Genomic DNA, 67025 nt, shown 5'->3' with positions numbered 1-67025 from the left:
CTGATCAATCAGACAGATCAAGAATTTTGCCTGAGTCATCTGCAGTTTCCCTTTTTGACTAGAGCTATAGTCACTGCTGAGAACAGAGGTATTGCTGTGCTCTCTGAGTGGGGCAGAGCTCCAGAGCAGGTACAGCACAACAGGGTGAACCCATCCCTTCTATTGAGCTCAGCAGCAGCTTCCTCAGACTCCCCCTTTCCCTCCAATAGCTCTACAGTGCAGGAAGGAGGAGTTAACAGAGGTAGGAGCCTCACCTGCAGGCTGGAGCCAGAAGGCAGCTGTTGGAGCCTAGAGGAGAGGAATTGTGGGGCAGCTGGAGTTTGGCAGTGAGACGCTAAGAAGTGGGGGGGCTAGAGAAGAGTGGAATCCAGGAGAGCAGGATGTGAGCGCACACATACATTTTCTATGCATTTCAGTTTGAATTTCCAACCTGCCATTGTTATACACACTTTGAAGATGGCAAGGGGGTGTGCAAAAGCCAGAAAGCAGGCCAAAACCCATAATTTATTCACCTTTTGAAAGTCTCAGGAAATTTTTGGTTCAGACTCACGATTTTCAAACTCTTAGGGTTGGCCATACTGTAAGTCAGCCTGAATTTTCCTTCCCTTAAGGCAGTATAGGCTGGTTAATCATTTAAAAATACTAGTGTCCTTCCCTGTATTAAATTCTCCACTTTGGACTATTGAAATAGAAGAATATTAAAGTTTATAGTGTACTGTTTATGCCATGTTTATTTTGTGTTTCTCACCTCTTGGATAATAAAGAATCTACGCTGTTATGTTTTGTTTGTGTGTTAAACACACACCAGACTGAAAAGCAAAGAGACAGGTTCATTTTCTCAGACATTAACAAAATATTGTGTTAGGGCTGCAAACGCTGCAGTGTTAAAAAAATACAGTGACATTAAACAAAGTCACAGAATATTCCTGTTGCTCCTAGACATTTGCACAAATGTACTTTTAGAAAAGGAGGTTTGGGGCACATGTAATGCAACAGTGTTCTATTCTTTATATGAGGCTGTTCTCTGGGCTTCCACGTGCAACTGCTTTTCTCATTTTTATCTTTTTGGAACTGGAGGAGAGTGACTCCCCAATCAGCAGACCCTCCTCATGGCTCAGGATTGGGTAGCAGGCTCTCATCACCTGGAACCCCCTGCCAAACACCACTCCAGCCCTACTTCTTCTCATGACTCAGCTCTCTAGCCAGGTCACTTATAGTCCCTCCCCTTCCAGGGATAACAGGAAGTCCTACCAATAAATTATTCCGTGACCTTGTATTAGGTCTTCAGCCCCTGACTCTGGTCTCTGTCATCCTTACACTCCTTGTCTCACAGCCTCAGACCGTCTCTACCTTCCCATGTTCCCTGGCCACTCTAGGTTCACCCTTTTTTCAAGAAAGGGTGTCTACTCTAGAATTCCCGACAAATTCCAACTAACACCATGAACTTAAACTGCTTCTATCCACCTTAGGCTCAATGTTTCATCCCTCTTAAATTACCCTTAGGCGCCATTCCTTAGCTGAACTTGGAGTCCCAAGACTACCTCTCTTAGACTCTAACTCCTATTTCCAGGCCCACCACAGAAGCTACTTCCCTCCTACAGCTTTCTCCCAGTTATCCTGCTACCTAACTTCTATCAGACTTAGTTCAAAGAGAGGGAATTCTCAATCTTCTAGGTGCGTTCCCCCCAGTCTCTCTCTCTGTCAGCCTTCCTTTCCCAGCTGTCCAATAATTGCAATCAAGCCACCAGTCAGGATCAGCAGGAGAATAGTTACTGTATCACAGGTGCAGCTGAGCTGACCCCCTCTCCCCATTAAAGGGCCAGCTAGCCTTTGACAGGCACTGATCCTGCACCGAGCTCTACCCAGACAGACCTCTAAGCCCTCTTCATGGTTACACTTGTAGAGAATTATCAGTATTGTATTCCAGTCAGGCAGCTTTGGACAAATTATTTTTCCCCCAAGTCATCCACTTCAGTCCTTCAATCATTCTTGTTACTTGATGGATGATTTGCTGCCAATTTGTCAACATTTTTCCATTACTAAGAAGTGCCCAGGAATGAATGCAGCATTCTAGAGTTGGTATAGTCTTAGCAATAGCATTTGGCAGGAGACTGTCAGCTTCCTGATTTGTGCCTCTATAGCTTCACGATGCCTCTAAGCAGGTAGTCCGAAGCTGTATTGGTTTATTATTAGCACCATACTACATTCTTTCTACAGGTCTCATGTAATTTACTTTCCACTATCAACCACTTGGTCCTTTGCAGTATTACCGTTTTCTAAATAGATGTCTGCCACTGAATATTGGTGTTATATCCTGCAAGTGTTCCCACAAAAAAAAGACAATTGGCTGAGGAAATCCTATGGCAGTTACCTCCCAACCCATTCTCATGAAGGACTGGACACGTTTGTGCTCCAGCTCTCACCTCACATTCCCCATTGACCGGGCACCTGGCAAAATAAATAAATAAATAAATAAATAAAAACTCTGGGTGCAGGCACAAGCCATCATTAACTTTGCTGCAGCCATCTAACCGGACATCCAACATCTCCAACATGAGATAATGTAGACTGTGGTGTTCCTTTTTTTGGGCAAAGCTCTATGCAGCCCCATCCCCCTGAAGCTCCAGTAGGGGGATTTACACAAGATCACAGTGAATGATGTATGATGGCACAGAACTGGCATTTCCATCTCCATGGTCCACCTAAGTAGGGTCCCCTTTGGGATGGAAGTGGAGGGGAAGATAAGGATCTATACATCTAATCACAGGGGCCTTTTGTATTATTTCTGTCTTAACACAACTTCCTAATTTGCAATTATCAGGAAGTTTAACTATCACACATTTTGTCCCCTCTTCCAGATTTTTAATAAAGATATTAAATAAAATGAACACGGATCACTGCAGCAGCCCACCATATGCCTTCTTCCATCTTGGTACATTGTTATGTTTCTTTATCCTTCATTCAAACTCCATCAGGCAGCTTTCACTTCAAGTAACTACTAATATCCAAGACAGTATTCTTCCTCAAATAAATTTTAATGAAAATCCAGAAATATTTCACTGACTGCACCCACTTGTTTTATGATTTGATACAAAAGCAGCAAACAAAGCCACCTCTTGCAGTTGTGTACCTCCAACTCTCCTTCAGCAGTTAAGGACTGAAGGATCACAACCCAGATTTTATACCATGATTTTGTTCTTTAGAAACTCATCATATTTACTGCTCATTGTCCTGTTACCTAAAGCAGCATGAATTCAGAATTGCTGCATTCCTCACACACACTGAACCTGAAAGTGAATTATGCAGCTCCTCCAAACTAGCACCACTAAAAACTTTATACCATCATGCATTTCTTTAAATGACACATTTTACATAAACTGTTTTAGAAATCATAGAGTTAAAAATTGTCCCTATAAGTTATTTTTCAGAAATGAACTATTGGTTCAGTGATCAGGGAAAAAGCCTGGGACAGGGGAGTCCTGGGTTCATGTCCTTCTTCTGCCACATTTTCTCTGTATGACCCTGGGCAAGTCACTTAAGGATAGATTCACAAAGTGGGCCAACACCTAAGTCCTAGGTCTTCTGCCATCTTACAGAATTCACAGCCCCAAGGTAGGCATCCAGGCTCCCTATACATTGTAGATTCCAGTGCCTAAGAAGGAGAGGCTCAGAATCCAGCAAGATGTCTAACCTAGCCAGCACTGAAATGCAGAGGAAAGAAAGGGGTGGAGCTGAGGGCCCTGAGCCACAAAGGTACCTCAGCACTAACTCTGATTGAGGTAAGCCTTAAGTGCCTGAGTGACAGGTTGGAGGTAGGAACCTATTTCAACTTGGGATTTGGCCTCCTCACCCCATTATAGCCAATATCCCAGTGGTTACAGTATTTACCTGCTCTGCTACAGAGGAGGAACTTGAACCCAGGCCTACCTGATTCCAGGCGAGTGTGCTGACCACATTATGAGGAATTCTGATGTGGGTATCTCTCACTCTCTTCTGTTGAAGCAACAAAACACAAGAGGCTAATTTTATAGCCCAGTGGTTAGGGTACTCACATGGGCTGTGGGAGAGTTGGGTTCAAGTTCCTTCTCCAATAGTTAACTATTTATACCAATCTTCAACGGGAGAGACTGAGAGAAATCCATCCCAAATACTCAGAAGCTGGTAGTTTGGGCACTCACATAGGATTCGGGTGACCTGGATTCAAGTCTTTGCTCCAAATCAGGCAGAGTGGGGATTCAAATCTGGGTCTCCCCTCACTCCAGGTAAGTATCCAATGACTAGGCTATTGGGTACTTGGGAAGGGACACACAAATTCCCAACCTGCTCAGTCCCACCTCTTTTGTGGGGGCTAGTAATGCTCTGAGTACGCCTACCTGATAGGCCCCACAGGTGATGTGGGTGAAAACCCTCATTTGAAAATTCTGCTGAGGCTTAGGTGTGGTTGCTCCCGGCAGCTCATTAGGTGGTGGGGGGAGGTGTGTGTGTGGCAGCAAGACAGCTCTGTACATTCCTGCTGGCATATATGGGGACTTGAGCCCCTACAGAATTAGGTGGCAGCTTAGCAGTGGTTTTGTGAATGTCAGTGGCACTTACATGTTAGACTTAGGTGCCTAAGGAGGCAGTTACATGCACAAGTCCCTTTATTTGTAAAATGTGGATTAACAGCACTTCTCTGGCTCACAGGGGTGTTGTGAAGATAAATAAGAATTGTGAGGCACTCAAATGCTACGGTGTTGGGGACCAGGTAAGTACTTCAGACAGATACAGAGCTGCTTAATTTCTTAATATGATAAATGCAATATAAATACTTAAGACAGATACATAATTTTATTAGGCACATTGACTTAACAGTAACGAACAAGATTGGCTACCACATTTGCTTCCCCCTTCCTCCCTCATCTTGTTACCGCCATTGTTCTCCATGATTTTTCAAATAACTCCCAGTGGTTCAGGACACTCTAGAATCATAAGATATTATACAAACATGCCAATTTGTATTAGCAAGTATTCCTTTAACTTCCTTTTAATCAACATCTGTACAGACATATTTCTCTCGTCATTTGCTTAAAGATACATTTAAAAAAAACATTTCTGTGATTTTAGACTCAGTTTAGTTCCCCACATTTATTGAAGGCCAGACATGCTCTCTCTATCCTCACACACACCTTCCTTGATACAACTGTAAAAACTATTATTTCACTTAATGTTTTGGCCACCAGTAATTCATTCTGCCTTTTGACAGCTGAATATTCTTTTCCTCTACCAACCTTGACTGTATATTTACTATTTGTTTCCCTTACTCTACCATTTCCACATGAAGACACAGTGGCTGTTCCCAACTCCTTCCATTTCTTCCCCACATGCAGGATAAAGGGTAGGCTGCTGTGCGTTAGCTAGGACTTCTTTAGGGTGCTCTATTTTTGTTTCACATTTACGGATTTCATGTCCTATGGAAGTTCACAGTATATATTTTTTTATGACTCAAGTTAAGGTTGTACACCACCTGTGGCACCAAATATGCACTTTGTGTTAATTTCTGAAGGTTCAGACAGGGGGAAATAGACCATATATACATTTATACATATTTATTGTAACTTTTAAAAGTAACATTTTCATTTACTTTAAGTATTCACCCCTCCTGTGTTCTACATGTGCATGTATTAAGAGGACTAATACTGGTTTTCAAGTCCAAAATTAATACCAATGAAATTACATGCCAGAACCAAGCTTTGTTGCTTGTTGGCAGTTCTTGTCAGGATAATACTATTATACAGTACCAATATGACACAAGACTTGGTTAGTCCTTCAGAAATAGCCTAGGACTGGCTTAGCATGGTAATTACATTGCTTCGCTTCATCTCCAAGAAGATGATCTTTCCTTCATGGTCAGGCACCAGGAACAAGCCCATGCGATGGCTCCTTTTTCACATCCACCCAGTAGACAAGGGCTCCTTGTTTTTTCTACCGAGGCTTCTTCGAATGTAAGCTTTTTCCGTCACCAAAAGATGAAAGCTCATCGGCCATTATGCTTAGAAGCATATTCTCTTCAACACAACAGCAGGAAAACTGTTAAAATCTGGCATTTAGTTGAGAACTAAGAGTATAACAAACCAAATTCTACCCTCTGATACACGTACGCAACTACCACTGATTTCAGTCTAGCCCTCTGCATATTACTTTAGACACACACACACTACAAGTAGGAACAAAAGTATCAGCAAAAGACTACACTTACATTGTTTCCAAATTAATCTGCAACTGTACAATTTTAATTGCAATAGAAAAAGGGGAAAGGAATATAACAACAGGTATTAAGAGAGATATTTTCCAAATTTTTATTTGTGCACATTCATCAAGTGAAAAAGATAACTTTTACAGCTTCTTTGGTGCCCAATATTCAGCATACAAAAATGTAAAAGACTATTCACAAAATAAAACACAAGCTCAAACTAAAAAAATGTTTGAAAGGTAGTGCACATCGTGACAGGTTTGCTTATGAATACACAGAAATTACTGCAAAAATAAATAGAACGTCTTTTTAAAAGCAGCAATTTCATATCTTGTAAACTTTCGTTTTTACAATACAGCACTGTTCAAAATAAAATCCAAAGGGACTGGAGTTTACACTGTGGCCATGAACAAGTAAAAGAGTCTGTATTTCCTCAGCTATTGTTGGTCCAGTTTTCCTTTTTTTGCTTTTAGTCCAATGTGCAGCAGTCTTTAAAGGTGCTTGGTTAGGGAACCTAACCATTAAGTGGTGAATTATAAAATTTCCTTCCTGCTTTCAAACACGAATGGGTAAATCTGCTCCACAGCACTGGCAACAGCCTTTACGTTTGGCCCTGAGACATTTTAAAAAATAGAGAGAAGAGGGAGAAAAAGTCAGGGCATTAAAAAGCAAGAATGTAACAGTACCTCAAAAACCATTCAGCGTATATCAGCTAGCACAACTTTACACTGTAGACACACCTTTTCTCATATTCAAGAAAGCTACTAAGTACTTAGAGGAAGAAAATAATATGCAACTTCTAGAACCCATAATGACATTTGAACTGGTTGTTGACTAGATTAGAAATTAATAACTCCACATCTGTCACTTTTATTTCATAAGAAATTATATACTGTCTAGTACACTGGAATAGAAGAATCCCAGCAAGAGTGGGGTTAGAAAGCATACCATATGCTTTCTGATTTGCTACTGTCCTCAGAACCTGTATACCCACATCAAAGGATGGCCACTTCAATTTCTCATTTAATTGAGCTAACCAAGGAAACTATTTGTAAGTGATGGATTTTAACCTCTGTCTCAGTTATTCGACAGTTCAGTATAACAAAAACTTGATGGGTCTGTAACTTTGTAGTTTGGCTTATTTGATACCTCTGCCATCAACCTCAGGACACAACTGTTAGCCCAAAATTTGGTTATCTCCTCAAACGGGAAGAATCCTCAGGTTATCATCTAAACCAGTGGTTCTTAACGTGGGGTGCACACACCCTCTGGGGGTGCCAGACATGCCAGATTTTTTTAGACGGTAAATCATCGAAAACACAAATTAAGCACAGGCACGTAAGTACAACTACTTTGTTTCATCAAACCTATGTATTTATTAACATTATACATTTTTAACAATTACCATAATAAACAAACAAAAAATATATCTAGGTTTAAAGAACTGACCTACTTCAACAATTTTTGATAAGGGGTGAGAGAACATATTTTGATTTTTGATAAGGGGTGCAGTAAAGGTTAAGAACCACTGATCTAAACTAATTTACTGATGCTTTGGAGACAGAAATGGAGAGTGAGTCGGTGATGTCTGCTGGTGGCACTAAGTCACTGGGTAACAAACTATGAAGCTTGCAAATGATTGAGCAGAATGACAAAAAAAATTAATCTTGGACAGGAGTATAGTGATGTACTGACCAAAATAGTCAACTTTTCATCCATACTGATAGTGTGTGAAATTATGATTTCCTCCGAGGAAAACTATTTTGGAGGCTCAGTAAAAAGGGTCTGCCTAATTTGCAGCAGTATTTTAAAAAAGTGTAGAAAATGCAGAAAATACAACTAAAATTGTATCAAATGCTAGCATGCCCCCATTTATAGTACTGCCAACTTTTGGTGACCTGAGATTGTGTCTGTGGACTTTCTCAATTAAGATGACGCCTGCCCTTTATGCCTTTAAAAATCCCTTTCTAAAGATATTTTGGATTGTGTAGGTGGAAAAACTAGGATTATGTACCCCAGAAGAGAAAAGAGTTAGAAAGGAATTCATTAATTTATTCAAAATTTTGCAGCCCATAAAGCCTTCTGGGTCACCCAATGAAAACAGCCAGTATTTTTAGGCAAAATAAAGATAAGTTCAATAATATTTCAGACAACTTATATAATTCACTGCCTCTCAAAGTCAGTATCAAATATCACAGCTGGATTTTTAATGGCCTGCATAATTTAAAAACTATTAACAAAATTTGTATAAATGAAAACTAGGACAAGGGTAATCAAGTCACATGTTTCATGGCATAAACTGATTACTGCTGGGGTCCCTCTCTGCCTCATGGATAACACTGCCAGTTTGGTTGAGTGAATTTGGGGAGGGTTTTCTGCCTTCTTGTAAAGCGCCAGCTATTGACCACTGTCAGAGACAGGATACCAGACTTAATGAACTAGTGGTTTCACCAGGAATGAGAAGAGGACTTCCGAAGTTTCTTCCTAATGTAGTGATCTTTAAAGAGATCACAAATCGTTGTATATCCTATTTACATGCAAATTTCAGGAAACATAATTTTAGTGCTTTTTTGTACATTTACAAAAATAAGAAAATGGACCAGGAAGAAGATCCTTCTCATATTTTCAAATCTTGTGAGGATTATATGAGGCCTATCAGCCAATTTACTCTGCTTTCCAGGCAGGCACTACCGAATGCAGTGCACCTCCCTCCAATTTGTCTGCTACCACAGAAATAAGAAGTTCTAGAGAACAATGCGCAGTAACATCCAGCAGGCCGGGGAAAGCAGAAAGAGCATGAGTAGGTACAAGGGTCTTGCAAGGATAGTAGTGATTCTCCCAAAGTTGAAGACCTGGAAGGGAACCTCCACAGCAAGACAGAGGATTGTGGAGGTTAGCACAGGGAGAGAAGAGAGACAGAGAAGTTGAGGAAACCCAACATGCATTTTAGGGGAAGGAAAGCTGGAGTTGATGATATTGTCACCAGCTTCCTCATTTCTTTTTCTCTCTTCATCAAGCCTGTAACTCTCCCCACACATGTCATTTTTTTAAAAAAAAGTATTTCTCCTGAATTTTAATAGAGATTTTTAGTTACAAAATATAAATAGTTAAATCACAGTTCAATAAGTTGGCTGCATTTCTGGGGAACATTCAAGCTTCTCATTTATTTGAAAAGTAATTTTTCTTCTATGTTTGGCTGTCACTAGTTCAAATTAGTTTGCAGGAACATTTACATTTTTGGGTAGGTTTCCATTTTGGATGTTTGTGGGTTTTAGCTATAATTATTGCAGTCAAAAGAAATGTATTGTATAAAATGTTAGGTCTTGGTAAGGATCCCATATCCCTCCCCCCCAGATACAAGTGTCCCTAAGCATGATTTTAGATACCAATATCTTATCTGTCATTTCCAATCAACAGAAATTTAGCATGGGATAATTCCAGATCATGTGTGTCGGAGTTCTATTTTAATTTCCCACAGTTTTTGAATCCTTTTTTATTCATGTTTTTTCCCCATTTTAGCAGGTGTTGTATTTGCTCTCAGCTGATGTTTGTGCATATCTGGGAAACATGGTAAAGTCCTTCTTGAGATACGGGGCAGAGGATGCCAAGTAGGAATAAAGGGGAGGGGGAAAGGTGCCACAAAGCCTCCAAGAAAATATATATATACACATATACATACATACATATTTATTTTAATTTCAGGACCAAAGTCAACAAAAAAGTTCCAATGACTGAGGAAATCCATTAGATGTCTGGTATCTAGGAAGAGGTTTCCCCACAACTATTTTAATTGTTTGTTTCATTTTAAGTTTCCAGCCAAGGTTGTGTGTAATTTTTCCATCCAAAAGGGGCAAGAGGAAGTTTACCCAAGCGTTTGCCAGACTAGGACTAAAACCTGAAATAGGGCAATCTCTAACACCCCCTAGTTGTTGGTCAAAGGATGATGTTGCCATGTCGTACTGGCTGTGCCTCTCTAGTCTCAAGGTGCATGCCTGTGATAGTAACTGCTGCTTAAACAGCAGTAGTTTATGGGACTGTACAGAAGAAAAATGAGAAGGAAGGTTAAAGTTTTAGAATTTGTACTTAAACAAGCAAATATCCTCAGTCTCTGGTATATAAGCTCAGTTTCCTCATATGCCTCATCTCCCCAGAAACTGACTACATCCACGTGTATAAAACAAACGTATTTGATCTGCTGGGAGTATTGCATTCTCCCACAGTTATTCAGGTATTTTCACTGAAAGACAAATTATCTGGCAGCATTAAGTACAAATGAAATCTCACATGCCTGTCTCTCTGTTGCTTTGAAAGTCTAACTGAACTCCCATGAAACAAAGTAAGTTAAATATTTATTTTGGCATCATAAAGTACCCGTTACTGTGATACTTCCTGTTGAAAAAATCTGTAAGGTAGCTCTGAGAGGTTTTATTCTGTAGCACACTGCAGGATGAAGCTCCGGTTCATAACTAGAAAACAGAAAAGATTGTCAAAGACACTTCTATATTTGCTAATAAAAAGCTGATACACTGAAGAAAAAGATAAGAATTCTCTTAAGACCTACTGTACCTAGCATGAGGTCTATTATTCTTCGTAAATTCTGGCAATCTGATTTCAAAGGGCATGTTGCATACTGCTAAAACATTGACAACCTTAAAATCTGTGAAAATTACCTTTTGGAGAGAGAAAGAGAACAAGAATAAGAAAGGTTATGATACCTGATACAAAAAAGATATCTTCTGACAATAATTTGATTATTTCAACCAATAAAACCCTGTGTTTAACACAAAGCTGACAAGAGTAGGAATCCAAACAGAACTAGGGTAGAATTTTTAAATACCTAACTTAGTTCTGAACTATATTTGTAATCCAAAAACTTGTCTAGCAAAAAAACCAACCAAACACACAATTGCCTTCTCATGTAGATTCAATTACATTTAGAATGAACATGCATGGTCTATATTACTGTAGTAAGCATGTGTGACTAAGTTAAAAATTAACTAAACCAAATTATTCATGAAACACCAAAATAAATGACATGGGGAAAGCTTGGTTTGTAGTGTTACTAGAACCCACTAAGGTGTTACATAGTTAGTTCATATTAACAGTTTATCATCATTTTATTTAACAGTTTCTCCCAGAGTTAAGAATAAAAAAGAAAATGAGAGAAAACTGCTTGTTTGTTTTTTCTCCAGTAGCTAGTTCACAAAAAGCCATTTCCTTTCTCTTTTTGAAACAAAAAGCTAAACTGCTGGCTTCCAATAGCCTTTTATCCACAGCCACACAATGCTACAATATGGTGGTAAAATGCTTCTGGCGAATTACCAGCAAAGCCAATGCAATGGTGGGAGATTTTCCTGAAGCTGTTAACACAGACATGGCCAATGAAGACCCATTTTTGCTCAAACTTAATTAAAAAAAAAAAAAAGAAAAAAAAATTTGCAGCCTGAGAATGAGTCTACCAAATTTCAGTTTGAACAGTTAAATTACAAGCAGATGAAAATGACCCCTTAGAATGGAAATGCTTGTGCAATATTAATTAGACATCAACATGTGCTCTGCCTATAACGTTCACTCTTACAATAAAGTTAGGCCACATTAATCTGTTTCTGCACCTCAATGAACCAGTTTATATCCTATAAAGCCATTACTAAAGCTTTACCAGGGTATATATTTCATCTGACTTAATTCAACATTCTGCTCCATCGTTTTCACTTTTACATGATATCCAATACTTAATACCCCATCACTTAGTTTTAAATCACTTGATTTAATGCACTCAGGATAGTAAGAGTTGCTGTGGGCTGGTTGCCCACCTCTAAAATTTGGTGGTCATTTTATATGCTAAACAACCTTGGAAGTAGGCCATTCTTACTTTCATATCATCACTCTGATGTCTAGCTACTTGCCTGATAGTAAATGTATGGTTTATTTAATTAAATTAGAGCAACTGGTTGGATGATAGCTCTAAAATGTCATTATATGCCCTTCTGCTCAAGGAACAAACACCGAACTGAATGGTTCTATCAGCCACGCCTAAGTTATTTACAGTAGCAGACCTTGCAACTGAATGGTAGATGCAACTGACTCAAGCTCAGGCAAGGAGGAGTTCCACTTTTTAAGTTCTAATTCAGGAGTAAATCCTGGTCGCAGTGCACAGTGGCTAACTAGACTATAGCAACTTGCTTTAGTTTAATTTAAAAAAACAAAAATCAAACTTGTAGCAGTTAGGAATTGTTCACCATAATGGCTATCCGAAAACAAGATCCATTGGGAAAATGTGTCTGTTCATATGACAACCATATTTATGCCATTCAGAATATTTTACAAATGGATGGGGCAAATTTCCACTTTTCTTCAATGCAATCCTTTTAGAGATTTTGAGTATAAGGAGGACATATATATTATATATATATATGCAGGTGGTTAGTTTACACAGCCTCCTGAAACAAATTTCTGTTCATTAGCTGATAAGGAAGCCTGGTGCTGAACTACCAAGTGGGAGCCCCAAATAAATACAATCTCAAGATAACTTGCGTTGCTACACAATGAGAATTTGAGTGAGAAAATGCTGGTTATGAAATTGTTATAGCACCTCTTCTGCTGACCATCTGTTCTGAAAGGTCCAAACATGCTATCCCCTATCAATAGAAATACATACATATCCTATTGTTCACCCCTAAAAGAGAAGGTTATTATCAAAAGGATCATTACCTGAAAACCTAGTTTCTGCAAAGTACGAGCTAATCGTCTGGCACCAAATTTAGCTTCTTCTTCACTATAATTTAAAGGAGAGAGATAATAAGCAACTAGCTTTACTAATAGTTACTGCAATAAAACTAAAATTTTAAGATGTATACATACACACGTTCACATACTTACATATGTAATCACAACAAAAACTATATTAAAAGAACGTTAAAATGCAAAGTCAAGTGAAGAAGTGCCAGCATTAAGATAGCCTGTACGTATGAAATCAGCCCCCTTGAGCATATGCATTATGACAGTGTTTTCCAAACAGCAGGTCCCGACCCACCAGTGAGTCTTGGAAAGCATCTAGGTGGGTCACTTGTGTCCCAGAGGTGCTCTCCCCACCTGCAATCTCACTTCTCCTGGAAGGCAGCAGTGTAGGGAGAGGGATTTGGGCAGCAGCAGCATGGAGGAAGCAGCTGAAGCCAGAATTGGACAGTCAGCAGCCTGGTAGTGATTGCATGGTTGTACAGTCAACACCCTTATAGTGGTAGAGAGGCTTGCGTGTCTCAATGACCCTGAGAGCGATGCTGCCTGGAGTCATGTACTCCCTTAGGGTCACCCACGGCAGAACTGTCAAGGGCGACGTTCCAGACAAAGTGTAATCCAAGAAGTCCCTAACAGCAGAGCCGATGGAGGATAACTGCACAATGGAGTTGAAACTGTTGTGTAACGTTATAATGGCTGTGAAGGTGGATGAAGACTGCAGCAGATAGAGAATCTCCAGTCGTCATGGTGTCCATGCCACTGGTTTCAAGTCCTCTATCTGTCAAGGACAGTGTGGTGACTTTTGTGCACCAGTCTACCCATTTTAAAAGAAGTCCGGCACAGGCATCTTCCAGCTTTTGGGAAAACATTGCACACACAAGTCCGGTGGCGATCTGCGAGTGGTGACAGGAACAGGACAGTGAAATCTGGATGTTCCTAGTCACAGACTGACACACAGGCGGTGGGTATGTGTTACAGTTGTCTTGCTCAAGGATTGAGGAGGGTCGAGCATCTCTGCAGCTGCACCCACAACTGAGCAGTCCTTTTTTGGATCCACTCTGCTCACCCCACATGGGAAGGGGGGTTAGAAAAGGTACCCTAAAAATAGACTTGCCTCTGTTTTTCCTGGTTGGACAGCCGCATCCAGCAGGATCACCACTTCAGCGGTCGAAAATGTAAGAAACCTTTCAACTTTGGAACTTGGAACATACGTACCCTGATGGACAACTCAAACAGCAACCGACCAGAGTGACATACAGCCATTATTGCTCATGAATTGAGTCGGTTTAACATCAAAATTGCTGCTTTGTCCGAAACTAGAAGAGCTGATGAAGGACAGGTGAGGGAGGAGAAAGGCGGATACACCTACTTCTGGAAGGGAAAATCTATAGATGAACCCCGATTTCATGAAGTGGGCTTTGCTATAAAGAACAAAGTCATAAGGAGTGGGTTGGGGGGGGGGGAAGAGAACCTGGATTTGTGCTGAAAATGGCCCACCTTGATTATCATACACATTGTAAGGAGAGTGATCACTTTAGATAAGCTATTACCAGCAGGAGAGTGGGGTGGGGGGAGAGAAAACCTTTTGTAGTGACAAACACCCATTTTTTCATGGTCTGTGTGTATAAAAAAAATCTTCTGTATTTTCCACAGTGAAGTGAGCTGTAGATCACAAAAGCTTATGCTCAAATAAATTGGTTAGTCTCTAAGGTGCCACAAGTACTCCTTTTCTTTTTGCAAACTCATAAGGTGCCTCTCTGAGATACCAGTTGGCATCAATGAGCGGTTTATGACACTCCGAATGAGGCTCACCAAAAATCAACAGGCAACTATTGTGAGCGCCTATGCACCAACACTGGATGCCAATGAGAATGTAAAGGAAGATTTTTATTCTCAGTTGGAAACCATTTTATCGGAGACCCCTACAGAAGATCAGATCATCCTTCTGGGGGATTTCAATGCAAGTGTTGGACGAGACTCAGACCTGTGGAAAGGAACAATCGGGAAAGAAGGAGTTGGCAAAAGCAATTCAAATGGAATTCTGCTCTTGACCAAGTGTGCTGAACATGAACTTATTATTACGAACACTCTTTTCCGACACAAGGAAAAGTTCAAAACACCTTGGAGACACCCACGGTCAAAGCACTGGCCTCTCCTCGACTAAGTCATAGTTCGTGCCTGGTATCGTAGTGATGTACTTCTCACAAGAGCAATGACAACTGCTGATGATTGTTGGACTGATCATAGCCTTATTCGATCCAAAATGAAAATTAAGATTGCTCCCAAATGGAGGCTGCAAAAGAAGCAGGTCAGGTGCAAACTGAAGGTTCAAGATCTGAAGGACTCTATTAAGCATGACCACCTCCAAGCAGTCTTAGAAGAAAACCTCCCATCAGAGTTTCCGGAAGAAACTGAGGAACATTTGAGCCAGTTGAAAGCAGTAATAATCAATGCCTGTGAGGAAACCATAGGCTACCAAACCAGAAAACATCAGGACTGGTTTGACGAGAATGATGCTGAAATTGAGCAACTCATCAATGAGAAGAGAATGAAATTTCATGCTTGGCAGAACGACATAAATCGTAATACAAAGAGAGAAGCCCATCCCAAGGTGAGACTGGAAGTCCAACGTAAAACCAGAGAACTCTAGAACAAATGGTGGACTGAGAAAGCACAAGAACTCCAACATCTCATGGACATCCACAATACTTGTGGTTTCTGTAGTGCCACCAACGCTGTTTATGGGCCAATTCATCATGGTATCAATCCTCTTCACTCTAAGGACGGAACCACATTTCTGAAGGACAACGAAGCCATCAATTCTCACTGGAAAGAATGTTTTGAAGATCTCCTTAACTGTAATTCAATGGTTGCAGATGAAGTCCTTGAGCAAATCCCTCAATGACTATTTAGGGATGAGCTCAGAGACTCTCCCAATTTTTATGAGGTACACAATGCCACCAAGCATATGAAGAACAACAAGGCAGCAGGTCTAGATGGGATCCCCACTGAAATCTTCAAAGATGGTGGACCAGAGCTAATTTGTCAGCTTACCTGCTTACCCTTAAAATCTGGATAAAGGAGGAGATACCGAGTAAAATGAGGGATTCCCTGACTGTCACCCTCTTCAAGAAAGGGGATAAAGTGGATTGTGGAAATTATCGTGGTATCTCCCTCCTAGCCATTGCAGGCAAAGTTCTGGCGCGGATCCTTGCAACCCGCCTTCTGCCCATCAGAAGAAATTTTAGGAGAGTCACAGAGTGGTTTCCGAACAGTGTGGAACTTCAGTATGCTGATGACAATGCAATCTTTGCCCACTCTGAGAAAGATCTTCAAACTATCTTGAATGTGTTTGCCGATGCTTACTCATGTCTTGGTTTCACTCTTAATATCAAGAAGACTAAAGTGCTCTATCAGCCTTCTCCAAATGAGGTATTACCTGCTCCATCTATCAAAATCAAGGGAGTGGCACTGGAGAATATCAATCATTTCCTCTACCTTGGAAGTCATCTTTCAGCAAAGGCAGATATTGATGCAGAAATTCAACATCACCTGAGCTGTGCCAGCATAGATTTTTTTTGTTTACGGCACAGGGGTTTTGAAAATCATGACATTCGAACAGACACCAAGCTTCTTGTTTAATCAAGCCGTTATTCTACCAACACTGTTGTATGGGTCCGAAACTTGGACAACTTATAGACACCACTTGAAAGTCCTTGAGAGGCACCATCAATGCTGCCTTCGTATGATTCTGAAGATCAAATGGGAAGACAGGAGCAACAATATTAGTGTTCTAGAAGAGGCAAAGACCACCAGTATCGAGGCAATGATCATCCATTAGCAATTCCTGGTCACACTGTCTGGATGCCAGACCATCGCCTCCCAAAACAGGTCCTGTTCTCTCAGCTGAAAGAAGAGTACCATAACATGGGTGGACAACAGAAGTGTTATAAGGACTTGCTGAAGGACAACCTAAAAAAGTGTAATATTGACATTGACACTTGGGAGACACTTGTCCAGGATCGCTTAATGGAGTGAAGTCCTACATGCTGGTCCCCTGCAGTTTGAACTTGCTTGCCGACAAGCTGAAGAGGACAAGAGGCGCAGGAGGAAGGAGAGACTGGCTTCCAGTCATGGTCAACAGCCTCCTGCTGAGCCCAAAAACATCTGCTCCCATTGTAATAGAATTTGTGATTCAAGGATAGGCCTTATTAGTCATCTGAGGATCCATAATTCTCATGGAAGATGATCATACTCGGTAACGAGTGAACGCCCATCATCATCATCATCAGTGATCACGGCCCAGCCGAGGGAGAGAGGGACCAGCTGGGGCTGCAGGATGGGGCAAGGCAGGGAAAGCAAGAGCAAGGGAATGAGGGGGAGTTGAGCAGGAGGCTGGAGGGAGAGGGGAGTAGGAAGCTGGAGGGCTGAGAAAGGGAGGGAAAGGGAGGTGAGGGGGTAATGGTGGGTCCCGCAAAAACACAAAATGCATTTGATGGGTTGCCTTAGTAAAAAGTCTGGGAACCACTATATTATGTTACAGTCTTCAATTACAGGATCAATACTATGTTTTCCACAGGACCCTTGCTTCATTCAATTCACAGCATGGACCTGCTCTGGGGATAAATCTGGGCTGTGTATTGAAGGGGACTGTTGTCTGTAGAACCCTGCTTCAAATCAGACCCCTTCCTCAGCCAGTCTCAGTCCTCCCTGTCCCAAGACCCAGATTCCGCCCCGCCCCTCCACCAGTCTGCAGTTTCACTCTCCCTCCCTCTGGCTCTTTGTCCCAATCTAGTCCCTTGTCCCCTCTGCACTGGAGCCACGCAGCAACATGCTTCACGCAGCAGGAGGTCATGGAAAACACAAGAGAGCCAGGCTCCCAGTTCAGGTGCCAGGACCCAGACCTGGCACAGCCCACAGCAACCCAGCAATTGCAGGGAAAGTCCTGCTCAGTTCTGGGCTGGAGTATGCCAAATGGAGACCAACTCTTCAGGGAATGTAGCTGCTAAAATTGAAGAAGGCTCTATTGAGAATGTGCAAATGGAGATTCCCCCCGCCCCCCCAGGGTTTAGAACTTGACCAAATTTGGATGGATTTTCACAGAGACAGCACAGAACACTCCCCTGGCACAAAGTACCCCACTTCCCCACACTCCAATTTCAAGTCATTGCTCCAAAGCATGGAGATGTTACAGTATTTCAAAGAAAAGGTTGCCACTTTTTTTTTTTTTAAATGTGGGTAAAACAATGTATTTTTTCCCTAGTGTCATTCTCAGAAATAATGGTTGAACTGTTTTAGTTGAAATTTTCAAAAAAATTCAGCCTGAAGCAGACATTCAGCACAAAAAAATTCTACCCAAAGGGTTAAAGTTTGGCAAAATTATAAGCAACTGTAAACAGATTCTTATAATGGGAACTGTCGTGCAACCTTCATAATAGGTGGTTGTACCAGAGCTGCCAATAATATATGCAATAGATTTCATGATAATAAGTGGTATTTTCCAATGTCGTATACAAGAGTTTCATCCAGGAACAATTTTTTCCCTCTCCTTCAAAAGAGGGATTTTACCTTGTGGCTCCTGTGCAAATAACTTTTCCTGAGGACCAAATTGTGGCCGTAATCCTAGGTTTCCTAAGCTTCATTAATACTTTCTGAAAGAATTAGAAGAAAAACAGGTTTTAGTGTATGTGTGATTTCATACTGAAAAAACAAGTATTATACTAATAAAATACTTCCTTTATTCTATTTTAGCCTTGAGGACTGTTCCTTCCTTGCCTTCAGAAGTTAAATCAATATCAACTCCTGAGAAGAGCAAAATAAACCTGAAGTATCTTAGCCAATAAGCAAGTATTAAAGTAACAGGCTGGGTGGTGGCTCAAGTGAACAGAAATTATTTAAATAAACTTTTTTAAGGCTGGTAGCATTGTGCTATAATCATCTTTGCCTGTCACTATGACCACATCACTGCTCTGACTCTTTCCACTGATTGTCTCCTTCTGCACAAATTCAAACTCCTTGATCTCATCTGCGAAGTTTTACACAACTTCACTTTGTCTACATTTCAGATCTCATTTTCTTTTGCTTCCCCAAGCATCCTTCCTCTGCTAATTCCCTCTTGATTTCTCACTGTGCTTGTCTCCTCCTCTAACCTGTGAAGCTGCCCATACTTTCACACTATCGCCTATACCTGGAATAGCTTCCCTACACCAGTATACCTAGCAACCTCACTATCTTGCTTCAAAATCCCACCTCAAAACTTGTTCTTTGACTAGCATTCAACATTGATCACAACTTGAGCACTTCCCTGCTACCACTCATGCTTGACCATGCCAGAATTAATAAACACAAGATTGTATAATACCTTTCTAACAAGGTGTTCCCCTATACATTGGAGCTAACTGCACACATCAGATTTAGTTTCTCAAGGCAGTGATCCGAGTCTTACTTTATTCCTGCACAGATATGTGCACATCTACAATAGGGGGCTATATAAATAAGTAAGATTCAAGCCAAGTTTTTGGCATGTCAGAATGGGTATTTTTCTGGCCAGCCCAACTAACCCTGCATGGACAGGAAGATGGACTAGATCAGTGTTTTTCAATGACCAGTCCATGAACTCGTGCCTGTCCCCTGAAACTTCATTGACACAATACAGAAAGGCAGCAAGCTGGTCCCTGGGATCAAAAAGTTTGAGAAACACTGGACTAGATGAAGGCAACAAGACTTTCTCCCTGTTTACTTTAATATTGGGTAAGGGTGCACCAGAAACAAACTGCATAGATTTAATTTCACAACATTTCTTATGGCTTCAAAGTACTGCAATATTTGTCTCCTCAAATTTAGTATCCAAGAACAGATACAAGCCTGGCAAACCTGAACAAGAAAGAAACTGGAAGAAGTCAAAGAGATGAGAATCCAGCCATTCTAAACACAGTTCTGCTACATTGACTTTGGAATTCACACTACCAACTACATCCAACATATGGATATTGACAGAGCTCTAGTTTGATAAACATGTATAAAAGTTAGTCTAGTTTGGCATTTGAGATACATTAAATTTCTTACCCCAACATCACGCTTGTAGATCACATTTGCTCCCTCTAATGCAATCTTCCTCAAGTTTAAATGACATCTTGTTCTAAAAACACATACTACATTTGTGATTAAAATGTCCAATGCAACATCACTGTCTGCATCCATTGGGGTGGTTGAAAACTCAGATTCCCCACCAGCATACCATGAAGATCACATTCTGAAAAAGAAAACAATACAATTAAAAATACTGTGTCACACAGTTGTCTAAAACTATCCCTTTCATGTACCTTAGTTCCTTAATTGAGACAGTTTTAGAATCTGGAACTGAAGAATAAATTGTATGCCATTCTGACTCATTTATGGTCTGTGTTAACCACACAGTTTTGCATCCTGTGTATCAGAAAACAGGAAACCTATTGCTTATTAACACTCATGTTTCAATACCGTGAAACCAACTTATCAGAAATTGTCATGAAAGAACTAATTATACATAAAAACTGGGAAAAAAATTAAAGGAATAAGATATCTTAATTATACTATGCTGTTCATTCAACAAAAATATTTTTAAAAGCTGAATATGAAGATGAATTAGTATTTCTATGAAACAAAGGAAAAGCTTTATAGCACCTATAAATGATAACCTTTCCTCAATTCCTTCCTCAAGTCAGTGCAGGATAAAGTTAAACATAAGGAAAAATTTGTTTCTCATGACTGTTTCGATTAATGATGATTACATGGATGAAATTTAATTCCAAATATAAGAATCAAATATTTGCCAAGGTTTATGCTTTGGAACTATAAGCCTTCACATTGCCTGTGAAACTGTAAGATATGCATAAAACATGAATACGTTAAAAGAATAAACTGACTTTGAAAAGTATTTTTTATCCTTAAATTAGTTTTCCTGTATATAGTTAATGCTATGAATGAACTGGGAGGAGAGGCACTTGGTTACACTGTGTCATTCTATTATATTCTTAACATTGTGTTTCAGTATAATGTAGGACTCCAACAGGGGTGGGCAAAGGCCTGAGGGCCACATCAGGGTATGGAAATTGTATGGTGGGCCATGAATGCTCACGAAATTGGGGGTAGGGTTGCGGGAGGGGGTGAGGGCTCTGGGGTGGGGCCAGAAATGAGGATTTCAGGGTGCGGGAGGGAGCTCCGGGTTGGGGTGCGGGTGGGGGGGGTGAGGACTGGGGAGGGCTGGGAATGAGGGGTTTGGGGTGCAGGAGGAGGCTTCAGGCTGGGCCCAAGGGGTTTGGAGGGTGGGGGGGGATCAGGGCTGGGGCACGGGTCTGGGGTACAGGGGAGGGGTGTGAGGGCTCCAGCTAGGGTGGAGCCAGGATTAGGGGTTTGGGGTGCAGGAGGGTGCTCCGGGCTGGGACTAATGGGTTCAGAGGGCAGGAGGGGGATCAGGGATGGGGCAAGCTATTGGGGCACCGGGGCGTGGGTGAAGGCTCTGGCTGGGGGTGCGGGCTCTGGGGTGGGGCTGGGGTACAAGAGGGGGCTCTGGGCTGGGATTGAGGGGTACGGAGGGCGGGAGGGGAAATAGGGCTGTGGCAGGAGATCAGGGCACGGGGGGGGGGGGGGGGAGGGGCTCAGGGGTGTAGGCTCCAGGAACCACTTACTGCAAGCAGCTCCCAGAAGCATGTCCCCGCTCCAGCTCCAAGGTATGGCCAGGCGGCTCTGCGCACTGCCCCATCCACAGGCGCTACCCCTGCAGCTCCCATTGGCCAGGAACCACGGCCAATGGGAGCTGCGGGGGCGGCACCCGTGGATGGGGCAGCGCGCAGAACTGCTTGGCCACACCTACGTGTACTACATAGGAGCCGGAGGGGGGACATGCCGACTGCTTCCTGGGAGCCGCGTGGAGCAGGGCAAGCCCCCGACCCTGCTCCCTGGCGGTAGTGGGGCAAACCCCTGACCCCACTCCCTGGCGGGAGCTGAGGACCAGATTAAATGGTTGGATGGGCCGGATGTGGTTCGCAGGCCGTAGTTTGCCCACCCCTGGACTACAATATTAAAAAAAAGAAACTTTCACCATTTGATGGTTAAAAGTAGTTCCTGTTTCATGCCAGAAACTACTTCAGAATTCTTCTCTCCTACAAATAACACATACGGGCATATTAGATAAAGTGAGTGAGGTAACATCTTTTATTGGACCAACTTCTGTCATACTTAAGGATTGTTCAGTTTCTCATTTGTGAAAATCAGACCAACTCTGAAACATCCCAGAGTTCAAGTGCTCTACTAGTAATACACTGAACTTTCACTTCCCACTGCAGACTTGTTTTTTTAAAACCAATCATTTCAACACAATATTGCCACTAACAATTAAAATTCAAATAGAACTATGCAATAACAGCGTCAATGTTTTTTGTCATTTTTACCAGCAGACACCCATCCTCCCTAAAATTGGATAGGAAAGTCAGCCCCTTTGGTTTTGTGGGGGTGGTTTTAGTTTTGTTTTTTGAAGCAGAGAGGAGGTAGGGGAAGGAAAAGAGAAGATAGATATATAAGGGTATATCTGCACTGGAGTTGGGACCATGCCTTCCAGTCTCAGTAGACAGATAAGAGCTAGCTCCACTTCAGCTACCCTGCTAACAATTGCGGGGTTGCCACTGTGGCATGAGCTAACCATCTGAGCCCAGGCATGCCTAACCCTCCAGGTCCAAGGTCAGGTGACTAGCCAGTGCCACAAGGATGTCTCCACTGCTATTTTTAGCATGCTATCCACTGAACTCAGACTCAGGAGATCAGGAGTGTCTGAACATGGGTGATTAGTCACTGCCACAAAGTCTGCACTGCTAGTCAGTGTGCTAGCTTGAGTGGAGGTAGCACATCTCTGTCTATCCAGGCTGGGAAGCATGCTCCCAGCTGCAGTGTAGACATACACTAAGGGTCTCACCGAAGCACTGCAATTTATTTTCGTAACTTTTTACAAGAAAATATAGAAAAGTAAAAATTTTAATGCTGCTTGTTAGGAAAATCCTTGAAAAATTACTGGCTAGCAAAATGGGCAAGAATTTGGCAAGGAAAGATTCAAAAGCTAAAGCAGACCACAACTCAAGAGATGGAGGACACAGTTAAGGTTAAGATTTTGTCACGGTTATTTTTAGCAAAAGTCACATACAGGTCGCAGGCAATAAACAAGAATTCATGGAAGCTGGAGCCTCCCAGCACAGAGATGACAGACTGAGCCTCACCACCCAGGACTGATAGCCCAAGTCCTGAAGTTGCAGAGGTAACGAAAAAATCACGGAATCCGTGACCTCCTTGACAGACTTGTAAGCCTTAGCCATAGTACATCAAAACACTGTTGATCCATTAGCTGAAAATCCAGTAACACCCCATACTGAATGAACACAACAAACAGCAAAGAGTATAATGAAAGAAAAGCTGTCAGCCTTAAGATAAATTCTCTACACTGATTCATATTATCAAAAAAGCAGGCAGCCAGGAGACAAGAAACTGCCACATGTAAAAGGAGCCCATCACATATACTCCCTTGCTAAATGAAATACAGAGGCAAGGTCAAAATATTTATGAGAAATAAGCAAGAGGGAAACCAAGATTGTTAGTATCAACTTTTCCACCTAAGCACTTTTAATGTTAATTTGCCATGCATTCTTGGCCTCCTATCACATGGCACCCTGCCACAACTTCTGATCAATAGTCTTCTCAGACACACCTTGAGTGGAGGACTACAGCTGGATAACAAGAGAAGCAGGTTTCAGAGTAGCAGCCGTGCTAGTCTGTTTCTGCAAAAAGAAAAGGAGTACTTGTGGCACCTGAAGTGAGCTGTAGCTCACGAAAGCTTATGCTCAGATAAATTTGTTAGTCTCTAAGGTGCCACAAGTACTTCTTTTCTAAAAGAGAAGTAGCAACCATCATATAGTAGTGACACATCGAAATGCAGATGTGTTTTACATATGGAACTGGCTGCTGTGTGATCATCGTCTATTTCACTCTGCAGCTGGCTCCATATCTGAAACATTATGTCATAGCTCTTGGCTTGTCAGACAGAGGAAAAAGGAGGCGGGGGGAGAGAGAGTAAAAGAATCAAAGCAAAGGCAAAAGAATAGCAAGAAAGCACAGAAGATGATATAGGGTGTGGAGGAGAAAGAAAAATGGTAACTAATATTTTTCTACTGAGAACTGTACATATCCCTAAGCTTCCTAATGCCCTATCGTGTCTGTTTTTGATGGCCTATTACAGTATAATGTTTACTTAACCACACCACAGCAGCTGTTAAATAATGTAACTGCTTTCCTGGGAGATGCCTCCAACTTTTTATCACAAAACACCCATCTTTTAGAGGTAAATGCCAGCTATACAATAGAAGTGGTTAAGAACAGTGGGTACAGGGTGGAGAGATCACAAAAACAAACAATCCACAAGTTCAATGTGGGAGCTGAAAATTACCAGTAAGAATACTAATATACTGTGGGGCCCAGTCAATCAGAGTGATTTCATCCACAAGAATATCATCAAGAACAATTTAAACGTGCAGATTTTGGCAAGCTGAAGTTTTATATTGTAATAGTAATGCACCTATTTTCATCAGTAATATTCCGAAAGTTCAGATGATGCAAAGCACATAACTGGAAATTTGAAAATGAATTTTAACTATAACTTTATAATTGTAGTCTACAGCTTGTGACAGTTACTTGGTAAAAAGTGACATTTGTTATACAAGCAATATCTGAGCCCAATGTAAAAGACTAAAACCACCTTCCACTGGTTGAAAAAAACAAACTTGAACATTTAATATTTCAATATTGAGTGTTTACACAGTAAACTACTTCAGATGTATAATACTGATTTAAGTTTCCTCATTAACAGCAGCATGTTGAACAAGCTATTTAATACAAAACATTATTACTTTAGTGTTCTTTCAGAATACGAAGCCACAAGAGTCAGGAATTTCATTGCTGGAGTTCTTGTTCACCCTTTGTTACATATGCATAATGATAAGGTCTTTCACTACATGATCTAATAACATTGAATAAAACGAGAGAGTTCCCTTTTGTGGTGTAAAAGGTGGGGGGTGAGGGGGAGAACTGTCTTTGTCTCAGTAACAGTCCAAGAAGTTGGATAAAGGAGGAAATCTAAAACAAAATCTTCAGACATTCATTTTAGTACAGTATAACATACTGAGAAGAAAGAAAAGATTCTGGGGAAATGAAGTGTGGTGGGCTACCATCCCTCAAGATAGAAATACAGATTCAGCTTCATGGTTATTCCTTTTTAACAAAAGGGCAAATCAACAATATTAACAAGAGGAAAGATGCAAAAATATATTCAGAGTTTATATATAACTGTTCTTTAAATTATACGTAACATCTTTGCGAGGCAGCATGGTCCAGAGAACATGGTACAGACACGGGGCAGGACACAATAGGGTAAAATCCTGGCCCCAGTGAAGTCAATGAGTCACCCCTAGTATCTAACCCTAACTCTGCCACTGACTTGCTATATGACCTTGGGCAAATAACTTAATCATTGTACCTCAGCTTTTCTGTCTTTAAAATGAGGATAAAAGTGCTTATGTACCTTTGGTAAAGCACTTTTTGAGATCACTCAACCAATAGATTTATAGGGCTCACTACTATTACTCCAGATGTAGGAACTATACTTGTAAAGCAATGGGACAAGAATGGAAACAAAGTTTCCAGTTCTTTATAAATTGTGCATTTATTATTATTATTATTATAATAACAGGCCAAATTCCTAAACCTGCCCTATTAGACTCCACTAGATTTTGTTGATTAGCTCTGTTCATGAACTTTCCGACCTAAAAGTATTAAAAAGATACTGTCAACTTAAAGAGTATTGCAACATTGTGCCAGTGCTTGAGAAGCACTAGCTAGTGTGCTTTTTATTGTCTAGCTTAGAAAAATGCCAAAGGTAAACAGCCTATTTGGGGGGAAGCAAATTCAGTATTATGTTTTTCACTTTTAATAACCTAAAATATTAGTTGCACACGCACAGAAACATTTTAAACAATACTTAACCCGACATGTCATTTTAACGGATAAAGCTACTACCTTAAGATCGCTAGAAACAACTAATTAATAAAAGTTCAAACCAGTCTGTAATACATGGACACTGTCATAAGTTTACTGATGACGAGCCTTAAGGTCTTTCGGCATCTGAATCTTGATGCTATAAAGTACTGCGAGGGAGTCAGCTGATGTAAGGGAATAACTACTCATGGTTTATGGTGTTACCAGAGTCTTTTAATGAAAGACTTAATGGCATACACTTACTTTTGTGGAGATACTAGTCTTGCTCTGCAAACCACTTTGGCCTCAGTCTCACTTGGGATCTGCATGGGAAGATCACTGTGTAGTTGCAGAGTTCACCCATGCAGCTCTGACTGCAGAACTAGGGCCTTCATAGGCTGTTAGCCAATAGTGGTACTGCCATTCTATTGTACCAACATCCATGTGATGAAATGATTAAAACTACAACACTTATTTTGTATGATAGAAGTAAAGCTGTAATAGAATGCTTTATGTTTGCTTTCTTTTGTAAACAAAGACTTACGCTCTATTTGGACATTATTTTACCTAAACACTGAAGTGTTCCTTAAAACATAATTGATGGTCTGAATTGAGCAGAAAACATTCCTGACCTCAGTAAGCCTTGGGGGATGCAGATGTTGACTTCACAATAATCTGTTTTATTTAAGGGAAAGGTTAGCTTGCCACAAGAAAAAAACCCACAAAAACTCCCTAAACCTCTAGCTCTGTGGCAGGAACTTGGGAAGCTACTCTGGGCAGAGAGCTTCCCAACCAACTAGTAAGCTTGCAGCTCTCAAATCTTAGGAAACATCAATCCCTCACCAATGCTGTGTAGCTCATAGTTAGGTCCCTACCAAATTAACAGCCATGAAAAATGCGTCAGACCATGAAATCTGGTCTCCTCTGTGAAATCTGGTCTTTTGTATGCTTTTACCCTATACTATACAGATTTCATGGGGGAGACCAGCGCTTCTCAAATTGGTGGTCCAGACCCGAAAGGGAGTTACAGGGAGGTTACAAGGTTGTTGGGTTTATTTTTGGGGGGTGCGGGGGGGGGGGTCCTGGTTTCCCACCCTTACTTCTGTGCTGACTTCAGAGCTGGGTGGTCACAAGGCAACAGCTGTTGGCCAAGCACACTGCTCTGAAGGCAGCACCCCACCAGCAGCAGTGCAGAAATAAGAGTAGCAGTACCGGAACCCCCCCTACAATAACCTTGTGACACTCTGCACAACTCCTTTTTGGGTCACGACCCCTACAATTACAACACCATGAAATTTCAGATTTAAATAGCTGAAATCATGAAATTTACGATTTTTAAAATCCTATGTCCATTATATTGACCAAAATGGACCGTGAATTTGGTAGGGCCCTACTCATAGGAGTTCCAGTAGCACTTGTGTAATGCCTCTATTGTCTCAGTGGGGAGATGATTTAAGAATCCAATTTCTTGAACACTAAAACAGACTTTAGAAGAGGAGGATGAACCTTTCCCTTCACCTTATTGGTTGTCTGCTGGGTCTGATGTATGTTTTTGTGCACATGTATGTAATCTGTATATGACAATCTCTCTCTCTCACACACACACATACACTTGTCATGCAGTGGTTCCTCCTAGTTTCCTAATTAGATGACTGTCAGTCAACCAGAAAGAAAGAACCCACCCTTACATTAGGATACCAGATGATAGATATTTTGTCTCTCAATATCATAACCATCATGTGACATGGCTGTCAAACTGGGCAGAGGAAAATTTTTTCCCCTGATCAAAGATGGCCACCATAATGCCTAAAGTAATATTTTGTTTGCACTGTATCTCATTTCCCTCCCTTGTGTTTGGTGTGTTGTGTTTATTTAGATTTTTGGTTTTTATAGATTGTAAGCTTTTAGGGCAGAGTCTGTGTGTTTGTACAGCACCTACCACACAGGGGCATTGGTTCCTACTGAGGCTTTTAAGTGCTGCTGCATATAACTATTATTGCTTGTATCCACTGTCAAGAAAGTACACTGGACCCTCACTAGAATGCGTGTCTATATAGCGCGAATTTGCATATAACTTGGTCGCAGCCATGGATCCCAAATTTAATTACTATAATTGCAATTCATTTTAACATGGTCCCCACATTAATGCGGTACCGCGCATGGATCCCAAATCTCCTGTTCTAGTGAGGGTCCAGTGTATTTCCTCTTTTGAGCTGGTGGTTCTCTACAGGTTCACAGTTTAGGAAACTCACTGTATCTGAGACCACTTGCTCCTAGGTTAATTTTTCCTTTTACAGAGCACTTACTTAGCAGCACAAAATTGCTAACATGTTCCATTCATATTTTTCTTAGGGACACTGTCAGGCACTTTAGACCTCCAATCTAGGTTTTGGAGGGAAAGGAGGCTTTATAAAGCCTAATATTTATAGAAATATTTTCATTAAATATATACAAAATAGCTTTAAAAGCCTTTATAAAAGCTGTGTTAAACATTCCTTTGCAGTAGTTGCTGCAATGTCTAGGTTGGATTATGCTGCTGCATCAGAACCAAAAAATAAAACTGACTAGATTCTTGTTTTGGAACAAACTGAATGAAGTACAAAACATAAATGAACAACATAAATAGACAAAAGTAAACAATGTTTTTTTAGCAATGATTTGTTTTCTAAACTTAGCCAAAATCTTTTCATGGAAAGATGAACGTTAGATTTTTACTTAAACTTTTTGTTAAACTACAAAGCATTTAGGCCTAAATCACGTGACAGTTTCCATTTCACAAGGCTGATCACCTGGGATAGATTCTATATCTCGTTTAACATGCCGCCACCAAGGATTAATCTAACCTACAAATGTTATTTTAGGAACTTACAAAAATCATCCTTTGGGGGAAGTGGTGGTGGGGGGGAGGAGGGTTGGTTAAGTATTTGCCATCTTGAGGAGCCTCTATTGGTTGCCAGGAAACAGTGTTTCCCATGGAGGATGCTCTTGTCTCGTTCTCCTCCTCCTCCTCACTTTCCCCTTCCCATCGAAAGGGACAGTGAGAGGACGGGGTGGGGCGGGGGGATTGGCCAAGGGCCTGACCTACGTTTTGTGCACGCACCGTTATTTCCGCAGCACCCCAGCTGTGGGGACGAGGGGAGGGGAGGGGAGGGCCCAGACACTGCTCTGATCTCTGCCCCACGCCGCCCAGGAAGAAGCCACTAGGCGAGAGCAGGGGTGGGAGCGCCACAGGGCTGCGAAGCCCGAGCCCCGCGCCCCCCAGCTCCGCAAAGGGCAGCACCCAGAGGCGCCTTTATTGGGGGGGGGGGGGCGACACAGAGGCCGCGGGCGGCTCAGCGCTCGCTCCCGGGGGACCGGGCCCAGACCGCGGGGCGGGGAAGGGGTCTCGGAGCGACCTGGACGCAGCGGGGCTCCCCCGTCCCGCGCGCGACACCTGCCTGCCCGGCCCCCCCGCGCCCCGGCCCCGCAGCGCCAGACCCTCCCCGGCCAGCGCCGCGGGTGGGCGGCGGCGGCGGCTGCAGTTACCGCGTGGGCCGGCGGTTGAGTGTCCCCGGCTCCGCCGCGCGCGGCCCGGTTGCTACGCGCCCCGTCGCTCTCGCTCTTTGTTGTTCCGGGTCCCGGGCCCTGTCCCCGCGACAATAAACATCGCAAAACGCGGCGGCCATAGAGATGGCCCCGGATAGAACGGCCGGCGGAAGTGCCACGAGGGCCGCGCTGCGCACGCGCTTCCGGTTTTTCTCTCCACCTCCCTTCCTGCGCGCCTCACGCTAAGCAGCTCAGTGCAGTATGCGCGTGGGGACGTCTGCGGGGTTCGGCGCCGAATGTCCTGTTCAGGGCAGGGTGGGCTCGAGCCTCTTTACCCCTTTCTGCAGCCTGAGCTGCCCCTGGGTTGCTAGTGGCGGCCCGTGCGAGCCCCCAGGCTCCATGCACTGCTCAGCAGCCTGCGAGAGCAATGCTTGGGCAATGCAGCGCAAGTCACTCGGGGTGCAGCTGTTTGCTCCCCCCAGCCGGGTTATAATCTGGCGGGCAGTAGCTGTCCCAGCCTGGCCACCTGCTGCCTTTGCTTGTTCCAGGTATTTTGCAAAGTGGTTTTGTCCAGCGGGTTTGCCACTGCCCTTTTAACTTCAGTGTCATTTCCAAATTTGTATGCTGTGTTGTTGGAGCTGTGTTGTTGGTCCCAGGATATTAGAGAGACAAGGTGCGTGAGGGAATATCTTTTATTGGACCAACTTCTGTTGGTGAGAGAGACAAGCTTTTGAGCCACTCAGAGCCCTTCATCAGGTCAAGTTCAAAAGCTGGTCTCTCGCCAGAAGTTGGTCCAATTAAATATATTACCTCACCCAGATTACCAGCAGGACAGTGGGGTGGGAGGAGGTATTGTTTCATATTCTCTGTGTATATATAAAGTCTGCTGCAGTTTCCACGGTATGCATCTGATGAAGTGAGCTGTGGCTCACGAAAGCTCATGCTCAAATAAATTGGTTAGTCTCTAAGGTGCCACAAGTACTCCTTTTCTTTTTGCAAATACAGACTAACACGGCTGTTACTCTGAAACCTCACCCACACTGTGTCTCTGACTTCCAGATCTGGTTTAAATTTACACCAAAGTAACATGAGAGAGAGGATAAAGAAGAGACTGGATTATATTTTATTTTGTTTGTTTTTAAGTTTATCTGGTCAAGAAAATCATCTGGAAAGTGGAACTTCTAAGAGGTCTACATGTGACTGCAGCTAGCAGAAAATGTTACTGCTTACAGCCTGACAGGCTTCACTGTTGTGAAAGAAATGTCCTGTGGCTATGCACATAAAGAGTGTGATTGCACTATATTCAGTATTCAGTCTCGCAAAACATATAGTTTCAGTCCCATACATTGCTCTTTAAAATATAATTTAAGAACATGTAATAGCAGAAAAACTAGATTAATAGGAGTATTCCAATAATGTCTGTTGGCAGGGGGCTACATGTGATTATGGTGTAGTGGTTAGAAAACTTGGGAGTCAAGACTCCTGGATTTTGTTCCCGGTTCTGATATGGACTTGAAATGTGACCCTGGAGAAAATCACTTAGCTTCTCTGTACCTTAAATTACCTCCTCATAATATGGAGATGATACTACTTCATAGCGGAGTCAAGAACCTTGTCTGAAAGGTACTATACAGTGCAATGTATTGCTCTTATTTAAGGTTTTCTGAAGCTTTAGTTCTATAAACCAGTACTTTTTATGTAAGAAATTACAGTGAAATAGTACTGATTGTGCATAGGACAAGTGAAACTGATTTAAAATTGTTACTTTAAAAACTCTTTCAGCATTGGGACAACTTTTTCTACATCCACATTAATTTTCACCCCAAAAATAGGAATTGATTAGGAGCAATTTTTGCAGATTTTCCCATTTCAAATATTTTCTCTAGCCTCTAGGAGAATATTAAGAATAGCAGTGCTTCTTATAGCAATTTTTACTTTTTGCAGCATTGGGAACATTACATCCCCTGTCTTAATGCTTATGTGCAACAGGACTGCCACCTTGTGGCTCATGAAAGGGACAGAAACTTACATAAGGTGAGGTGAAAAGAAAAGGAGTACTTGTGGCACCTTAGAGACTAACACATTTATTTGAGCATAAGCTTTTGTGAGCTACAGCTCACTTCATCGGATGCATGCAGTGGAAAATACAGTGGGGAGATTTATATACACAGAGAACATGAAAGCAGGGGTGTTACCGTACACACTGTAACAAGAGTGATCAGGTAAGGTGAGCTATTACCAGCAGGAGAGCGGGGGCGGGGTGGGATTGGGGGAGAGAACCTTTTGTAGTGATAATCAAGGTGGGCCATTTCCAGCAGTTGACAAGAATGTGTGAGGAACAGTGGGCGGCGGGGGGGAGGGGGGGGAATAAACACAGGGAAATAGTTTTACTTTGTGTAATGACACATGCACTCCCAGTCTTTATTCAAGCCTAAGTTAATTGTATCCAGTTCCCAAATTAATTCCAATTCAGCAGTCTCTTGTTGGAGTCTGTTTCTGAAGTTTTTTTGTTGAAGAATTGCCACTTTTAGGTCTGTAATCAAGTGACCAAAGAGATTGAAGTGTTCTCCAACTGGTTTTTGAATGTTATAATTCTTGATGTCTGATTTGTGTCCATTTATTCTTTTACGTAGAGACTGCCCAGTTTGGCCAATGTACATGGCAGAGGGGCATTGCTTGCACATGATGGCATATATCACACTGGTAGATGTGCAGGTGAACAAGCCTCTGATAGCGTGGCTGATGTGATTAGGCCCTCTGATGGTGTCCCCTGAATAGATATGTGGATACAGTTGGCAACGGGCTTTGTTGCAAGGATAGGTTCCTGGGTTAGTGGTTTTGTTGTGTGGTGTGTGGTTGCTGGTGAGTATTTGCTTCAGGTTGGGGGGCTGTTTGTAAGCAAGGACTGGCCTGTCTCCCAAGATCTGTGAGAGTGATGGGTCCTCCTTCAGGATAGGTTGTAGATCCTTGATGATGCGTTGGAGAGGTTTTAGATGGGGGCTGAAGGTGATGGCTAGTGGCATTCTCTTATTTTCTTTGTTGGGCCTGTCCTGTAGTAGGTGACTTCTGGGTACTCTTCCAGCTCTGTCAATCTGGTTCTTCACATCAGCAGGTGGGTATTGTAGTTGTAAGAACACTTGATAGAGATCCTGTAGGTGTTTGTCTCTATCTGAGGGGTTGGAGCAAATGCGGTTGTATTGTAGAGCTTGGCTGTAGACAATGGATTGTATGGTGTGGTCTGGATGAAAGCTGGAGGCATGTAGGTAGGCATAGTGGTCAGTAGGTTTCCGGTACAGGGTGGTGGTTATGTGACCATCACTTATTAGCACCATAGTGTCCAGGAAGTGGATCTCTTGTGTGGACTGGTCCAGGCTGAGGTTGATGGTGGGATGGAAATTATTGAAATCATGGTGGAATTCCTCAAGGGCCTCCTTCCCATGGGTCCAGATGATGAAGATGTCATCAGTGTAGCTCAAGTAGAGTAGGGGTGTTAGGGGACGAGAGCTGAGGAAGTGTTGTTCTAAATCAGCCATAAAGATGTTGGCATACTGTGGGGCCATGCAACTACCTAAAGTGGTGCCCCTGATTTGAAGGTATACATTGTCCCCAAATGTGAAATAGTAATGGGTGAGGACAAAGTCACAAAGTTCAGCCACCAGGTTTGCCGTGACGTTATTGGGGGTACTGTTCCTGATGGCTTGTAGTCCATCTTCGTGTGGAATGTTGGTGTAGAGGGCTTCTACAGCCATAGAGGCTAAGATGGTGTTTTCAGGAAGATCACCGATGGATTGTAGTTTCCTCAGGAAGTCAGTGGAGTCTCGAAGATAGTGGGAGTGCTGGTAGCGTAGGGCCTAAGGAGGGAGGTGAGGTGATATCTGTTACTGGACAAATTGCCTTTGATGAAAGACAGAGTACCTTTCCCATTACTGCAGAAGAGCTCTGTATAGCTCAAAAGCATGTCTCTCTCACCAACAGAAGTTGGTTCAGTAAAAAGAAAAGGAGTACTTGTGGCACCTTAGAGACTAACCAATTTATTTGAGCATGAGCTTTCGTGAGCTACAGCTCACTTCATCGGATGCATACCGTGGAAACTGCAGCAGACTTTATATACACACAGAGAATGTATATAAAGTCTGCTGCAGTTTCCACGGTATGCATCCGATGAAGTGAGCTGTAGCTCACGAAAGCTCATGCTCAAATAAATTGGTTAGTCTCTAAGGTGCCACAAGTACTCCTTTTCTTTTTGCGAATACAGACTAACACGGCTGTTACTCTGAAATCAGTAAAAATAGTACCTCACCAACCTTGTCTCTTTAATATCCTGGAACCAACATGGCTACAATCACACTGCAAGAAACATACATGGAAGAAACACAGTAAATTGAAGAAACTCTTTGAAAGGAGGGATTCTTATACGTTTAGAGCAGCCGCTCATATCCTGTAATTGAGTGACACCCCAGGGAATGTCTAGCAGTTTTCTGGGGTGTGTCATGTTACTTTTAATTCCTTGTCTGTGGTCTGCTAAGTCACCTCAGATGTTACAAAAGATCTCTTAGCCATTAAACAGATTCCTATGGTGCCTCCTGTGGAACTTGGCAGTTCCTCTGGGGTGCTATATATACCATCCCAAAGGATGCTGAGGTTCTTCTCTGGAGATCTGTGGTCCATTTGTGAGTAACCAGGCAGCCATGTTATGAAAAAAAGATAAAGTGCACTTTAGCTAAACTTTTGGCTTTAATGCCCTGCTTTTTAGCATGTTATTAAATGCCTGGTGTTACAAACAGTGTCTCTCTAAATGTATTTATTTTCCACAAACCTACTGTTATTTTTTCAGGTCCTCACTTCTTCTAGTGTTACTTCCATACAGATGCTTAGTCATGACCCTGATGTTATAAACATATTTTTGTATTATAAAGAAATTAATCCCATATTATTTTGAACTTACAACTATCTGTTTACCACTTGTTCCTCATTCATACTGGGCTATATTTTCAAGACACGGCCTCTACTTGTCCACATAAGTATGCCCAGGCAGGTGCATATACAACTATTGTATTTGCATGTGCAAACAGACAATTATGCATACAAATTCTGTGATTGATAAGTTTGCATGCAAATTTGGCAGTTGTGTAAGCAAATGCTTGCACACAATTAGAAACTAGGTAAAAAGTTTAGATGTTTAATCAGATACCTTGAAACTCTTCCCTATGCTCTCCCACAGCCATCTTTCCCTGTTTCTTCTCTACAAGTCCTTGGATCACTTGCGCTCCCCTACAGCATTCTAAATTGGACTGTGGCTGCTTCTTCCTCCAACACACAACTAATTCTTTCCTGCCTCCCTGTAATTCTCGATAGGTTGTATGCTCCCTCTCACGTTCCTTTGAAGATCTAGTGCATGGGCTAGCTATTGCTATCTTTTTGATCCAGTGGATAGTGCCCTGAATTGCGACTTGAGAGACCTGGTTTCTAGTCCTGCCTCTGTCATTGATCAGCTGTGTGATTTTGAGCAAGTCACTTCACTCTCTCTGCCTCTGTTTCCTCTTCCAACATTTGCGTTGTCTATTAGATTGTAAGCTTTTGGGGGGTGGGGCAGTCTCTTATTATGTTTGTACAGTGCCTAGCACAATAGAGCCCTGTTCTCAAATTTGGCCCCTAGGTGCTATGATAATGAAAATAATTACAATTGAGCCTTAAGCACCTCCAGTTATTGTCTGTTTTGTAATGGACTTGCTAATTAACTAAGTATCCCAGGCTATACTGAAAGAGCTAGTGTGCACTCTGTTTTAATAATAGTTATCTAGAGACAATCAGATCCTGCACCAAATCTTAAAGTGGAGGCAACAACATCTTATTGGGGAGATCATCATCAAGAGAGAGCTTATACTGAGTGTCTCAGGGATTGTTGAAGAGCTCTCAGAAGGCAGCAGTCACTAGGGAGAAAGATACACATGGGAAGAGGCTTGTAAGGGAAGGCACCCACTGGTTGTTGAGTATAGCTATAGTAAATAGTATAAGCACTCTGGCTTATCTGCTGCCCTTGTCTTCAGTATACTCATATGCTTCTGAGATAGATATGCCTTTATGTGCCGTATGATAACTCTCATTCGGTATATTCAATCATATGATTATATATCTGGTGTAAATAGTAAAAACAGCTCAACAGTGCCATTTATACTCAAGCAAACAAAAGGTTATTTTACAACCTTATGCATGAAAAAAAATGTAGAGAAGTGCTATACCAAAGAAAAAGGAAAAGATACAGAGCAACCGACAAGATTGTCCTTTAGTAACTTTACAGCAGGCAGAATGGTACCATCTTTCCTGCTTAACTATATCTAATTTCAGCAGCTGGGATTGAATCAAACATTCAGATCATATCCTTAGCACAAAAAGACTCTGTTGGCAATACCAAGGAAATATAGAGAGGAATAATAAAATTAAAAGAGCAACAGAGTATTAACCAGGGCCTAGAACATAAGAGGTGTTGAATAACTCTTGTGAGATGCTGAGCACATTAAATTGTCACAGATTTGGCTTCTGCTTTCCACTGATAAAGTGGCTGGATTGTGGTGTGGGATAAAATGGAGAAAAGGGGAAATAATTATGTTTCTGTTTGTTTCTAGTTTCTTCCTATATTCTTCAGAATCACTCAGTTTCAGATTCTGTATTTCTATCATCAGTTTCTCCAGGGCCTGATCCTGCAAAGTGCTGAATTCTCTTTGCACAGAGGTGCTGAATACTCTCAACTCCCAATGGCTGTGCTCCTCTGAAAATACAAAAGCCTTGTACTAAGGAAATTGTACAAATGTTTTAGTTGCTATTACCGGTTCCTTTCCACCAGTGTTAGCAATGTTGGGAGCCCTAGTGTAGATGGGTTGCTGACTATGTTTTTCTATTTCTACATTAATTTTCACCCAAGAAGCATTATTAACTAATCTTTTCTCTTGCCTCTGGGAGAACATTAAGTATAGAAGAAACGTGAAAAGCGCTATATGTAAGTGGTGGTGGTGTTATTCTGTAGTCTCTTGTTTTGTTTGTATAAAAGACACTGCATATTATTGTTATTGTTTCAACGAAGAAAAATATTGCCTTGATGATTAAATATGTCACAATAGGCACAAACCCAAAAGCCAGGGGTAACACAGTCATTCTGGTCATTTGTCATACACTGGCTTTTGTCTCATATATGTTTGAAGGGTGAGAGGTATATAGCTGTAGCGATTTGGGCTGCCGTCCAATTGAACAGTTATCTCTGTGTGTGTGCTCCATCCCTGGGAACGTGCATTGTCTCTGCCTCCTCCTCCTCCTTGCTGCTGTAGTCCAGAATTTCACAGATGTTCTTCCCGGGGTAGACAAAGGCAGCTGCAGCTCTCAGGCTCACTCAGCTATGTTTCCTTTCTCTTTGGTGGTCTGACTCCGCCCTTTTGTGATCTAGATGCTGATGGTTCCTCCCCCTGCCTTTTGAAGGTCTGAGCAGTAGCCGGAGGAAGAGAGATCATTCTGTGGCTGTTCATTCACCTTTACTCTTGACTCCTCTTTGGGTAGCTACACAATCAGAGGCTCCTTCTGGGAGCTAACTTACTACCTCTCCTGGCCTCTCTGATCTGGAATGACGTTGTTTGCAGTGTTGTTGTAACCATGTTGGTCCCAGGATTCTAGAGAGACAAGGTGAATGGGGTAATATTTTTTTATTGGAACAATGTCTGTTAGTCCAATAAAAGATATTACCTCACCCACATTGTTCTGAACAACAGCTAAATAACCCAAAAAGGACTTTTCTAAAACTTTGCCTTAGGAATTATTTTGGGGGACTTCTATAGCGTGTGTTATCCAGAAAGTCAGTTTAGATGATCAGAGTGGTCCATTCTGGCCTAGGAACCGATGAATCTAGTAAACAGTTAATCCATATTTATAGCTGGGAAATGGACTTGGTTACGGTTTATGCAAAGAGTGCAGTGTCCTATAGATCTGCTTGTCTTTGTCACTCTTTCTGTGAAAATTACCTTACGTATTTTAAGGAATCAGGAGGGATATTTTTCAGATGTCTTTCTCACCAGGGACACTTCAGATTCTTCAGTTGATGCCTGTGCCTATTTGTACACACATCACACACATATTAATGTTTCTTTAGTAAGTTTAGAAGTTCAAATTTCAGGACAAAACTACAAGTCACAAGAATGCCTAATTTCAAGACTGTTCTGACAGTAAGGGCTTGGACGCAAGGAGTTTTTGGATTGCTTTAGCTATATCCATTTGAAACCTGTATAGTTAAAGTGGTACACCCCTTGTGTGGTCATAGTTATGCAGATATAGCTTGCTCTTGTAAATGTATGGGCACCTTCATTTGGGTATAACTGCATCCACAGAGGGGTTGCATTGATTGAGCTATTTCAGTGAAAAATCACACCTCTGAATGCCATAACTAAATCAGTAAAAAAAATCTGTGCAGACCAGGCCTAAGGTTTTTCATCTGTGGGAAAGGACCATGTGAAACCAATATACTATGATCAGACACTGCAAAATATTTTATTTGGTTGAAGCATGAACATTTTTGACCCCACACTTGTGACTGACTGCCTAGGAAAACGTGCTTGCATGTGACTTCACCAATGCCATTGCTGTCATATTCTTCATAATACCTATATTCCAAAAAGAAAAAAACCTGGTCCTTAGATCTCATTGGTGTTATTGATTATCAGTGCTGTAAAAACGCAGTCCCTATCCTCAATTCTCGGTCTAATTCAGATACAGATAGCAAAGTTCACACACGTGATGCACAGGTTGAGGGTACAGTCTTAAAAGACTGCTGCGTATGTTTTAATAAACATCTGGATTATTGAGTCTAGACTACTGTACAAAGGCTCCACAGAAGAAGTATGTTTTCATGAGGGATATGAATGATGAAAGGGAAATCAGGTAGGGCAGGAGGGTGAGGGGAAATATTTTTATAGCAGAAAAATACAATACTTTAATAGTATTAGGGGTTTGGAGGATTGAGATACATAATTTCTGTGATGTTTAATGGTTCAAATTATCCCACTTTGTTCCTGAGATGTACGGCAATGGCTGCTGTGCAATTCCCAAAAGAAGGCAGTGCTTCCAAGTCAATGGGTTTACACTGAATAAACACAACTCCATGTTCATTACACATCTGTGGATTGCACTATACAGCAACCAAGTGCACCTGACTGCAGAAGGAAAAATGGACTGACCTTGGGTGGAGAGAGGTGTTTTCCATCTCAAACCCCACACCTTTCTACCTCCTTGCTCTGCAGCTGTGAACCGCAGGTGTCCCACTGCAGAAAACTTAATTCAGGCTCTAACCTGGAATAACAGACTGTGCTGCAATAGGCCGTCTGTCTTTCTTTCCATAGGAGAAGGAAGGCAGCCACCATTTGTGGCTTCCCTGCCCCTGATATGCTAGCAACAATACCACTGGTGTTTTATGGGCTGGTGGTTCCATCATACAGAGTAACAGAGATGATAGCATAGGCTTAAATGAAGACAAGCATTTGCTGTCCAGTCCTCCTTGCTTCATGAGGATTGCTGCTGGCAAATACACTCTGAACACGAAGCCCTGCAGCCTGTGTGAGGACTGGTTGAATAGTTTAAGACTAGATTTAGGATCCTAAATCCCATTTTCAGAAGAGACTTTGGCACTCAGGACTCCACAATTCAGTGAGAGTTAATGGGAATTAGACTCCTAAGTGCCTGAATCACTTTTGAAAATGGGACTCAGACTTGCAAGTCACTTAGAAGTTTTTGAAAATGTCACCCATTCTCTCTTAAATACATGTAAAGAAAAACATTTGGTTCATTTTTTTTCAATCTAAGTAAAACCATTTGCTTTTTTGTTTGCTGCACAATTGGTCTCACTGGGCCACATTCCAGTGCCTTTACTCATTTTGAGAAGTACCTTACTTCACAAGTAGTCTTGAATGGGATTACTTGCAGATAAGGTGTTACCCAAAGCAAGTAAAGGTGGCAGAATCTGTCTCCTTGTATCTACTATGTGTCTATGAACCTGTTGTCTCTACATTGTTTTCAATGCAGGCTTTTATCCATGATTGCAATTACATTTCTCATAGTTCCATTTTAGATGATTTCCTTTTTCACCACCCTATTCTTGTACATTTAAAGTGGCAAATATCCCATGAAATCCTAGCCTCTAATGAACTATTAATATCACCAGATTAAAAAAGGAGCAGGAAAGTGTTGACTGAATTTAGTCATTGTTGAGAACTGGAGTGGTGAAAAAATGGAACCTGTTTATGTAGGAAATCTGGGGTCCAATCCTGCATTTTTTGTACCCCCAAAACTCCCATTGACTTCAAGGTGTGAAAAGAGAACAGCATTTGGTTTCAGTTCTTTAGTAAGCAGTAGTTAATATTGACCCAATTAATGATTTTAAGTATCAATACAATTATTTTTTCTGTTTCATTAGGTAACATAAAAATGTGACTCTCAAGGGATCCTTGATTATAAAGTACACCTAGTTTAAGGTCATGGGACCTGATTCTGTTCCTCTTGAAGGGAATGGTAAAACTCCAGTTGATTCTGTGGAAGTAAGAGCATGCCTCTGGTCCTGCAATTTTTATTCAGGCAAGGTTCCCATCATCTTTAGGTGTGCAAAAAATTCAGGATTGATCCATTTATATTTACCCTATAATAAGTAAAATATTCAGAACCAGATCTTCAGGTGTTTTAAAGTGGCATAGCTCCACTAAAGACAAGGAGATTATGTTAGTTTGCCCCAGATAGGGATGTGTCTCTGGGTTTTTAATTTCACCAAGTGTTAAGTTAAAGATGTGAAGAAAGTTAAATGACATAGCACTATTATTAAAAAGTATTAGAACAATTACTTCAAATTCACACACACACACGGATTATATATATATATATATCTCCTACACAAACATGTTTATATATATTATACACACACACACACATATGTGTTATAGGTAGTTATTTTCTTTAGCTGTATTTATGGGACCATAATGTGTTTATCAGTTTAGTGTTAGTTACATGAATTTACTAGATCATAGTTCTCTTGTAATCTGGATTTGTGGATTTGGGTCACTTGAGGGACTAAATAATTTGTGAATCTAAATGTAAAATTAAATTAGAGGTTAGTAAAATAAAAATATAATCAGTAACTCACTACACTGATATATTGGACAAATCGGGAAACCGATCTGCAAAAAGCTATTATCCTAAGCTATTATTAGCATTCATCTAATAATACAGAGTCTGTGACCTCACCACTCCTTCCTATTTGAGTGCGGACTCTGTTTATGTAAAACAGGGCAGGATCCTTCAAGAGGGATTTTGCCTGAATAAAGGACCGTAGATCAGACTTACACGGAGACGTCAGAAATGAAATGGAGGAAATGACAGTGTGATGGAGCCTAGAGCAAAGAGAAGAAACGTTAACAAAACATCACTGGAAAAAGAAGAAAGTGCGCAGGCTTTGGAGATACAAAATCAGAAATATATACCTGGGCCCCAATCTCGCAGTCCTCACTGGAGCAAAACTTCTGTTGGCTACTATCTGATTTATTTATCTTGACCAAAATGATCAGCTGTAGATGTCTGATGTCAAGGGGAGTTTTGCCGTTGACTTAAAGGGTTCAGGATTGAACCTTAGGTAACTAATGTTTGGCACTGAAAGAAGTAGTCTGTTTCCCTCAGGTTCGGAGCATCCGCAGCGCCCATTGACTTCAGTGGGCTTGGAGATGAAAATCAGGTCATTAGATAGCTGAGAACCCGGTCCCACAAAAACTTTTGCACCTACCTTGACTCAGCCCAGGGATCTCACTGGCTTTGGAATGCACAAAGTTACTCAGGTGCAAACGTGCTTGCAAGATCAGGCCAGAAATATGAATGTAGGTGCCTAATTTTAAACCATTAACTTTGAGAGTTCTGGCCCTGGATTTTTCTCGCCGTCTTCCCAGTGATATCGAATCGGATCACCACCTAGCCCCTAGTGTAAATCAGCTATATTGTCTGCGCGGTCTTGTCTTCCCCTGACTCCCCCAAAGCAAACCCTTAAGGTTCCCATGAGACCGTTAACTTGCATTACAGCGGTTGTTGTTTTGTTTTGATTTGATTTTTGTTCTTGTGCATTTCCCGTTTCCTGGTAAACTCTTCCAGGCGGAGACAGAGACAGTGTAAGGCAGCGACCAGAAAGCCAATGTTGTCTGTTTTCGTAAAGAAAAAGAAAATACCCAGGTATCAAATTGAACTGAAAAAAATATTGAAATAGCAAGTGAAGCGGAAATTTAAAGCCCCTCTGCTAATAATAACAGTATAAATAACCGAAGACATCTTGTAAACAGTGCGGTCATAACCCTGAAACATTAAACAGCTCGGTGGGATCTGGCGCATCAGCTGCCTGTGCACTCCGCCGGCGCAGGGGAAAGAGCCCGGCGCGCTCTGTTTATCTCAACTTTAATCTCCCACAGACTATCTGATCAATAGAGAGGAAGATGTTTAAATTAAAAATTCTAGGCACCACGAACCTGGGCCCAGGGGGAATCCTTTCTCTAGCTGCACTTCATCAATAAGTAACTCATTAAGTAACACCCCTTCCCCCCGAAATTAAATTGTAGGGGAGGAAAACCGCTTCCAGCATTGATCAGGCCTTGGATTTGCCTCCCCCGCAGTTACTAAAAGTCAGTCTTTTTAAAATTAGAGTAAGGAGTTAGCCTTGACAATCGATATTAATGTGTACTTCGCAACACGGTTGTGCTATGAAAACTCTAGCACCACCCGTGGACCAGCAGGCTACGAACTTTGTTGCTGGTCAGTTTCAAATGGCAGGAGGCTGCTTTAGAAATGCTGGAATCCCCAATCTGCCAGGGGTTATTATCACACTTCAGAAGTAATTATCTTTCTCCACAAAACATTAAAAAAGAAGCGCGAACTGGCAATCAGGCTCCAAACACCATCATCCCCCGACCCCCAAAGGGTCTAAATCTTCTTAATTAGGAAAATAAACACCTTATAATCTGGCGTCAAAGAGTTTTGTTCCCGGATCTATCATCACACATAAATGTGATTGCTTTCAGGAGAACCGAGAACGCGGTGTCATTCCGCAAAACGCTCCAGCGCTGAAATGAAAATTAGACCGCTCTGTATTTATTTTCTATAGAAAGCAAGATTTATTCACAGAAATATAGCAAAACCTGTTTGAAGAAAATATATCTATATATCTTTAACGTGAATTACTTTATAGATGTGACTATCAAAGTCAGTTATTCTATGAATCTACATATGTCACATTGTATCATACAAAAGATACACATTTTGGTACGTTGTGTTTGATCTTCCTCGCTATTAGCACTTGAACCAGCAAGGCTGCTTTGCAGGACAACCAACTGTACGCGCGTTAATAAAGTTAAATATATGGGATCTTTGGGGTGGAGTCTTTGCTAATGTACATTTGGTCTCCTCTTTAGTGAGGCTGAATCTCCTCGTCTCTATAAAGTGTTCCTTAGCGGGGTGTCTCCAGCTTCCCTCTCCATCTCCCCCGCCTTACACACAGACTGAAGATGGTCTCCTAGGCTTGAGGTTGGTCAGGATGCTGTAGGTCCACACAGGCGATTTGTGTTCACCACTTCTTTCAGGTCACTCTCTGGTTTGCCAGCCACCATAAAAGGCCAAGTCTGTAGCAGGAAATGACATAGGATGGGCAAGGGGATAAAAAAAAATGGGGTTATCACTGTGATATTACAAGTGTCTAGTGCGACTGTGATACACCAGAACACACGAGCAGAATAGCCTCTCCACATTTTTACCAGCAATAAAAAGCTGTTGAGCTAGGCAACCAGGTGCTGGGTTAGTCATTTCTAGCGATGACTCTGCTGGATTGTACTCAGGGGCAACGCACATAAAAACGCTTAGCCTCCCAAAGCCATTTGTCTCTCTCCCTTGTGATTATATATAGTCCTCCGAGTGATGAATCGTGGTCTAGCCATCCCAGAAATCGCTCTCTGTTGCTTTTTAGATAACTGATAGCGTTTTCATGAGCACATAATTAGTACCAGTAAAGACAGATCAACACCATTCTTCCTAAACTGGGTAATGTCAAGGCACCGCTCTCATATATTGCTCCTTTGTTTTTAAAATGAAATCCATTTGCTGTCTTACCAAAAGTCTCAGCATTCTACACTGTACCGATTACTGTAATTCTACTATTAGAAGGCCAACTCCTGCTGTTCTTACTCAGGTAAAAGTCTCACTGAGGTTAAGGGGAGGTTTAGCGAAGTAAAGAGTGCCGGGTTAGACCCATAATTTAAATTATATTATTATTTTCCCCTCGCTTTACCGCTGCAGGAAGAGCAGCCTCCTTTAATAGCCTTAGCACTAACAGCTGCACCCCCGAAAACATTTTGCAAGGAGTACAAAAGGGTTGCCCTCAGACTGCAGTCTGCCCGCTTGTTAGATTGCTGTGTCTACCCACGAGTTAAGATGCAATTATTTTAAAAATAAATAGCTCAAGTCCTTATCAAATCACCTCGTGGATAGCAAACTGCCGGCTATTTTCCCGCGGAGTCCCAAACGTTTGAAAAGCAGCTCAAAAGAAGATCACCCCACTGAACGGCCGCAGTGTTTTATGAAATTCATTTATCATGCAATGTCCAAACATGTATCAAAATTTAAACGCTAAATGAAGAGTAAGAATGATCTGTTTTAACCACCGATTTTAGAAAATGTATCCAGTTCTTGCAGTGGTTTGAATTATTACTATTATGCATACGGTTGGCAGTACAGCAAGAATGAATTACATCAACATATATATGAGGGAGAACTTGTGTTTCATTTATCTTTACTGTACTTCCAACTCTACAGTAATAGCTACAATTACCTAATACATCTTTTAAATCCTTGGTGAAATTAGAGGACTCTCGCCTAGGATTTAGAGGGGTTTTTTTTTTTCCTACTCTAAAGTTCTCATTTATAAAAGAAACATCCCGAGACCAGTAAATCTGAGGTATTGAAAGAATAGATGTATGGTGATGTTTTTAAAAAGCAAGGGGGTTTGTGTGTGTGTGTGCTATTTTACATCAATAAACACCAGAAAATAAAGAAGACATGAAGACTGACTCCTGCGTTAAGAAATCGGACCTGTTCCTATATACTGAACAATGTTAAAGTACTTAATTGAACAAGAAACCCTGTGTGTATAAATACTGCGTGTATAATGAACTTGTTACATAGGTTTTTTAGGGATGTCGTCTCTCTCCCAACAGTGTGTGTGTAAAAGACGTTACTGAATCGATTTGCACAGTTGCAGCGCTTCTGATCTGTCACCCCCTTTTGAGCAGATGAACACAGAAAAAGGAGTGCCATTATAACGTTAAGATCTTTTAAGATTTCAGCTAACAGCGTTTGGGGAGGGAGGTGACTTGGAAGGCGTCTGTTTTATTCTAATAAAACGCAACCCCTCAACGCCCCAAATCTGCCAGCAGTCCTATCTGAAGGGCACAACACATGTTGATTTCCCCCGCCCTTCACCTCAGCCATCAAGTGTATTGATGAACTATTCAACGCGCCCAGGCTGGAACTTACCAGATTGACTGGGTGAATGTAACCATTTTCGTACTTGTCATTGGCCAGGATCTGTCTCAGGTGAGCAATGTAGCTGGATGCCAGCCTCAAGGTGTCCAGTTTGGAAAGCTTGGTGTCTGGAGGTACCCAGGGCAAAGTGGTCTTAAGCCTGGAGAAAGCTTTGCTGAGTACCCTCATCCTAGCTCTCTCCCGGGCGTTGGCAGCGTTTCTCTGGACTTGCTTCCCCTCCTGGCTCACTCCATTTAAAGGGTTCTTTTTGGTGGGAGCCTTTTTCCTCTTGCCTGAGGCGCCTCTCCCCTTTTGGGGGGACGCGTTCTCGCAATTGGAGCCCTCTTCGTTGCTCTCGTTCGACGTCCCAAACTCTTTGTTAGAATCCATTTTCAGGCCATCGCATTCCAGCATTTCCACCTCCTGAAGGTCTTCCACATCGCTGAGCGAGCCAGTGGACATGGTCTGAGAGATGCACAGGGATCAAAACTCCCACAGGGGCAGGCGTTGGGGGAATAGCTCAGCTTGAGAAGACGCTTCCCCTCGCCCTGGGGTGTGATAGGTTTGCAGTCAAGAGAGGATCCCCGCCCCACCCCCGCTTGTTGCCCGTGTTTGAGTGAGAGAGAAAGCTGAGGAATTTGTTGAGGACACTAGTAATTTATCTGGGGAATAGAGAGGCGGATCCGGCTGCAGCCCAGGGGAGGGGCCCTGTCCGGCCACTGCCTGTTGCTGCTCACCACATTCACAAACCTCTGCTCAAGAGCAGGAGGGGAAAACAGGCACCAAAGAAGAGTTCCAGTGAACTCAACGTTGTAATTCAAATCTTCCCAACTGGAGCAAGGCAACTCCCCCCTCCTCTGCCCCTTGGAACTCTGCATGGCCCTCCCTCCTGCCTGCTAGATGACCCAAGCGTCTGGTGTCATCCTTGTCCATGACTCCTGATGAAAGCTAAAATGCCTCCTGATCAGGGTGCCCAGCCGGTCTACCAGGCAGCTGACTTGGCCATGGATTGTTAACACATAGCTTCCAAACTGTGTTCTGTAAACTCATCTGAAAGAAATTTGTGGATGATTGTTTGAGAATGCATCCTATTAGGATATACTCTGAAACACAGAAGCTGGGTCCCCTAGTGAAAGCACAGAGATTGAACCCAGGAGATCTGAATTCAGTTATAGGCTTCCTGTGTGACCTTTGGCTAAGCACCTTCATTTCTCTGTTTGAGTTTACCCATCTGTAAAATGGGAATAATAACAACAACAGTAATAGTAATACTAATAACAACAACAATAACAAATATAATTAATAATTAATTCTTCCCTAATTCTCAGGTATGCTGTGCAACTTATTTCATCAGTATCTGCAAAGCACTTAGAAATTCTTCCAATGGAAGGCCTTATATAAGTGCAAAGTGATATTATAATTTAATGTTAGACTATTTTCTTTTAATAACAAATAGAATAAAAATATATACCTACAAATTGAAATGAAATCAGGAAAAATATTTACCAAATGTTGCAAAGTTTGCATAAAAAGTTGCCTTTAAATAAAACATCAGTTTAAATAAATATATTTCTTTCAAAGATTTTGGTACTTATGTTCATATTTATTTTGTTCATTTATATTCTAAAAATATGTCTAGTTGTCTATATTCAGGTTACTGCATGATCCATTACCAAAGACCGGCTGGGAGGTTTGTCTGAGTAAATACAGCATGAGGTGGCCCATAGAGTAGGAATTTCAAAAGAACTCAGCTTTGGCCTAATTCTGCTGCCACTGAAGTCAATAGGAATTTTACCACTGTTTTTAATGAGTGCAGAGTTAGGTCAATACTGAGTGCTTTCATAATCCCACTCATAATGTGTAAATGTAATTTGGTAGGTTATTAAGACCCATGTAAAGCTTTTTCTGAAATATATATAGTAGAGTTTTCAAAAGTACCCATCGTTGGCCTAACTCTGCTTCCACTGAAGTCAATGGTTAAATGCCTCTGCCCCTGGAACCAAGTGTAGAGGGAGGTCCATAGAAAAGTAAATGCAGCATGTTGTATTTCCTTCCCTATCTTGTCCCCTCCCCACCCATAGATCTTGGACCAAAAATAAATCTCTCTGGAGATTGGGTTGTACATATGTGTGGGAGGAGAGAACAAGACTACAGGGAAGCAGATCCACATATGGGTGGAGCCCTCTGTGAATATGTGGAAAGTACAATCTGGACCCCAGGGAAAACAATTACTTAGGAGACTTAATCACAATGTGTAACCTAATTGCTCCAGGCCTGATTGAAAGCTCCTTGAAACCAAGAGAAAGACTTCCATTAGCTTTTGTGGGCACTGCATCAGGTTCTTTGTCCACACTTCTAACCCCCCCCACCAAACCAACATAATATTTAGGGGATATGGTGATGCTAAATTAGTAAATGGTGGTATAGTGGTATGAGATCTTCAGATGAGAGTTTTTATAGATGAAAAAAATATTATTCAATATAGATTTTAATAAGCAATGAAAGTATCTCTTACCTTTTCATCCGTTTATGTTTTCCCTTAGTTGTATAAGCCAGAAAAAGAAGTGCGGATCTAAACTTTAAACTAGTCCTTGCCATTTGGCTGCAAGATAACACCCCCTCCTCAGAATAGGATAAGTACATTAAGATATCATATCTTCAAGCTCTGGGATCTGTTGGGAATTCACTAACCTCTAACGTCATGTTATGTTAACTGTGCCCTGTTTGTGTTTTCTCTGTGCTATAAACTAAACAAATTGTCAGCATATAACTCTAATTAATGAATTAGGATTTCTTTCTTTATAACATCCTTGTTAAAGATCCAAAAATTACTAATCACCAGCATGTAGATTTATGAGCTTTCTTATTTTCTGTGCCTGCTTGTTGTTTGTGCAGGTGGAGATTTAAATGACCATATCCACTGCAAAGATTTATGGCCCAAGTGATTGATGTTATTAACCAGCAACAGGATTCTTCCCAGAACAGGGATGACAGAAATATCAAGTTGAAGGTGCTTGTTTCTTTGAGCACAAGTGACCACAGAGTGCAATATGCAAAGCACAAGAAAAAGCCCAGAAAATAGTAAAAGGATATCAAGCAGCATGTCTACATAGGCTTTCAGTTAAGTGACTTTTAACTGCATCCTATAAATTTCTCAAAGTCTTGACTAGATGGGAAAGCAAAAATAATTTTCAGATTTTATGAAAACATCTAAAACACATGCTAATAAATACATTATAAAATGCAACATCACACACATACAGTATGCATCTGAATTTTAGAGGCAGTGTGCATCTTTGGCTTTCATTGACTTCAAATAGCATTTTGAGTCCTCAGCACTTCTGAAAATCAAACTAATATAGATTGTATATTTTTTTTAATAAAAATAGATACAGAGGATGTGTGTGTATACGTGCATACACATGCACATATACTCTGAAAATCAGAATAAGCTAGATCATATTTTTAATCTAGATACATATGGAGTGTATATATATACATGCTTTTTTGTGTGTGTGATTACTTTTGTAATAGTCTTCATTGAGAAATAGACAATGAAAAGTACAAAAAGTTAAATGATTTACAGCTTGTATATGTTCCCAAATCTCAAACATTTCACAGGATATCCAATAGAATTAGGCAATTATGCTGTTTTACAACTGATCAAAGCCAGAAGGCCAGACTCTAGAAAAGCAGACAATACTTCATTGACATAACATATTAGAGGGGTGGTGGTAGTGGTGATGGTAGTGGTGGGGGTCCTCAGGCTTATGACAGATGAATGCTGCCCTGCAGAATTGTATTCTATCCCTATTTCTGCCACAGAGTTCTCATGGAATGCTGGGCAAGTCATGAGACCAAACTTTTCAAAGGTGGTCACTAATTGTCTGTTCCGTATTTTCTGGGTACCCAACTTGAGACCCTGAGATCTGTTTTGCGGAAGAGCTGAACACTCGCAGCTGCAACTGAAGTCAGTGGGGGCTATGCTTTGCACGTATCATGTGCTAGAGAAAGTTAAATACTGTGAAGAAGCAGGTCTTAAAAGTCTCAGATTGGGCACCCCAAATTAGTGGTCACGTTTGACTTTAATCTCTCTGGCCGAGATCCTCAGAGGTATATAGGATCCCAACTTCCATTGAAATAAAATACCGAAATACCTTTGAGGATCTGGGCCGCTGTGGCTCAGCTCCCCATCCACCCTCAGCTTCTCACCCCCATCCCAGTCTCTTTGCCCAGCCAGTCCAAGTATTTTGCAGTGCCTCTCATCCCATCTCAGTCTCTCCCCACACCTTCCCTAGCTCCTTGTTTCAGTCTGTTTGCCCAGCTAGTCACAGTTCTCCCCTTGCACCCTGGCTCCCTGCCAGATATGCCTTGTCTTTCCATAGCTCTGTTCACCCCTGTTCGTTCTCAGTCCCAGTCTCCTTGTCCAGCCATCCCCAGTTGCCCCCAATACCCAGTCTCAGCTCTTTGCCCCCAACAGACTCCCAGTCTTCCCTCCTTGTTTCCCTTCCTGGCTCCCAGTCTCCTTGTCCAATCAATCCCAGCTTCCCCTTTCTCCTCACCCTGCTCTCACCCCTCGTCTCTCCCCAGCTCTCTGTCCCAGTCTCCTTACCCAGACACTCCAAGCATCTCCCTCCTGGCCACTCAGTCCCAGTCTCCTTATGCAACCAATCCAGTGTCCCTCAGCTCACAGTCTTTGTCTCCTCCATTCCTATCCCCATCTTCTTGCCCAGCCCCTCTGTCGCTCTGCCCTAGCTCTCAGTCCCAGTTTCTCTCTCTCTATCCCCCGCATCAGCCTCCAGTTGCTGCCTCCCCGCTTCCATTAGGTTCCTTATCCCAATGTACTCCTTCTCCCCACCACTCTGTATGCCTCTTGTCCACTCTGCATGTGCATCAGGCACCTTTCTCCTCAACACTGCCTGGGCCTCAGAAGGGAATCATTGAGAGCGCAGGTGAGACAGGACCCCATGGTTCTAGTTACCTTGTGCAGTTCCTATTTTCATTTTATAATTTTCACAAAAAAATCTTTTTGGGCTGACATAGCACACAGGTGTGTTTGGTCTCAGCTGAAAGCTAAATTTGAGAGAGTAGAATGACCCAACCCCCCCCCCCCCGTACAATGCTAATTTTAAATAGCTATCATCATGATAATAATTACATACAAAAAGCTACATTCAAAGAACATTAGGTTTACAAAGTCAATCAATCAAAAGTTACGAAATGCTGGAATTAAGGTTGTCCTTGCAACACTAATTTGACTCCTTTTGTGCTTACGCCTTATGATACAGTCTTTAATTACATAGTCACATGCTATTTTTTCTACAGGACCCCTGCCTCATTCAGTGCACAGGAACTGAACCAGAGTTGTGTAGTGAAGGAGGCTGTTGTCCGTAGGACTCTGCCACATTTGCTGTAGAAGTTGGAAGGTGTCTAGTGAATGAGACAGGAAACTGCAGGAAGAAAAAGGATGCTCTTGTTTTTAAGGCAGCCGAATGATGCCCTGGAGAATTAGTGCGAAAAGCACATCCATGACACCAGAGTGATTCCCCTGCCAAATTTTAAGCTCCTGCTCCACAGCATGGAGATGGTAGGGCTTTTCAACAAAATGGCTGCAAGAATTGTTTATCATGGACCATGCAACATATTTTTCCCTAACCTCATCCTATAAAATAGCTGAACCATTTATGCTGAATTAAAAAACAACAAACAAACAAACAAAAAGAAAGAAAAACAGCTCAAGCCACCGTGGAAAATTTCAGCCAGAATTGTTAAAATTTGCCAAAATTATAAGCAACTGAAAACAGGGTTTTATAATGGTAACTGTCATGCAACCTTATCTATAGGTCATCATCTATAGTTGTCTAGATTCTGCCACTCTTACTCATGTAGCGTAGTATCTTACTAGTTATGCAGTCCCATTGAAATCAACAAAACTGCCCACAAAGTGATACTACATGAATAAGAGTGGCAGAATCTGGCTCAGTGTGAACAGTGTTGACTTCAGGTGATATTAACGTTCAAGACAGAAGCTGGAAACAAAGCAAATGTGTGTGCATTTGTGGCCCTAGTTATGAAGGCTGCAGTCAAGTCCCCGTGTGACTCATTTCCTGCCTCTGTGGCAGGTCTCAGATAAGGAATACTGGGAATCCTCTTGCCTTGCTAGGTGTTAAGTTTGTATGGGATCTATTAATTACCTTACTGGTGAACAGCACAAAATGTAGAGGCATATTTATAACAGCAGAAGACAGATACATTTTTCCTTCAAGAGACACATTACAGTTATAAGCACACACAAACAAGTAGTCCCAATATTATCACCAACATAAGTTTATCATCATAAGTTACCATTTGTGCCGTCGTCCATGAGCAAATGAACACGCTTACAATTTGCTTTTCACAACCATGCATGCAAATAAGACTTGATCTCTCCAACGTTTGTAGAAACCAAGCACAAAAAGGGTACGAGCACGGCTGATGCACATGTATTTTAAAATGCAAGCAAGAACTCACAGACAATGATGCGTGGTATCCGCCCAACTGTGCTACACAGTATATTATCTAATGCTTATAGGATGCATCTCGGAAACATTGCCACATAGTTGACATTATAAGTCACAGGTCCCTCTACCAAATACTCAAAAGAGAAGTATGCAAGAAGCAATATATTTCATGAAAAATTATCACGGAAGGATTAAAGAGCAGACATAACTGTTTTTATTTTGAATATCTCTTTTCATACTGTTTCTAAGTTGGCTAATTCTTTGCATTTTTGTGGTTTTAAAACACGATGAAGTTTGTTGATAAGAAATAATTTCCCTCTTTTGTCTTCCAATAGTTAGTACCTTGGACAGATGGTTTCAGCCTCCTGAAAAAATGGAAAAGCAGGGTGCAAATGCCCAGAACTTGTTTTCACTGCTGGGGTGCGTTTGAGAGGAGGAATCACAACAGTTTAGGTGGTTTTTGTTTCTTTGGCAAGACACACACACACACACACACACACACACTGATTTTCAGAGAGGTTGAGCATCTGAAGCTCCTATTGACTTGAACTTCCTAAAATCAGGCCCCAAGAATATTCATCTTTTGCCAAGATAGGGGCTGCAGTGGCAACTTTCCAAGATGTCAAGGGACACAGGTATGTGGTATAAAATGTAACAGATAGCAGCTACTGCCCTCACCTTTAATAGAGTGGGTCATTCTATGTCCTCCACCTACATCCAAATTAAGCATCACATGCTGGGACCCATTGTCTCCATGGGCTGCATTTCTCTCTTACAGGCAGAGTTGACCACAAATTGCACGGGCTCCATTGGTTCCATTGGGCATGTGGGGTGCCACTTTTCCGCCCCTGATATGGGGCCACATTAAGCCTTCAGAGGCTGAAATCAATGGGAGCTCCATGCCCATCAAAGCCAGTATTTGGCTGAAAATGGTACTACAACAAACCAGAAAACTAGTCACATACATACACACACATATGTGATTGCATGCAGGGATATAGATTTGCTCAACTCAATAGTTTCTTGGAGATGTGTATGTGTGTGCATGGCTCTGAGCTGGGAACAATTAGCCAGAACAAATGGAGCTGGGGCCGGGGGTACACAGAGGAAAGAAATGATGCAGCTCCTAGGGGGTGCAGAGACCACAGTCACCCTGCACTCCTTTAAGCTCTGACAGGCCTTGTACATGTCTCACAAACAATGACTCTCCTAGCTTCTGGCACACCCCCAAAGTGGGGTCATGGCTGTTTGCCACAATCCAGCCCTTTGGTTTTATGATGCGATTAATAGATGGAGAGCTGTAATACATATAGAAAGCATGGTTGTTTTAGAAAGCAGTGTTGCAAAAGCACATAATAAAACTCAATGTATATAATTTAGAGAAAAACAGTTTTTAAAAACAAAATGGGGAAGAGAATAAAAAGAAGACCAGAAACACGTGTGTGTGGGGGGGGGGGGGGTATGTGTGTGCGCACGTGCACACTGAAGGGGAATTTAGCATGGTTGGGAAAGGACTGAAGAACTAAAATTACAGGAGAAGTGAGAGGAAAAGATGACAGAAACCACAGAGTGGAAAGGAAATCTCTTTCTTCCCCCGTATTACTACTCCGTAGGTATAGCTAGGTACAGATGGTATAGATATCGAAGCCAAGATTTTCCAAATAAACTAGAGATCTGAATGCCTCTGCTTTAGGTGTCCAACTTGAGACCCCTTAAAGAGGCCTAATTTTCAGAATGTGCACCCCCTTTCTGAAAATCAGGCCCCTTTAAGGTGTATCAAGTTGGGTGCCCCAGAACTGAGGAATGCAAAATCACTAGTCACTTCAAAAGAGCTGGGCCACAGATTTTTTTACAACTATTTTCTAGGTGGCTAGTATGGAAAATAATACTCACAAGCATCCTGCTACCAATTTCCATTTATTGTCCTCTGCAACTGTTGTTCTTGCCCTTTCCTCGTGTGAGTCGTACTCTTTGAGGCTGCTATCTTCTACAAATAATAATCCTTTTCCCTCAGAAGTCTCTCACGGGGTAGAGTAGAAGAAATACTTCTCTACTCTTCTGGGGATTATTTGGGGGCACACCATTGCATCTTAAATAATATTATCTTATAGTTAGGTTGCCTTTCATCCTAGGTTATCCCCAAACTATAGGAATTTGTCCAGGACATATGGTTTAACAGAGTGGTCTTTGCTAGCATATCCCAAGGAAGGATTAGGTCCCAGACCTGGACTTGCTTATCTTGGGAAGATCTGCAGAGATCACAGCCCAAGGTGGTATGAGTTGAGATGCATTTTATTTTATTTGAGATGCATTTTATTTATGTATTTCAAATGATGCCTTTTAAAAGTTTTAATTCTTGCTGTATATTTTTATCCCATAAATGCATATGGGTTTAACGTATTTTAATTTGTTCTGTCATCTCTAAGACAAGCTAATGGTAAATCTTACATTTACATCTGAACTTCTTTGATTGTAATTTATGAGGAGAATTTAGATAGGATATGGAATAGCGCCCATAATCAAGGGCCATTTTGGTAAAGCTTGAAATCATATGACATTGAGGCAAATTGTACTATACTGCAAATGTACATCACGGTTTGTTAGGGGGAAAATCCTGATCCAACTGTTGTTGAACTGAACAAAGAGATAAATGTGATCATTGTGGCACATATTGCAATCCCATGCAATATCTTTGGGGACCATATTGCATTAAGTTCATATATCTCTGTGGGGCAGAGATTGTATGCAACTCCATTGGAAGGGTTACCACAACTCCTTCAGGAACCAAATATAGTGGGAGATGATTAAGGTGAATCATATAGGTTGTAAAGAGACAAGGTGGGTGAGGTAATATCTTTCATTGGATCAACTTCTGTTGATGAAAGAGACAAGCTTTTGAGCGACACAGAGCTTTTCTCCAGGTCTGGGAAAGGTATTCAGAGTGTCACTGCTAAATACAAGGTGGAACAGGTTGTTTAGCATAAATAGTTCACACATATCGTAAGTGAAGTTGCCTGTTAAAAGGCTTAGGACAAAAAAGTGAGGCTAGAGGGTTACGGATTGTTGTAATAAGCCAAAAATCCAGTGTCTTTATTAAGAACATGATTTTTAGTGTCTAGTAAAGTGACGAATTTAAACTCCCAGACTCATCTTTTGAAGGCGTTGAACAGGTTTTATTTGAGGACGAGGACTGAGAGGTGAAAAGTGTTCACCCATGGGTGTTATGGTGTTTTTGTCTTTTATAATTTTTCTGTGCGAGAGGTAGCACCCCCGAGAGGGCTTGCATAGACTTGTTCAAACTGGGATTTTTGGAGACCAACAGACAAAGAAAGGGCATTTGGCATAAAAAAGCTGCAGTTAAACTGCCTCAGGTCCTCCTTTCTGGTCCAGCAATTGGACAGGATCTTCTATCCAAAGGGGGCCCAATTCTTGCAGAAGGGTTAGAAAGACTGGCCTACTAGGGCCACATGGCCTACTAGGGCCATAAGACTGATGGGTGACATCTGGTGAGCTTTTAGTATGCATATAGGAACTTTTATTGGTTTTATATGTTTTCTCTGTAATGCTCATACCTTAAGAATAAATGTGCTTGCTCAGAAAGAACTGTGTGGTAACTGGAAACTGCTGGCAGTACACAGTTCATTGCCCTTGGAGAGAAAGCAACACACAGGTGCTCACCTTTAGGCAAACTGGCTTGCTGGAGATCATAGTGTAAAGTTGGGAGCTGACCACCCTTAAGCCCTCTGGTCAGAAGGGAGTGGGATAAGGGTCCCTGCCCAAAGACAGGGGATGGCTAGAGACTTGAGACCTGACTAGGCACTCCTAGAGTGGACCATGAAGAGGGAGACAAAGGTGCAGTTACCTTGAAACTGTGACAACAACACACCCACACTGTTGACAAACCCTATTGCAGAGATTCACCCCAAAGTCGGAAGGTGAACATAAAATTAACAAACATGTAGCTCTGCATCCAAGCCCTTCCTATTCACCACTGTAAGTGAATTCACACTCCAGATTTGTACAGGTAACACCAAGACTTACGTGGTACTGTACAGCTACCCTTCTAGGACAGGATTTTCAAAGGGAGTTAAGCGATCAATTTCTTTGGACTTCCATTGGGCATCTTAATCTCCTAGGCCCTGTGATGGGGTGTTTGACCCAAACTAGCCTTGGAGGCAAGAGAGGCCAATTAGCCATAAGCTGCACCTGGAGGGGAACTAGGATGCAATGAGGCTTAATTGGGGATGAAGCTCATGTGGGCAGAAACAGGCAGGGCTTCTATAAAGTCGGGAGCTGGCAACAGAGTAGTGAGGAAACCTCCAGTCACACGTCCTGATACAAGGGGGAGCCTATAATAGGAATGTAGGAAGCAGTCCAGGGAAGGAGCAGTAAAGTCTGAAACCATATAGACCTGAACTACTGGTTTGAGGGTCCCTGAACTGGAACCTGGAGTAGAGACTGGGCCCAGGTTCTCCTACCAGCTGCTGTGGGAGTGGCACAGTCAGTGTAGTGGCAGGGAGACTGCCTGAGAGAGTCTGATGGGATCCTGGAAGGGGAGGGTGACTGTGACTTGGCTGGAGGGCTAAGCTACAAAGGTGAGGTGCTGCAACTCTGGGGAGATAGGAAGATAGAAAGATAGGAGCTGCAGAGCAGGTGACTGAGGTAACGATCTGAGTAACTACAGGATGGGGTGTGGACAGTGATGAGTTAATTCCCCAGATGAGCCATGAGGAGGTGCTGCCAAAGAGTAAATAGCAGACCCCAGGAGAGGCCCCTTTGAAAATCCCAACCCTACAGCCATAGTCTACCTTTAAGATATCAGCCTATATAAGAACTGGTGTGGAAATACCCCAGGCAAAGCTCCCCAGATCTCCCTAGTATACCTCCCCCGCTCCCTCAGCAGCATGCAGTGTGTTCTCCCTTCTTCTGCTTTCTTCCTCTTCTGGCGGTCATGTGGGAGGGATCACACAGTCTTTTCTGTACCTCTCCTTGTCCTTTTGAGGTGATTGGTGCCCCTTTTTGGGTACTAGCCAAGTGCGGTCCCTTAAGTCACTGAAGACAATGGGACTATTCATGTATGTAAGGGACCCTCCCCATGAGTAAAAGTTACACATTCTAGTCTATAAAGTCTACAGTGTGAAGATAATATAGTACAAAGTAGGCTAAGGCAAATGAGGAAGAATAGCCCAGTGGTTAAGGTGCTAGCCTGGAATTTTGGATATCCACATACAATTCCTTGCTCTGACTTCGGGCAAGTGTCTCAGTGCCTCAGTTCCCCCTCTGTAAAACAAGGATAATAGTATTTCTCTACATCACAGGCCTATTTGGTGCTCAGTCCCTATAGCAACAGGGACCGTATCAATGCCTAGGATAAATAGACTGATAGATAATTGGAAGGTAATGATTAATGTCAGAACAATAGAAATATAATGAAAGTTTTGAATCTTTGTTCTCATCTTATTTCTTGAAACCCCAATTAAGATGGTACATTTTTATACCCATGTGTCTTGCTCACAAGCAGGATGTTTTACTGTCTTTAAGACATTTTGATTTCTCAATTTATATTATTTTTGATAATACCACGGGTATCCCAACAAGGTGGAAAAACAGATTCTGTAGGAAGAAAAATGCTAACTTTGATCATTTTAGTGATGACCTCAGGATTTAACAGTAAAACCAAGAAGGCCATTGTTGGTAACATTATAGCACAAGTAGCAAGTGACCTTAGCCTAAATTACTCAAAAGTCCCCAAGCTCTCCAGAAAAAGAAAATAAAGTGTTGCTCAAAGTTTCCTGTAATTCTCTCTCATTGATGACACAGGATTCCCTTGGGAGATCTAAAGACATTTATAAACGTTCCTTACACCCCTTGTAGCCCAAATTCCCTTATATAAAGAGTCTTACTCCAGGCCACTTCTGTTGAATAAATAACTTTAATTCATCTGCTCAGGGTGAAATGATGGCCCTATTGAAATCAATGGCAAAACTCCCATTGACTTCAGTGGGTGAGGATTTCAACCCTCATTGTTTAAAGATTACCTTTATTAACCAATTATCCTCCAAAATGATTTATTTTCTGAGCAATTTTTAAAAGCATCTACCCAGTATTTTAACATCGAACAGTTGATGCTGACACATGACATGCTAGAGGTGTGCAGAGAATCCAACCTTGTTTGCCTCAGTCTGTTTTCAAAACCCATCAGTTTCACACATAATAAATAGGAACCTTTTTATTGTTTTACATTTAAAAAAAGTTTCATTTAATGGGTCCATCTGAGGCCAACAGCTTATATTAAAAAGAAAATAATGAACATTTACATTCCCAAATACATATTAAGACATCCTGGTTTAAACAATCCATGAGCCGAACAATTGTGATGATCATAAGGGCCATATTTTCACCACCAGATTTGCCTGACCCATTAGGGATTGAACCAGAGACTGACAGAGCTAAAAGCATGAATTGCTACAGCTTGCATTAAAGAGCCAGAACTTGGATTTGAGAACTGTAACACACAAACCCAGAGGGATACACATAGCACACACACACCAACACCAGTGGGCTTTACACACACATGAAAATGAATACCCCGCCTTTCTAATGAGTTCAGTGCTCAGCAGCTCCGACAGGAGCTGTTGGATGACTAGCCCTTTTGAACATGCAGCCTCTCCCATAGGGGAGCTGAGCTCTTTTGAGACTCTGACCCAGAAAGTTTTTGCTTGAGGGCCTGGTCTTTGAGCTCCTCAGCACACCTTCAGCTCTTATAGTACAATGCTACTGTGGGAAATGAGCATACTCAGCACCTCACAGGAGGCATTCAGTACCTGCAGTAGCAGGATCGGCCCCACAAGCGAAGTACTTTGTACATCATAGAAGGACATTTGTCCATGCAGATAATCAAATAGGAATGATCAAGACACAGGACAAGTATGAGTTCGATATAATGACAGCTGTAGCTTTATTGGCTTTTACAGCAGAAGTGATAATAGAATAAGTATAAACAACTTTAACTCATCAAGGGAAACCTAGTTATTTCTGTTTTCTAGTTTGGATAGCTCCATCTACGCTTCCTTTCTTCTCCACATAAATTCCACATTCTTCCATTCTTCTTCATCCTCCTTTGCTTCCATCCTATCTTTTTCTTCTCAATCTGCAGCATCTCTTAACAGATCTGCCTTTCTGAGCTTTCTAATCTGTCTTCCAGTGGTTTTCTTAGTGATGTTAACAACTGATATGAGTCCACATTTTCAAAGGGGTTCCTACATAAGCTGTAAAATTATGCTCACAACTTTTCACAATTAAATGTGAAAAACTGAAATTTGCATGTCCATAAACTGCATTTGTGCATGTAGGTCTGATTTTCTGTGTATACAAATATGTAGCTGTGAATACCTGTGGGCACAATTTGAGAGGCTGATTTTGCAAATGTAGCTCTTTAATATTAATGTTACTTTTATGTAGTGGACATGTAAGTATAGATGGCAAATACAACAACAATAATAATGTTATTTATCTGGTGCTCTTCTTTAGTGAATCTCACAGTGCTTTATGAAGTATTATTCTCACCAAAATGCATTATTAATTCTCTCCAACAGTTTTTGTTAAAGATAAATGGTAAAAGACACACAACCTACTCTAAACTCTTTGTTTTCACTTTAAAAAATGGATAAGGAAAGCAAAACAGCTCTGGAATACATGTTGGGATACAAGGAGGTGTTCGGGAGGGGGAGGGGAAGTGCAGTGATGAATGATCAGTCGTTCAATTGTTTTCTTTCTTGAAGAAATCAGAGACAGAGTACAGTTTATCTTACCCTGACATTTAGCAAGACAGATTGCCATGCAAAACCCCCAGGCTGAAATCATCCAACCACCAAGCAGGGTGAAAAGACCATCGCAGTTGCACTCTCATAGCTCACACTAGCTCCAGCTCCCGTTAAGATTCTGTTTTTTTTCCCACTGACTCTGAAAACATTAGCACGGCATTTAAAATCCTGGGTTTGCTAAATTAAAGGTAAGATGAAGTGATTCATTTAGGGCCAGATTCTGCTATCCTTACTCACACTTAGTACGTTAATCCACAAGTAAGAGCAAGACTACTTGAAGGGTAAATTATTACTCACCCTGAATAAAGGAGGTAGGCTGGGGCCCATAAGTAATGTGCCGCTTGGCATATTACTTTAGATTAGAGCTGGGTGAAGTTTTTCAGACTAAACTTTTTTCACTCAGTATTGCAGATTTGGGTCAACTGAAATATTTCGCAAATTGAAGTCAAAATGCCTTTATGTTTCAAATTTCGCTTTAATTTTATTAATTTGTTATAATGGTAAAAAAAAACACATTGAAAGCAAAACGATACATTTCATTTTGGCTCAGAAAAAACATTTTGTCTGACCTGGAATGATTTTTTTCAACTTTTTCAGTTTGTCAACGCCCCCCGCCCCCACAAAAAAAACCAAACATCCCCCTGCCCAAGAACATCCATTTCAGGTAGACCCCAACTAAATTTGGTTTTTGATTTTTCGGTTTGGCCCCCAATCTGAGAAATCAGTTCTTTGCACAGCTCTGCTTTAGATATCACTGATCCTGATTCTTCTCTCAATTGCATCAGTTTTATGCCAAACTTATTCCACTGAAATCTGTCAACTACTCCTGGTTTATACTGGTGTGCGTGAGAGAAGAATGGGGCCATATAAAGCTAAAAACCTCACAAAATGGCAACCTAATTCCTAGAAGGGCTGTTATTCATTTGGAGTATCTTTCTATTTATCCTTATTAGCAAAGTTTTCATCTTTATTCCTTCTCACTGGAATCAGCACTTTTGGACTCAAATTGAGTATTATTTATTTGTTTAATGAAATCCAGTGGAGGTGAGCAGAGGGCAGATCAGACAAACGAGTGTGCTAGAAAAAGAGAGGCTCAGTACAGTATCTGTAACACACCAGCAGTGGCCAAGTGCTCAGACAAATGTTCTGCTAGTGGGCTAGGTGATAATAAGAGGGAGGTATCAAAACTAGAGATTTTAATGAGATTTATATAAGTGATGAATTAAGAAAGTAGCAGCAGATTCAAACCCTGCTTTTCTCAGTGTGGGCGCAGGAGTTAATGTGGTTAGCTGAAGGAGACAGGAGGTGGAGGGAGAGGTTAAAGTATACTACCAATAAAATTAAATTTCAAGTTGATCCTAACAGTTATAGATTATAAAATTATAGATTATAAAGACAGAAGGTACAACTGTGATCATCAAGTCTGATCACCTGTATAACTCAGGACATAGAACTTTCCTAAATTTATTCCTGCTTGAATAAGAGCAAATCTTTTACAAAATCATCCTGTCTTGATATTAAAATTTCCAGTGATGGAGAATCCACCACATTTTATCCAGGCATTTTATAAATTCTGACACGATTGGACAAATGTTTTTGTAAGGTTCCAGTTCAACAATCTATTTGATTATGTGGTTAAGTCCATCCCTATTTAGCAAAGCACTTAAGTGCATACTTAAAGTTAAGCATGTGCGTAAATCCCATTGGAGTGAAGCCCATGCTTAACTGCTTTGCTGAACTGGGGGTGACTAGCTCCTAGGTGGGCAGAGCAGGCTTTACAGATGACATGATCTCTGTGCATGTTTCTGATCAGGCAGAGAAGTTGTTACCTGTTCTCATCTCAGCCCATGTGAAGGGTCATAGGAGACTGTCCTCCCTGTGCACTACCCAGATCACTCGGCCAATTTGTCAAGAATCCCACTGGATAAATAGCTGTCTCCAAAGACCTTTATAGTGACAAATCCAAATAAATCAGAGTCACTTTTACTGAGCACTTCAGTGGACAGCTCTGGTTTAATGAATCAGCCGTCAGACCTCCAAGGAAGATCCCCCTTTCCAAGCCCACGGGGAGCAAACATTTGCTAAAAGGTGGCTTTTAGGGTGAAACTTTATTGATCCGCTGTATGATATTGCATGATTGCTACTTGGCAATGTCACAAACAACAGGACCAGTCTGCCAAAGAATGGGGGTTCACTGTGCAGCGCTGCTTTAGAGAGGCTATTGGAACCCCTAAGAGTGGCTAGCAGGTCTCAGATTAGTTGCATGGTCAAACAATCCAGTCCACATGAACAAAGCATGCCATAAACTAGAGGCTTGCTATAAGTCTGAAGATTTTACACATTAGTGTTTAGGGAGAGAATCTGGCATTTCTTCATGATTGCTCCTCTACCCTCTCAGATGGGAAAAACACATCACATGCCCAAAACCTTGTGGACTAATCATCACAGGTCTTGCAAACAGTTTTAAGGTTTAACGCCTTGATCCCCGCCCCCCCCCCCCACAAACTTCCATCTCCATTTCTTCTCCTCCCCCACCCCCTTTGGGATCCATCCAGCTGCCTGCTCAAATACCTGCTGGCGCCAGAGGAAATTCCCCTGTAACAGATATCCTGTGGTGTAAAACCAATATTTTGTTTCCAGGGTCATCTCTCCCCCTTTCCCCCCTGCCCTTCTTGCCTCAGCAACCTGCCTCTTGGCCAAGCCAAAACATCAGGAATTATTGTGAATCCTCCGGGTGAGATTTGGGAGCACTTTAATAGGCTTGGTGATTGCTAGCTTACACATTTCTTCTGTTTTCCCCTTACTTTGTGGAAGTTTCACGTCATAATTTGTCAGGTTATCAGGCTGCTAGGAAGATCCCTAGCCAGACTTTGTTTAGGAGAGCTTTACTGTAATTTAACCAGACTGCAAGTGCTTATTGGGGCCAAATTTTCACACCCTTCTCTCATTCTGTCCCCTACTCCAGGTAAAGACCCAGTGAAGTCAAGGAGACTTTTTATGGAGTAAAGTACTACCAAACTTGAGTGAGGGCATCAGAATCTGGCCTTAAATAAGAAGGTTCTATTAAAAATGCTGTACAGAACTCCTCCTATGCTAATGTACAATTCGGGTTCCATTTAGAAATACCAAACACAGGTATGAAGTAACACAACGATCATGTGATCATTCCTGATATTTTATTTTGGGAGTAACGTCATCACAAAAAAAAATGAAATGTTGTAATAGAAATGCTGTCAGGAACTCTTATCTGATTTATATTTTAATTCTATTTTCATTTTAATTATGCGGGTTTTTTGCAATATATTATTCCTAATACATTTGATATAATAGTTGCTAACTTGGTTTAGATCAGTGGTTTGCATTTTGTTCTTTACGTGTTCTAACAGGTGGCATATAACTTATAGATCCAAAAAAGGATATAAAATGAACACACATTCTTTGAGCTGCCCATTTTTCATTAAACTTTGCACTATATCACAACTTCTTTACTTAGAAACACATTCCCTTAAATAAGTAGAGCAGGTTAATATAGTTCCATTATACAAAACCATGGAAAATGATGTGACTATGTGAAATTAAATTAAACATAATAAGAAAAAACACTTTGCCTTAACAAATTCTTGTCACAGGTCTTTATCACTGGACTTCATTTGAGTTTATGTCTAAGGGCTTGTCTACGTGGTCCAGCAATGAACACCAGAGGGGAGGGAATTCTACTGCATACCAATGTGTTGCACACTACCTGGTCCATGTGGATGCTACTGGAATGCACTAAAAGTCCATCGTGCGTGTTAACATAGTTGAAACACTTCTTTATCAATGCACACTAGGAAACGTTTAATTTGCACTAGCAGAGTCTACCCAGACCAGTTAGTGCACAACACACTTGTATGTTTTAGAATTTACATCCTGCTGGCATGCATGATCACACTATGTAAACAAGCCCTAAGCAAGCCTACTTTTTTACTGCTTTCTCATGAAGGAAACAAATATAGTAATGGACTTTTTGTTTGCTTTTCATGTTCTTTAATTTAAAAAAACAGGTCACAAAAAAGAGCAAGATACAAATGTTCATGTGATTATAGAAATTTTTGCAAGATGACCTGCAACTTAGGCCTCACAACAATTTAAGGAGGGAAGTTTACTGCTCTACGGAGTTGTCATTCAAACTCTTGTATAATGTGCCAGAAGCCTTTTTCACTTCTTAAGAAGGTATCTTCCATTTTTTACCCAATATATTGCATAAGTTACAGGAAAATCATAGTAAAAATGTGGGCTATTAAGGGCTGATCTTGCTCGTACTGACTCAGTAGCAAAACTCCATGGAATAAAGAGCCCCCATTCAATATGTGGGCACAAATAAGATATTGTTTTCTGTGGTCTCTCTCTTATTGAGAACAAAATGTAAATACAAATATTTGTGCATGTTTTATAACTAAATTATCCCTATTACCTCCTATTAGCCCACCTATATAAATCACTGAACACAGGAATTTGTCTATCTAATCCTGAAGCTTGCTTCTGGGACCCACCCGACCATAATGGACCAAGCTTATTGTGCAGTGATGTACATAGCGTAGATTCCTTCCTGTCCCCAGCAGGTGGCCAATTTATTCATTGAAGCATGAGAGTTAATTTCCCATATTGTAAACTTACCTCACCTACCTAAATGGTGTTAGTGATTCTAAAATCCCACAACCCTTTCTTATATGCAGCTACAGTATTTGGTAAAAGTACCAAGTATCTTTGGGCCAGAGCTTGCCTGGCTCTAATGCAGCCACACATAATGGGAGTAATGCCCCTCATCCTCCTCCCCCTTTGTGACCTGTCCACCTCTTAGCATGGGTGTATGTGTGTGTATGTGTATGGGTAAAATGGGGCTGCACATCTAATATTCCTGGTCACCCCGCTCCCTGCTCTGCCCCACCCCAGGTGGGAAATGGATGAGGGAAGGGCAATTGCTGATCTTGGCTTTGCTCCAGCAGTCCACACAGCCATTGGATTTGGCAGAGCATGGCACTGGAAGCAGGGTGGAGGAATTAATCCATGCCAGGTAAGGGAGTGATGCACATTATTTCCCCCTGAGAGTAAATGGGGAGTAGAGAAGGAATTCTGTCTCTGCAAGTCACAGTTCCTTCCTAGAGCTTCTGCTGGGGAGGTACAGTGAGCAACACACTGCCTTTATACAGGTGGTAGAACCAAGGCTCAGTCTAGCTCTTTGTAAGAAGAAATATTTGTGCAAAGACCCAAACAGTTGTTAACAGAACCTTCAGGGGGCAAGGAAACGATTTTTAAAGCTCTGCTTAATTACTTCAATGGCATAAAACATGAGTCAGCTTATATAATGCCTTCCAAGCAGACTTGGAGTTGTGTGAAAAAATAATTATTTCAGAAATAGGAGGTGGATCACGGTGTTGTTACTGTTCTGCAGTAACGTTATTAGAAAGTGTGAGGGAGTGTGAGGGAGTTATTTACGATAACCTACATAGATTCCTAAATTGGTCAGTCAATTCATCAGAGAAGTCACGTGAAACGTGCAAGACAAAGTGAGTAGATACAATCATTTTCGTCTCCCTTTGTAGCATCCTGGTGGGTGACAGAGCATAACAGTGTTGCTTTTGACATTATTAGGTTATTCTGAAAATAAATCTCTTTTGATAGCCCTAAAAGGTGAATAATTGGACACAGCTTAGTGCAGACAAAGCGGAGAGGAAGAGCGAGTCCATCCCAGGAGGCCACCAACAGATGAAGAGCTTTAAGCCTCACCCTTGTCTGTGCTTTTGCAAATGAGGATAGTAGTTGCTGCGATAAAAAATCAAACTGCACTGGTGGTTTCTGAAACTATTCTTGATCCGGTAAAGAACTGAGACATACCCTGTCATGTAATCTAAACTGTGAAAAGTATATCGCTTCCCCATAAAATTAAAGGGCAGTAAATTTAGAACAAGTAAAAGGAAATTCCCCACTTTTCTCAGTATTTAGTTAATATGTGGAGTTCATTGCCATAGACAATCATTAAGATAACATATTGTGGCTGGATTTTTAAAGGATAATTTTACGACTGTCAGCAACATCTGTAACTATGCAAACTAAAATTATGATAAGAGAAATCTAACCTCCTATTTTATGGCATAAAATGATCTCTGTTGAGGCTGGGGAAGGAAATTCCCTCTTGTTCCCATATAATTGGCTAGATACATTATGAGTAATTTTCCCTGTTCCTTTGACACCTAAGATACTGGTCACAATCAGAGACAGAGTACCAGACTATGTTCTTGAACCTACTATGCCTCTGAAGTAAATGGTAAGGCTCCCATGACAGGGAATGGCACTTCCTGTGGTCCTATGGAATTGTCTGAGAGATTCAATACCAAATACCTGTATTGCAATTGAATGTGTGAGAGAAAGAGTGTGCCTTGTGTCTAAGGACTGCACTGGGACAGGGGATAATATTCCCTTTCTCCCACTCTAGCTTTCTTGTCTATTTAAACTATAACTCCCTTTGGGCAGGTACCGTCTCTTACTATTTGTTTGTGCAGTCCCTAGCATAAAGGGATCTCTTTAATGGGCACAAATCACATCCAGGATTCATTTGCGGGCACACCTCCCACTCGTATTAATGAGCCCAAACCTGCAGTCCTTACCAGACAAAACTGCCATTGACATCAGTGGGCATTTAATCTTATGAGGTCTTCAGAGTTGGGCACAGTGAGAATTACCTACATGCAGGAAGGGGAGAATAAAGTCCTCAAAGTGGAGGAAACCTGTTTTACCATTTTTGCATTTACTTTCACCCTCTTGTTAAATTGTGGGGTAGATGTGCTTTAAGGGCCTGACCTTGGCCCCATAGAAGTCTATACCAAAGCTATTGAAAGATCAGGCCATAAATAAGAAACACAAGGGCCTGCTCCTGTCTCTTTATATTGGGTGGAGCACAGTGGAAAGGGCCCTAAAAGCCCCAGTTCTGAATAGGGTGGATTTCCCCCTGTGCAGGCACTGTTGAAGACATCCGGAATGTCTTCCGGAATGTAGCAAGGGTCGTGCATGGGTAACAGGAGCACAGCAAGCAGTGCTGTGGATATTTGGGGCAGTGCTGAAGCCCCTACGGCAACCCAGGGAGGCTTCTGTAACTTAGACTGGCTCCTAGAGCTATATAAACTACATTAGGGGCCTTTCCAGCCCCTGGAGCAGCCCAGGATCAGGAGCGCAAATATGTGACTTAAAGCCACCCTAGCTCCCTCTCCCTCTTGGCTGCAAGTTCTGAGCTATGCCTGTTAGAGGTGTAGCACAGAATGTCACCCAAGATGTGTGTTTGTCAGTGAAGATGGAAAGATAAGGGTCAGAGGGATTAGCAGGATGGGACACCCAGTCTTCTCATTGCCCTTAATGTTCCAGTATTTTTAAAGTTTTGTGAAGACATACGTGAGCTTCTTATTTAGAAAATATATGGTGATATGCTAATTCATGGCAGCAAAACACAAAAATTAAATTAATAATGTACATAATTCACCAGCTTCTAAGGTTCTACAAAAGCCAAAACTAAACCTAGTGCTCTATGTTCTCAGGAAACTTACAAATATATGTTTTTTGCAAATTACATTGGAT

The 67025-nt window shown here is 41.6% G+C and overlaps 2 protein-coding genes across 3 annotated transcripts; both read right to left on the bottom strand.

Annotated features, from left to right (window-relative positions):
• Positions 1–6311: 6311 nt before the first annotated feature.
• On the bottom strand, positions 6312–29696 carry TBPL1 (TATA-box binding protein like 1). 2 transcript variants are annotated; one of them, XR_013345639.1, is made up of 7 exons: positions 29537–29696; positions 20030–20216; positions 18533–18615; positions 12941–13004; positions 10796–10899; positions 10518–10695; positions 6312–6842 (listed from the first exon to the last, which is right to left on the bottom strand). XR_013345639.1 is itself a non-coding variant. In XM_077813062.1 (7 exons), exons 2-7 carry the CDS (start codon positions 20162–20164, stop codon positions 6763–6765), a joined length of 561 nt encoding a protein of 186 aa, XP_077669188.1. In that variant the 5' UTR covers positions 20165–20216; positions 29537–29696; the 3' UTR covers positions 6312–6762. The 2 variants fall into 2 exon arrangements, 1 of the variants encoding a protein (XP_077669188.1); XM_077813062.1 differs by having other exon boundaries at positions 10601–10695.
• A 13417-nt stretch (positions 29697–43113) lies between these two features.
• TCF21 (transcription factor 21) lies at positions 43114–45559 on the bottom strand. The gene is made up of 2 exons (XM_077811764.1): positions 45110–45559; positions 43114–43203 (listed from the first exon to the last, which is right to left on the bottom strand). The coding sequence occupies exons 1-2, from the start codon at positions 45557–45559 to the stop codon at positions 43114–43116; spliced, it is 540 nt and encodes a 179-aa protein (XP_077667890.1).
• Between the last annotated feature and the right edge of the window lie 21466 nt (positions 45560–67025).

Source organism: Eretmochelys imbricata, chromosome 3 (genome assembly GCF_965152235.1).
Source record: "Eretmochelys imbricata isolate rEreImb1 chromosome 3, rEreImb1.hap1, whole genome shotgun sequence".
Classification (NCBI taxonomy): domain Eukaryota; kingdom Metazoa; phylum Chordata; order Testudines; family Cheloniidae; genus Eretmochelys; species Eretmochelys imbricata.
Note: the sequence above shows the minus strand (reverse complement) of the source record. Positions and strands in the feature narration are given on the sequence as shown.

What these genes read in the sequence shown, in the direction of transcription:
- TBPL1 (XM_077813062.1), bottom strand. Translation starts at nt 20,164, where the DNA reads ATGGATGCAGACAGTGATGTTGCATTGGACATTTTAATCACAAATGTA. An exon ending in TCTACAAGCGTGATGTTGGG is followed by an intron (nt 18,616 to 20,029) that starts GTAAGAAATTTA and finishes TAATTCTTTCAG; the next exon opens with AAAGTATTAATGAAGCTTAG. An exon ending in AATAATAGACCTCATGCTAG is followed by an intron (nt 10,696 to 10,795) that starts GTACAGTAGGTC and finishes TCTGTTTTCTAG; the next exon opens with TTATGAACCGGAGCTTCATC.
- TCF21 (XM_077811764.1), bottom strand. Translation starts at nt 45,559, where the DNA reads ATGTCCACTGGCTCGCTCAGCGATGTGGAAGACCTTCAGGAGGTGGAA. An exon ending in ACATTCACCCAGTCAATCTG is followed by an intron (nt 43,204 to 45,109) that starts GTAAGTTCCAGC and finishes TTCCTGCTACAG; the next exon opens with ACTTGGCCTTTTATGGTGGC.